A 72,089-nucleotide genomic window follows, 5' to 3' on the forward strand; every position below is an offset into this window, starting at 1 on the left:
AGCTGATCGTTTGATTAATGTGCGCCTTATGCAATTCTTATTTGCTTTTTACATTTATTTACTCTCAGTTCGTTTGGTTTCGCCGTCGCCGTCGCCTTCTTCTTCTTCTTCCTTTAGCAAAAGTCGACAGGCAAACCCTTTTCAAAGTGTGGGTCCCAAATCATTTGGCAGCATTTCAAGTCAGAGTCGACCGCTCGTTTGTCTTGTGCTCAACCAAACTCGCTCTTTGCGCCTAATTAAATTTGGCATAAAGTCCCTTTTTTGTTTTTTTAATGCGTCAGCCAAAAAAAGAAGAAGAAAAAAGAGAGTAGGAAAAGAAAATTACAGCTACATGTAAAAACTTGGCCCAGACAAATGTAACAGATACAGTTAGAAAACCTTTTTTTTTATTTTTGCTGCTGCTGCTTCTTCTTTTGCCTTCCCTAGTATGGAAATAATTTCAAAAATTGAAGGGCAATTAATCACAAATGAGATACAAATTTGTAAGCGCACCGCCCATGGCGCTGCAAATGACTTTCGGCAAAGAGCCAGAAGGAGAAGAAGGAGAAGAGCACGATAAGAGGGACAGCAAAAGAAAGTTGAAAACATATCGAAGTTAACATTGAAAAGGCGCTGGCAAATGAGCGTTTGCTTATTTAAATAAATTTCATTAGTTCGAAGGGGAGGGAGAGAGTGAGGGAGTGGGAGTGGGAGTGGGAGTGGCTGACCAGAACCTATAAAAGGCGAATTTAATTTGATATTTGGACTGGCCATAAAGCGAAAAACAATTAAGAAGCCCGGGAACCCCAACTTAACACCAATAAAAAGTAGTTGCAAGGGCAGCAAAAGTTGGGTCCAGACATTGGCAGTGTGGAGTGGGGAGGGGGGAGTGGGGTGGGCCATGGCCACGGCAACTGGCTCCCGGTGAAGTTTCGCTAGCCGGAGTTTTTAGCAATGTAAATCCAATCCGGCGTGCAGCCATCATGCGGTTAACACTTCGTATGACATAAATTACGAAAGTTTGCGCATACTTTTTCACACACACATACACAAAGAGGGAGAGAGAGAGAGAGAGAGAGAGAGAGAGAGAGAGAGAGAGAGAGAGAGGAGGAGGAGGAAGAGCGAGAGAGCAGTGCAGAGTACAGTCGTTCCCCGCCTCCTGCTGCTCGCAACATCACGCCTCAAATGCAATGTGGCCATATTCTTTACCAAATAATGCTCGCCAGCGTGTGCTCGCAAAATGGCTTTCAACAGCAACAGCACCAAAATGCCGCAAAGCGTGCCCCAAACCATGTGCCCATCTAGCAATGGGGTTTTGTTCTATTCGAAAACAATGCAAAAAAAAATAAAAAATAAAAAAAATGCAGAAAAGAAAAATGAAAAGTTCGTCTGAATTTCCTTTCATTTTAGCTTTGCCTAGACGATTTTAAAAAGTTGAAAAGTTTGCCAAAGATAAAAGATATACATAAATTTATATATAAATATGTATATATGTATGTATGGGTGTGTGTGTGTGTATACGCATATATATTACGTACTTACAGCACACTCATAAGTATTTTACTGCGTGCCTCCAGCGCCGCCTTTATGTTGCCCAAGCTCTGCCCAGGGGCAGCCAAGCAGCAGCAGAAAGTGTTGCTCTCTTACATGTGTGTGTGTCTGTGCGTGTGTGTCTACGCACTTAACACTTTGCACACGCATAAATGTCGCATAAAGTTAACTGCGCATAGAAATATGGAAATTTTTATTAGATTTCGATTTTGGGTTTTCTCTTCGTTTTTTCCAGCCTTTGTTTCTTTTAAAATGTTTATAGTCTCAATATATTTGTAAATGTTTCCAATCATCGCCTGTTTGCATGCCTGTGTGTGTGTGTCTCTCTCTCTCTCTCTCTCTCTCTCTCTCTCTCTCTCTCTCTCTCTTTCTCTCTCCATCTCTGTCTGAGCAATTCAGAGCTCACCAGCCAAGCTGCAGTCGCTTTTGCATACATATTTAAAAATCCATTTGTGCTTCAGATATTGATATTATTGTTATTTAATACTTAACATAAAATTGCTTGAGTTATTCGGCTTTGCGCGTTATAATGGGGCTGACTATGAATTTTGCTTAGCTACTGAATATGTCAAATGTAACAAAACGATTTGCATCTGATTTACACCTTTAAATAATAATTGAAATTTGAATAACATTTAATGCTTATATATAATTGTTATTTTACGTATTATACTTGTTTATTGTCATGTAACGATCAGATTTAATCAAGCTCAAATTTGCATACAGTTGGTAATTAAAGGAATATTTCTATTTCTAACTCTATTTATAATTCTATTTCTATTCAATATATTGCACAATAAAATTTCAAAGTATTGGGTAATTGAAAATTTAACAAAATTTTAAGTTATAAAAATATATATAATTAATATTAAGTAAAATAAAAATATATAATATAACAAATATATAGGTGAACAGCCTCTGCCGTCTAAAACAGAATGATTGAGCAATAAATAAAAAAGAAACTCAAATAAAATCAAATAATTTAAAACAAATTTAAAAAATAAAATAAATTTTGTAGAATTCAATTAAACTAAAATAAATTGCAGTCATTTAAAATATATTAAAAATATAATAAATTAACACAAATAACTCAATTGATAGATGAGCTCTCTAGTAAATCAGTAAACATGATCTAAAATTAAATTGATCTAAATTGCCCATTAGTTAGTCTATCAATACATCATTCAGGCATTGTGTCTATGGGAATATGTTGTAAATAAACATTTCTTTCCTTCAACATTATTTTTATATTATTATAAGATTAAATCAAGTGAAATGCCTCACAGTACTCCCTATATATAAGGTTATTATTCAACAATTTCCTCAACTCTGTAGTATTTAATATGGAAAACTAAAGCAAATAGTTAGTTATTTGTGCTCATAAATTGCTTTGACGATTCAACGGAACTCGGCTCCATTTATTCGCCAATTGCAATTCCCTCGACCGAGTCGATGGGGATGCACATTGAGCCGGCGAATTGGATCCTTTGTCCATTAGCATGGTAATTGAATATCACGGGCTATATCCCATTTATGTAATACGTGTACATTGTTTAGTTGAATTATTTTCCGCCTTTTTGCACATTTTTATTTCCCCGATATTATTACCATGGCTCTATTCCGACAAGCGCCCAACCACCCCACCTGCCCTCGCCCACCTGCGTTCGCTTGTCGCAACATGCGATTTTATAGTTTATCATTATTTGCGTAGGGCTTAAATATCTCTCCTGGGAGACTTTGCACAGTCAAAGGCAAAGGCAATGGCAAAGGGGGCAAAAGTCGCAGCAGCAGCAACAACAACAACAACAACAACTTGCTTCGATTGTCGCAGCATCTGTCGCACAGGTGCGTGCCCCGTTTTGGATGCGGATGCTGGAGTCGCGTCTTTGTTGCTGGCTTTGCTGTAAAATGGAAATTTGCTAACGTTTATTTCTTTTTCTTTCTCTCTCACTTTCAGCAGCTCCTCTCTCTGCTCTGCCCTGCTGCTGCTGCTGCTGCTCTGCTCTGCTCCTCTGCTGCTGCTCTGCACTCCTCTTGTGTGTTCTTCGGTTGTGCAAACGAAGCATGAACTGGGAGCGTAATTCAAGCGGAAAATTGTCGCGTAACGTCATCTTTCCCATTGACGCAGCGGCGCTTGTCGCTCAGGTTCACAGTTGGGCTTAGCCCTGCTCGGGCTGCTCGACTCCTCGACTCCTCCACGGCTACGTAAACTGCATGCGGCGTATAGTTGACATTGTTCTACGCGGCTGCTGTTAGCGTAGTTGTTGGCCATTGTTAATATTCGCTGTTGAAATTGAAGCACATTGGCCAGGTGAGACACCAGGTGCGGGGGCTCCATCAGTTCAGCTTTGGCTATGGCGCTGGCTCTGGCTTTGGCTTTGGCTTTCGTGCACTGATTCAAGTCTCAGCGGCAAGCCAATCGGAATGTTTGATCAGGCATTGAGTTTGCTCATTATTATCATCATCGTCATCATTGTGAGCGGTACGGAATTGAGCTGGCAACGTATCGACTCGCGGTCGACCACAAATCGTGTTAGCCACGCCATTAGCAAAAGCCGGCCAAGAGACCGAGCAAACAACAAACGCACATGCCATTCAGGCAGCAGCTCCAGCTGGGCGACTGAACTACGGCCGGACTCTGCGCCGACTGCGACTCGAACTTCGGCAATGTGCACGCCCCAATGGCCGTAAACCAATTGAAAAGCATATTTGCATGCCCTGATGGACCGTGCGCCGCATTTCGGGCCCAAGTTTTGGTCTGTATCGAGTTGCCCCGCTAGACGCTGGAAATATAATATCGACTCTAACTGGAAGTTCGTTTAGCTATTCCACCCATTCGCCCGCTAACCGCAGTGGAGTCACCACACCTCACCCCGCCCTCAGCCCACTTGAGCCTCGGGCAGGCAGCACTCGCGATTGCCAAACATTCCGGATTACGTTTGTAATCGAAATACTTGTAGCAAATGGCGGCAGCGAGCGAGCCTAGATATTGAGGCCTACAGGCCCCCATATCGATGCTGATAGCCCAAGTCTCTGCCGCTGTTGAGACCATGTGCGCCTCATAACAATGTGGAAAATTGTTTCCTGTATCAATTTCACACATTAAGGAAGCAATTTGATTTTATCGCTTCCTCATGACTTCACGTTCAATTATTGAAGAGTTTACGTTTGCTGTCTGCGCCTGCCGCACCACGCCTTCACGCCCCCACGCCCCGGCCCCCATTTGTCCCCATTTTGGAGTCGTCCTTGCGTGTTGCTTTCGTGCAACATTTTTGCACATGTGTTTGTTAGCGCCTTTGCCCGTCGCTCATTTCGATTTCGTCTGCGGGTTTTCAAGTAATTCTTTTCAATTGATCCCATGCAAACTGCCTTAGATGCCATTTTCGTTGTTTTATACCCTATAAGGCATTACGATTGACTGCGAGTGGCTATGCTGGAATTAAGAACAGCTAGGTTGGATGACAAATGGAAAGGAAATTGTAATATAAATTATAATAATATTGTTGACTATGAATCTAAATAATTATCAATGTAAAAAAAATTATTAAAATATAAAAATTAAATATTTTTTAAGTGTCGAAAATGCAATCAAATAGGCTTAGCTGTTTTTTAACCAAACGTAAGTATGTCGTTGATTTTCGTTAATTATAGTCATTAAGAGGTCCTAAAGTTTCTTGAGTAAACAAAATATATAAGTTTATGTCTCATAAAAAATACTTTAATCAATTAATAAATGTATCAAATGTTCAAATATATTTATAAAGTATTTCTACAGCATTATGAAGAAATTATTCAGTCAAAATTAAATATATTTCAAATAAAAAATATAAAATACATGCAAAAATTTAATTAAAATTTGATAATAAAACTTAAGTTTCAAGTTGGAAAATTCAATGGAAAATATCAGAAACTGTGGAACTCCCAAAAAGTATTTGAAAATATGGAGTAAGAACCAAATGTCACATTGTAAAAAAAAAAAAAAAATTGAATTGAATATAAAATATATACAAAATAATGCAAAATATAAAATATATAAAAAATAATACAAAAAATAAAATATATAAAAAAATAAATCGAAATGAGAACAAACATGAAATTAAAGAATAAAAAATAAATAAAATTAAAAATTTACCAATGGAAAAAATGTATGTTTAGTATATTCTTTATATTACATATATTTTATAATTTCTATATAGTATATAAATTACATTTAATCTATATACATTTACATGTCTATGTTATTAAATAATTAAATATATGAAAAGTAGATCAATTTTAGATCGTAAGAGCAAAATAAAAAGTAAATACAAATAATTTATTTATAATTTATATATATATATATATATATATATATATATATATATATATATATATATATTTTTTTTTTTTTATTTTATTTTATTTTTTTTCAATAGAAACGAAATGAGGGCAATGCAGAGTATTTTCTGAACGCAAATTGCATTTCAATACGAAACTCAATTAAAAGTGAAGCAAAAATGTGCTTAAGATCTGCAATTCTAAGGAGATGAACTTAAAGCATTGAGCACAATACGAAATGAATATTTCGCAAGGCCTGGGAAACATTACCGTTAAGCAGTTAGGGACTCAAAATTGAAATCTCTGCTGACAGAAGGAGAGCAAGGTAGAGAGAAGACTCCATCTGTCGAGTGCGTGCCGATGCTACTGTTTGCATACCAATACAGAGCTGACTTGAGAGAGTGAGAGAGAGCGACAAAGATGGGAGATGGGAGATGGGTGAGTGGGTGAGTGGGAGAGTGGGCGAGAGTGAGTGAATGTGTCTGTTTATTATTCTTGACATGTTTGGCACAGAGGCCGCTGCGTCTGCCACATACAAATGAGTCATTGTGGGCCACGTAGAGACGACTGTCAATGGGTCAATGGGTCATCAGTGGAAATCAGTGCTATATGCATGACCATACCACATAGCAGACAGCAATTATGCGTGTGTGTGTGTGTGTGTGTGTGAGTGGAGTGACCGCAATGAATGTGTAAATCTCGACTGCAAGTTTATTTAACTCGCACCAAATGCAAAGTCCACAAATTAGCAAAGAAATTAAAAAGTAATTTCTAGCCAAAACTGAAAATGAAAAAAAAAAAAAGCGAAGTGCGAGCCAAAGATTTGTAATTGTCATTTCGAATTTGCTGCCGAGACGCCAACCCCAAGCCGAAGCAGTTGATGAAGGCTGCGCTGACAATGATGCCGACTGCTTGGCAGACAGACAGAATTGAAAGAAAAAGCGCAGAAGAAGTGGAAACTTTTAATTTGATTTGCAGCATTTTAATGGATTTTAATGAAACGCAAACAGGCGAAAATGGCTGCAACAGCAGGAGTAGAAGTAGCAGGAGTAGCAATAGCAGCAGCAGCAGGAGTAGCAGCAGCAGCAGCAGCAGAACTTTGTAGAAAGGACACTTGAGGAGCATCACTGCGAAAACTTTGACAAATGCCAAAGCGCGAAAAATTCACTTCACTTTATTTTCGGCCGCATTTTTTTGGCCAACTTAGAGGCGACTCAGTTCAGTTCAGCTCAGCTCAGCTCAGTTCAGCTCAAGCTGATGTGCACCAGTTGGGCGGCACTTAATTGAAAATGTTTAAAATTCCATGACAAATTGCAGGCAAACACACAAACGCATACACATACATATATACGAGAGCGAGAAAATAAATTATAATAATGCAAAATTAATTTCAATTACTTGCAGAACAACATGAATGTGACAGCTATGCGTCACAAGTGGTTGGGTGTCCTGGCACGGCACAGCACGGCCTGGGCTCGGTCTGGCTTGGCTTTGCTTTCAGGACGACATCCTGCTAATTAAAATCACATAAATTACGAGCACACCATATGACACTTGGGCAAAATGATGCGTCATTGGCAAAAGTTGCCCAAATTCACGCACACACATATATATGCTCTGTCTCTCTCTCTCTCTCTAGCTGTTTTAGATCAAAAGTCCTTGGGCAGCTAATTTGATTAGCTGTCCAGGCCGTGGCTCATTAAGTGGCCATCAGCAGTGGCCTTTGTTCGCCTTCAATTTTTTCGCGTTTTTTTTTTCTCTTTGTCTCTTTTTTTTTATTGTTTCGGTTTTTGGTTTCTTTTCAGTTACTTTTTTGGCCTTGCATCATGGATTGGCCTATGTTGGGCTTTGGCGTCGTCAGCACGCTGGACAAAGCTCATGAAAAATTTAGTGGAAACTAATTGCAACAGCATTGAAATTAATTATTTAACCCTTTTTATTGTTTAAGCCTTTTGCCCACTGCCTTTTTGGCCCCGTTCTGGCGGGTCAGCCTTATTAGCATAATTAATTGTGCAAATTTACGTACTTAAACAAGTTATTATTTTAAATTAGGCAAGTACATTTCATCAGGCAAAACATCTGTCTCTAGCTCCCACCCTCTCTCTCTCTCAGGATATGAGCAGGTATGCAAATGCATACAGTTTAGCTGGGCAAACGACTTTCGGCTGCGGAAGGACAAAGAAAACGAAAATTAAACAGATATTTAACTAATGAAATTAATGCGAATGCGCCAAGTAGAAAGTGTTCATAATTTACGGTTTTAAGAAAGTGTTGAAGGTCAACAAATTACGCATTTTAGAACACAATTAAACAAGGAGTTTCTATGAAAGAATGACCCATATATATGAGAGTGAAATGGAGAGAGCGAAGGGTAGTGAGAGAAGGAGAGAAAGGTAGGGAGAGAATGAAGTGATATAGATAGATAGATAGATAGAGGAGGAGAAGAGGACAGAAGAAAAGAGAGAGAATAAGATAGAAAGGTAGAGAGAGAGAGAGAGAGTGAGGAAGAGATAGAGATCGAGATATAGACAGAGATAGATAGAGACATGGAGAGAAAGATAGCGAGATAAGGAGATATAGTTAGAGAGAGAGAGAGAGAGAGAGAGAGAGAGAGAGAGAGAGAGAGAGAGAGAGAGAGGGAGAGAGAGGGAGAAAAGGAAGAGAGTATAATAGGTAGGGAGAGATAAAAAAAATGGAGATATACATATAGTGGCAGAGGTAGTGAGAGCGCAAATAAGAGAAAGGGAGAGCGACAGAGAAGAGCAATATAGATAGTTATATTGATAGAAATATATATAGGTAATATAGAGATTATAAGAGAGAGAGAGAGAGAGAGAGAGAGAGAGAGAGAAAGGGAGAGAGAAGAGATAGGAAGGAGATGGAAAGGTATGGAAGTGTAAATAGTGAGAGTGAGAAAAAGAGACAGATATTATTCCTACGACCATTTGAATCTTCAGCTTATATAAGAGCTTTCAAACTAACATCCCATAAGATGATAGACCTCTTTGTTCCATTTTATAAAAACACAGACTTGTAGCCATAAGACTACCAAGAAAGTCGGCAATACTCCATATCGTCCATGGATATGGAGTTGGCTGATGAATGGCGTCTTATTTATGTAGTCTACTTATAGGGCCGTTGCAAATGCGATTCAAAAATTGAATATAAGGCACGAGCATCGAAGCACTTACCTTAGCTGAACCACCTACCTTTTGCAATGAACAGTGGTTAGAAAGCTGGAAAATTTTACGAACAGATCGAAAACTTTATAGGCTTTAAGTTCATATTATCTACACTATGAATAGTCAATAGACTACGAACTGTGAACAGTCTGAAAAAGATGAATGAATTCATTTACAAGTTTTTTTTAAAGCTGATTCACATGCACCGGCCGAGCCACGCCCACTTGGCAGTGCATTCATTCTGATTGTCTGCAGCAGCAATTAAACTCGATCTGTGTGTAATTGCACAGATTAGCGCAATATAACTGTCACAGTTGGGCAAAATCGTTTTTTCTTTTCTCATTTGTGTTGTTTTTTTTTTTTTTTTTTTTTTTTGCAAATGAATTATTTATATTATTTGTCTGCATTTTATATGAAATACAAAAACAATATTAAATAAATGGCAAAAAAGTTTGTGTTGCTTCATCATTGACTTCAGCTGAAATATTTTATAGAAAAACAACTGGCAAATGCATTTTAATTTTTTATTGAGTTTTCTTTTTTATGTTTGTTTGTTTTTTTTTTTTTTTTTTTAATATATATTTTTTTATCATTATTTAAAAATAAAACAAGTTCACAACCAAAAGAAGTGCGAATGAATAGGCGAATCAATTTATACATGTTGCCCGTAATGCTCATATTATATGCGGAATATAATATATATACACATATATTATATATATATATATATATATATATATATATATAGATGCATTGTTATTTTGTTCATATTAGATTGCATGCGGAATAACAAAAAGTGATTAACAAGAGCCCGACATTGTATTTCGTTTGACTTTTCCATTTCATATATCGAGTTACAGTTTCCCTTTTTTGTATTTAAAGCATTTTTTTTTTTGTCTTTTATTTAATTTAATTCAATTTAGTTTTTCTTTTTTTATAGCTTTGAGCAGATCTGAATGTTATTTCATTTTTGTTTGCTGCTCTTAACATTAGTTTGGCTCTTATTACAATTTTTTTTTTTTTTTTTTTTTTTTTTTTTTTTACCTTCAACCCATTAAAAATGGGAAATCAGGGTATAATGGTTTTGTTTTTAATTTATTTGTTTTACTCATTTACTAAAGTAAAATGAGTATATTGGTTGTCCGTCTCGCTGTCGGTCCGTCCATATGAATGCCATTTCGCCTATAATGAAGCTAGAGAGACTTGAAATTTGGAACATATACCCACGTAAACCCTCGAATATAAACTGATCTGCCCACTAGGGGCGTGACAATTCATTGGCTTAGAAATCAGTCAGTTAAATATGACTCCTCCCAGTGGAGCGTGGCAAATCGGAAAATGGAGCTGACAGCATTTGGACCGTGAATGAGTATTCTGCAGTCGGTAATGCCCGACTGCAACGTTCTTACTTGCTTTAATAGTTGATGTTCATTAATGTGAGTTCGTTTTTCTTCTTCTTGTACATTTATACTGTTTGTTTTTTAGTTTTCTATTTCTAGTAGCTCATTAATGTAAAATGTTAGCTGCATATATATTTTATAAGATTTATTTTTTTTTTGTCATTTTGTGTGTGATTTGAGCATTTTTAATTTCGGAAAAACACGTGTTTTTTTTATTTTTTTTTTTTTTGCTGTCTGCTTCGTTTTTGTAGGGACTGTGGCAGCTTGATTTCTGTTAGTTCGCCTTTGTTTGTTATGTTTAAAATTGTATTTACAGTTTGTTATCTATCTTTTTTAATGTTTAATATTAACCTAACCTAGACATTTTATCGCTATGTTCATAATGATTTTTACAACATTTGCATAATCCACAGAAAACATTTCATGTTTGGCTTTTGCTGTCTCTTAAATTTTAATTTGCATTTAACTTGTTTTTCTTCTTTTTTTTCGTTTGAAAGGTGTTTCATGTGCATAAAATTGTGATGTGGAGGTGTGTGTGTACTTTAATTATAATTAGATTTGAAAAATGTGTACATGTACATCAAAAATTCGTGTTCGTTCAACTCGGAGCTTATCAAGCGAATTGAACAACTTTTGCTAATGCCGTTTTTACCATCGAGTGCAGTTTAATTTGAAATACTTTTTCGGTTTATCGATTTTTCTTTGTAATTGATTTCGAAGACATGCAGTGAAATATTAGTTGGCTTCCCTGAGAAGCGATGCCTAAAGTATCATCAGTGTATACTATATTAAAAAAAAACTAAATCATTTGATCATTCAAAAAAAAAGTTTCATCTTAAATATTTTTAAACATTTTTGTATAGTAAAATGAAGGGAAACAAAGCGATTGATAACAGCTTAAATGAACTTTTAAAGCTGGAATTAGTATCAAATTAAGTTGTTTAATGTATATAGAGATATGGCAGATATTTAAAAAAAAAGCTTTAATGAGCTTTTAGCTAGTTTTATGAAAAGATAATTAAATTGCATAAATCAAAATGGTAAGCATCAAAATTTAAATGCAAAACAAATTAATAAAATAAATACTTTAAATGAGATATATGAATTTATATAAAAAAAAAATAAATAAAATAAAAAATAAATAAAAATAAAGATATTTAAGGGCTTTGTTTCCGATAAAGTAAATTAAATTGTAATTGAACATGAATAAATATTGAAATAATTTTAAATTTTACTTATATTGTATGCAATCAAAATTTAACAAATGAGAAAAGCTTTAATGTGCTTTGAAAGCACTTGATCTAGGCTTAATATAATAAGAACAAATTAAGTTATATACAATACTAAACATGTAACTAAAAACTTAACACCTTCCAGATTTTTACATTAAATGAGTTTTTATCAATTTAAAACTAAAAAATAATTCAATCAAATTCAGTTGAGTTGCCTTTGTCAACTAAACAACGCATTAAATGACTTCATTTGCTCTTTCGATTTTTAGTCTAATTTACACTTAATATATGTTTTATATGTATATATATTTTGTATACATATATAGATTTATGTCTTTAGTGTATTTATTTAATATAACTCTTGCCACTGCCTTCCGCCCTAATTATGTACAAAGCGACAAACTCGGAGCCAGGATTTTCATTATGATTTGCCCTTTACCCAAAACTCGTTGTCTATTCGACTCGACGCCAGATCTGCTGCTGTTGTCCCGCTCTGGCAGCCCGGTCTACTAACTAACTAACTAATTTGCTGATATATTTGCCACACTATCCATCGTCGTCTCGCACCGAGGCAATTCCGTTGCCGATGTGAGCGCTCATGATGGACGTTGAGCGCATTGCGTAAGCAGAATTATCACAAACAGGCTGCAAATCAGGCAGCTGGTCCTCGGCCAGGAACAGCATCTGCAGTCAGCTGCTGCTGAGGCTGTGTCAGAGTGGTAAATAAAGGCAGAGAAATTGTAGCAGACTGATATAGAAAATGAGGTAAGGCACATTTAGACATGATGAGACAAGTTTCAGCTTAGATGTAAGATGAAGAATTATGCGAATTGTGTAATGGGAGGCTAATAATAAAGTTAGATTCCAGGAGTAAACATAAAACATCTTGAAGACCGTATGCATACTAAAAGAGAGTGTTGAAAAATCATATAGCGGAAAAGGGTATATTCAGGCGTATAAATAATTGATATATATAAATATAAATATAGTACATATTTATAATATTCAATTTACCTTAGCTCCAATGTTTAATAAATGGGCGAACGAAAAAATACATAAATTATAAATAAAAAATAAATAAATGAATAATCAAAAAAATAAAAATTAAATAAGTAAATACATAAATAAATTACTTAATTAATCAATAAACAAATAATTAAAAAATAAATACATGAAAAAATAATACAACAATAAAAAAAAATAAATAAATAAATTCATATATAAATAAATGAATTAATTTATTAATTAATAAAAAAAAAAAAAACTTGAATATTTAAATCAAAATATAGTTCCTGTTATATGCAGTAGAATCCCGATAGTTCGAAATGGCAAAGGATTTCTTTTTTCGATTGACACAGTGATTCATGTTATCGAGAATTATTGAATTATTTTTAAAAGGGAATTTTTTCACGGGGTACGATTTTCGAGACTCCACTGTATATGACTGTATATGATTATATGAATGTATACCGTCTGCAATATCTTTGCATCATATTATGAACAGCAATTATATATATGTATATACGGAAGAGAAGTGCTAAAAATGCAAATTGTACTCTGTGCACATAGATATTGATTAAACACTACATTAGATATAAGTCTAACAGGCCTAAGCTCAAGCTCTGCAGATCCACACTATAACTAGGCAATCTACCCACGTTTACTGTGTGAACAGAGTGCAGCATATGCTTGTAAAACTGTTCAATTGATTACAGTTATGACAGTCGAATAGATATGTAATTGATTGTGAAAGCAGCCATAACGATTGCTGTCTCAATCTTGGCTAGACTCAGACAGCCTCGCAGACATTCGAAACAGAAATAACACACAATATAGAGTATATGTATGTATTATATATACATATATATTTATCTATACTCACACGCTCCTGGATGTCTCAGCATCTGGTTGTTGAGATTATCGGAATGCGAAAGCGATGCACTCAGCGTTGTCTCGCGCCGCAGCTCCGGATAGTTTTCGATTTCAGCCACACACTTGAGCTCGAGTATCTTGCTGACCTGGTAGAAGCGGTGCCCCTGCAGATAGAAGTGCACCTGCAGGCGCTGCCGGCGCAGTATGTAGTCGTGGGCGGGTATGGTCGTATCAATGAAGGGCTGCAGCTCCCCCAGCATGGGCTGCGTTGCCGAAGAGATAGAAAAACGCGAGGAGAGTCAGTGTTAGGGGGCGGACGGGTGGTTGGGCGGCTGTAGAGGGTCTCACCTGTTCGCCGTTGATATACCAGGTGAGCTTCGTGGGCACACTGGAGTAGTCCGAGGAGCAGGTGGCGCTGAGGAACTCCTCCAAGCGATACATCGAGTTGAAGCCCTCGATAAGCGGGTCACTTTGCGGCAGGGCTGCGAGAAATGTGCGAACAAATTAGCCCCAAATGCATTAAGTGCTTTATGGCTCATGGCTGATTGGCCAGGAGGCCAGGTAGTGTTGCTCACCTGCGACCGTCATGTTGTCCTCCTTGGCGGCCAGCTTGAAGTGCGGTGCATCGCCGCTCACCTCGCACATGTAGGTGCCCGTCGACTTGGCGCCCAGCAGACTGAGATCCACACGGCACGTGGACTCGTTGCAGAAGTACTTGCCATCGAGCACCTGGATGCCGGCCACGGGAAATGTCATGTAAACCGGACGCATTAGCGGCGAATATCTGTGGCGAATTCATAAAGCTCATACAGCTGCCGCAATCGCCTCGACTTCACGTGCTTGCTTACCTGAAGAACTCCAGCCGATCCTTGTACCACTTGACCGAGTTGAGCGTGTGCCCGCTCATGTCGTAGCTGCAGGAGAGCGTCACATTGTCCCGAAAGTCCACAATCTCCGGCACGCTGATGTCCGTCACAAACAGCGCCGAGATGCCCTGCATATCTGCAACGAGAGAGGGAAAGAGAGAGAGGGAGAATGGAATATATTAGTAACTGCAGTTTGACAGGCACTGCTGCCTGGTTTGGGTCTGCAGCAGCTCTTGGTCAGGTAAGCTACTCGCATCGAATAAATTTCAAATTTCATGAAATGCATATGCAAAATAGTTGTTGTTGTTGCTGTTGCTGTTGCTGTTGTTGTTGCTGTTGTTGTTGCTGCTGCTGGCCGGGCATATGTTTAGGTTTCGGTTTTGTGGCGCTGCAGCTGCGGCAGGGGCAACAAGCGATAAGCGCAGCTGCAACATATGCATGCAACATACGTTTGCTCTGTGTGCCAGCCAAAAAATTGATAAGAAATACGAAACGTAAACTGACAGCCCGATTTGCTCTCTCCCACTCCCCCTCTCTCTTTCTCTCTCTCCCTCTCTCTATCTGGCTGTTTTACCTTGGATTACAGTTGCCGCATAGCTTTTAATAAATGAAACTGAATCCATTAATTCGTCCTGCTAGATATTTGCAAATATTTGCAACACTATTCCCAACACTGTTAATTATTTATGTACATTTTAAGTGTTGGCCAAAGACAAAAAGTTGCTCCGATTCACATGGCATATGCAAATACATTGCTAATTAAGCCACACTTTTTATTTGATGCTGGCAAGCACACTTACTTACACACATACAACCACAGAGTGAGAGAGAGAGATGGAGATAAATACTGTGTGTCTGTGTGTGGCTAGACAAATTTACATATGAATTTGCCAAAGGACGCGCTGGCAAAAGTTTGGTAATAAATTCATTTAAAGAAGCTCGAGACGTTTATGCAAATATCTATTTCTATATATATATATACAAATCTTTCTTTATATATATATGTAAAATAGATATGTCTGTGGCTATTTTTATGGGCTGCCATTTGGGCGTTTCAGCTGAGCTGAGGCTGTTAAGCTGCCTGATTTGTATGCCACAAAAATAATGGTTTACTATATAATAAAATCAAGAGATAATATAGCATATTTCTACAACATTTCATGGTACAGCAGATAACATAGAAAATAACAGAAAAAGAGACAGACAGAGAGAGAGTGAGAGAGAGAGAGGGAGAGAGTGTGGACTGCTGCAAATTGAAATGGAAGGGACAATATTTAATTCCATTAGCCGAGCTAAAAGTGACCGAAACACGCGCGATTGCAGCTTCCAAAAGCTTTGTAAAATAAGCGTAAAATATTAAAAAATACATCGAAACGAGCACAAAACTTTTCTATGTCAATTGTGTACGTGTGTGTGTGAGTGTGTGTGTGTTTGTGCAATGAATTCCTGAATGGCATCCCTGGTAATGTGTTTCCTTTGTCGAGCGCTTGAATGAATGGCCCCAAATGTGCTTGGGGTTTGCAAGTGAAATATATGTCACCAGCACTTGGTTAGCCCCAAAAGTTTTCTGCTGCTCTGCCAAAAGCTTGTAGTTTAGTTAATAAAGATTTGGGGGGAGAGCTGCAGCCTGGCTCTAAGCAAAATGTATTTAAGTCTGGGCTGAGTAAAAGGTGTATTTGCCGAAGGAAATCTTGGCTGCGTTTGTTAACGTGTTAACAAAATTGACTCAGATCGAAATTGAAAAAAATCACATTGTAGTAGCGCTACAATATGATGATGAGAATACGAAAATACTCATTGATGACAATAATGATGGAGAATAATAATATTGCTAAAACTGATGAATATTTGAATTTTGGTTTGAGTTATTTGAGTTATTATGCCAATTATTGGAAATATTATATTTATAGATTTTTGTGAGCTCAGCTTGCTAATAAGGTTCCTAACCATAAATGGGTAATGGTAATGGAGTAATGCTAATGAAATTCGATGAATAAGGTTCCTCATATCATTGATAAGGTTATATTAATGAGGTAACGGTAATTAGCTAATGCTTATCACAATGTGAATAATGTTACTTATCTCATTGAATAGGTAACGATCTTGATCTGATAATAATGCTCTAATGGTAATCAGGTAATGCCAATGATCATCATATGGATGATGATAATGATAATGTGAATGATACTTCTTATCTCATTGAAAAGGTAATGATAATCAGCTGATTATTAGATAATGGAAGTAAAAATTATAATGATAATCAGATATATTTCTCTTACAATAATGTAATAAAGCAAATGATAATCATAATAATAATATTTAAATAATGATTGTAATGACTATAAAATATGAAAATGAGAAAGTGAAGAAATGAGAGTGAGCATAAGAAAAATATAATAATATTAATGAGGATGAGAAAATAAATATGATAATGCTAATGAAAAGGAGCATTGGAATAAAAATAAGAATGAGAATAAGATAGAATGCCAATGAATAAAATGAGAATTAAAGTGAGAATTAAAAAGCGGAAAAAATAGAGATATAAAATGGGATAATGATAATGATAATAACAATGCAAATTAAGAAAATAAAGTTAATCATGATATTGATTCATTATCGGTGTCATGAATATTTGCCTTCTCTTTTCATTATTATTATTATTATACTTAAAATATTTTATTATAATATTAGCACTCACTATCAGTAAATAACGAATGATACAAACAATGATAATGAAAGTGATGATAGTAATGATAATGAAAGTGAAGTTTTATGCATGTCAGTTCAAGAAATGTTGATTCTACTTAATGACGACTTATAGTCATTATTATTCCCAGCAGGAGAATATGTACGCAAGGCAAATTTAAATGTCTTTACAGACTTGAAAATGAAAGAACTTTTCTCTTTTTTTCTCTCTAAGAAGAAGTGCATGTTCTCTGTGCCAACTAGATGCAGAAGTAGCTGAGAAGTGCTGCAGTGGAGAATGGCAAATGGAGTTGTTGGTTCGCCACTGGCCAAATGGCAGCTCATTTAATGCGCTGCAAATTAATTGCCCCATTGCCATTGGCAATTTATGTGCCAGTAGGCGATGGAGGCGATGCCTTTGGCAGGCTGCCTAATTGCGAACATTTCCGAAATACAATTTAACTTTAAACTGCACTCAAGCTGTGCAGCAGCAGCAGCAGTGGCAGAGGCAGCAAAGCAAAAGTTGCGGCAGCACAAATTACCAAGTGCCAAAAGGCAGCGTCAGCAGCAAAGGCAACTGCGAGTGAAATTGAATGAACGGCAGTTGGAAAATGCAGTGCAACTGCAGTGCACTGGAATTGCACTCGCAGCAATTGGAATTATGGCAAAAGTCATTAAAAGAGCAGCCAGGCACAAAGGCTGACGGCCAGAAGCGGCCAGCAGCGGCTAAAGCGGCTGCTGCTGAGCCGAGCGCCGAGAGCGTAAAACTTTGTCAATATTGATTTGCGGTTCAGCTGAGGGCGCGCCAAACAAAAACAAAAAATAATAAAAAAAAAAGAGGCAAATGGCGAACAATGCGAGAAGAGCAACAACAACAAATAATAAATATTAAGCGGATTGCGATTGCGATTGCCAGTGCGAAAATGAGCCGCAATGAAGTGCAGCCAATGCGCTTTGCCAAGCGCACATTACGCATACGCCACGTGGCCGGCAACGCTAATACGCACGCCAGCCACGCCATGGGAAAATGGGAAATGAAAAATGAAAGCTGAAAGAAAGGAAATATATGTATGCATATACAACAGTGGCTGCCATCATATACTTACCAATTAATGTGCAGCTGAATAGAAACAGCAGCGAGGCGTAATCCATTTTTTCGTTTTTTATTTTTTATTTTTGATTGATTTTTTTGTTGCCTCGGAAAATTGTTTGAAAAACTTAATTGATATGGCGTTGCACGGGAGTTGTTGTTGTTGTTGTTGTTGTTGTTACTTTATGCTGCACAAATGGAAATGTATATATATTTATTTATTCATATATGTGTGTGTGTGGGTGTGTGTGTTTGTATAGAAATCGTTGTGACTTTGTCAACGTTAGTTATTTATTATGTTATTTTGTAGCTGCTTGTCGAGTGAATTGTTTAATATTTCAATAGCAATCGATGCGGCACAGAGGCCAAATGGAAATGCTGTAGCTGCAAGCCAAGTTCAATGATAATGGAGCAAGTGAGACAGGCAGACAGTTAGAGAGAGAGAGAGTGATAGAGGGAGAGGGCAGCAGAAATGAAATTAATTGAATGCAGCGTCAAAGGCGAAACAGTAGCTGTAGCTAAAGAGAAATAAAAATTCGCACACCCACACACACACACACACAACTATGCGCCACACACACACACCTACACGTACACCTCGATATGTGTGTGACATCAACACAATTGCAAACTCATGCAGAAAAGTTCAAAGGATGTGCTCGGCATTTGGCTGTGTCGTTATAAATAAATAACAAACATTTGAAAACACACACAGGGAAGCAACAAAAATAAATATAAAAAAAAAAAACGAGAAGAAGAAGAAGATGGAGAAGAAGAAGGAGAAGAAACATAAGTAATTGAGGAGGGAGGCAGCTGAAAGGGGGCATTGGCAATCGAGGCATGGCAAATTGAAGGAGGCAGAGGGGCAAGCCCAGTAACGAGCACATCAAAACAGGAAACAAGGGCGCTAGCTGGGCGTGGCTGGTCGCTCTGTCTGTGTGTGTATTTGTGCGTGTGTTTGCGTTTTGTCAACTTAAATAATTTAAATGCCAAATTCAAGCGAATTCCCGTGCTTAATATTTGAAAATGACAGCCACGCCCCCACGCCACCCGCCTCCAGCCCACCAATCTGGCTAAGCGCTCGCTCTTACAGTTGTGAGCTCACACAACGGAAACGGAAGTTCCGCGCTCAATTAGTCAGTTTGTCCGGCGACTTCATAACGGTTTCAGGCTTTATTTAACTTCATTTCGCAAAGTTTCCAAAATTTCTTTCCATTCAACAATAATAAACACTTTGTTTAACTGTAAAGTAAATTTTTTTTGTGTAATATTTTGATTTAGAATTTTCTTTAAATTTTGTCTAGTTTTTGTTTTTGTTGTCACTTTGAACGTTCGATTTTTGTTGTTTTTTGCTTTTGATTTTTTTTCTTTTGGTTTTTGTCTTAGGCAGCGCGAAACGTCGTCCAAAGCATCTCCGCGCGGCTTCGAGTTTACGAACTGACTGAAGCTGCGGCAGCGCCAGCAGCGCGAGGCACACGTCTGCTCATCGGCCGCTGCTTCGGCAACGTCGCTCGTTGCTGTCGTGGATGCTGCGACAGCGACGCCCGCGTCCTGCTCGTGTAATTGTAATGTTGTAGCGGCATCCTCTCTCAGCATCTCGTTTACACGACGGCCCATTACAGCAGCAGCAGAGAGTGTGAGAGAGAGGGAGAGCAGCAGCGCATTTGTAGCTTTGTGGCTGGCTGTTAAGCTGTTAACAGCTGCTGGCGCTGCTAATAGTGCTAAGTGCTAAGTGCTGTTAAACGGACAGCCTACAGTTGTGCTGTGAACAGCATTCGGCACTGCTGTTAAGCTGCATGTATTTCATGTTAGCGCAGCTGTCTCTGTTAAGTGTGCTTGACCGTGCTGTTAAGCAGCGAAAGCCTAACATTAACAGCAGCTGTTGCAGTGCTGCTGCTGTTAGTATGCTTAACAGCAGAGCATCTGCACTTAACAGTGACTCGTTGCGCCTGACTCTTACAGCATTTGAGGCTGTTGCGGCTGCTGCGGCTGCTGTTGTTGCCAAAGTTTTTTGTTGGCAGTTAACTAATAGGCAATTAGCTAACAGCTTTCCCACGAGCTACCTGTTTATGGGCATTACCATATTTATGACCCAACAACTTTTGACAACAAGTTGACAGCTTTTTGAGTTGCGGCATTTATTTTTGAGTTGCATTTAATTGCGTTTATGCAAGCTGCATGCTTGTCTGCTGTGCGGGTTGCTAAGGCAACGATAGTTGCCACTTAAATGCGGCCCTTGAAACGGCAGCAGCAGCTGCATGTGAAATTATAACGAGAACAGCAAAAGATACTGTGAAAAAAATAAACCAGCAGCAGCAGCAGCGGCAGCGGCCGCAGCAGCGGCGGCAGCGTTGACGGCTACGAAGCCAGCACAAAGTCATCTTATCATTTCATGAATAATGCAGGGATTTGTTAGGGACACATGACTGGAATTTTACGCAAAAGTTGTGATGATGCTGCTGCTGCTGCTGCTATTACTACTCCTGCTGCTCCTGCTGCTGCTGCTGCTGCTGCTGTTGGTGCTGCGCCCGCTGCCAACCGCTGGCTGGCACGCAGGCTAACACAGCGCTTGTTTGTTACACTATAACTGCACGTTTGCTCGGCCTTGCTGCCCTGCCGCGTCCCGCCCATCTAACGACTCCTCCCACTCGGGCTGGCTCGGTTGCGGCAATCAACAGAAAATTGCAGATTTTAAATTCAAAGCATTTTCGTCGTAGTCGCTTTTAAGCTCACTTCCTTGCGCTGCCACGATTCTCCCTCTCTCTCCCTCTCTCTCCCCCTCTCTTTCTAACACGCTGCTGTGCGTGCATAAAGCAACTTAATTTCAACGAATAATTTCTGATGCTAAAATATGAATATTAAAACAAAAGCGACGACATGCAGCCCAGTCGCTAGTCGCTAGTCTCTAGTCTCCGTGCATATGCTACAGTTCGCTCTCGCTATACGCAGCTCGCCCACATCAGGAGCTGCTTTCTTTTTAGCAACGGAAGTACGTCTGCTGTAAATGGCATTTCCGGCGCGTTTCGACACACGTCCCTCCACGAAGACACGGCAGCTACCTGGTCGCAGGCTCAGCTACTTATGCCATCTCTTTTTTACTCTACTCTCTCTATCTTTCCCTCTATTTTTTTTTTATTACATAAATACTCCCCATTTTCCACGCCAGTCACGTGACAACGCAAACTTTGCGCCATAAAAAATAGATGCAGCTACGAAAAACAAGCAAAAAAAAAAAAAATTGTTTCAGCTTCAGTTAGTTCATGTGTGTGTGTGTGTGTGTGTGTGTGTGGGTGTGTCTGGGTGTGTGCATGAAAGTTTCGCTACAAATAAATCACATATTTTAAGAATTCATAACTTTAAGCTTGCTTCATGACTCCTGTTTGTGCATACGGCGTAAAGCAAGTGCATTACAACGCTGCGTATGCGCAACATTTGCCATGCACACTCGCAAAACTTTCCGCGGTTGCTGCACGCCCGTCAATAATTCATGTGTCCTGCGTTCAACATAAAAGCCGTCCATGCATTCACTAAACAAGCAGCGCTGCCCGCTGCCCGCTGCCCGCTGCCCGCTACCCGCTGTCCAAATGCAGCCAAAGATTTAATATTAACCATTTATGCTGTATAATATTTCGGTGAGCGAGATTTACGAAATCGATTGCACTTATGGCATGGTATTATATTAGCTGTAGAGGTGATTAGAGACTAGACATTTAGAGGTCAGCTATTATATCTAGAATTCATATTTATGGGGTTTCTTATATAAGTCTTTCCCTCTCATGCTTAGGGACACGAAATGGAATGTAAAGTATCGATCATAAGTAGTACTCAAAAGAAGTATCAAAACAGAAGTATCGTACTTATAAAAATATCAAAAATAATGTGTCGAGTATAAAATATTGGCATCAATAACGAATAAAGTTGATATAAAAAGTATCGATACTTTTTCCCTTCCCTACTCATGCTTATGTTACTATTCATACAAATTAATTTCCATTGGATTGACATTATAAAGGCGTATAAAGATTAGACAATCAAAGATTTTCGCATTATATTTACAATCAATTTTCTATGAAAGCGAGAGCTGATTGAGCAATATTATCATATGACTATTTAATATAGATTTTTATAACTCCAATCGGAAATATGAGGAATTGAAATGCATTTTGTCAAATCTTTGTCGTTTCAGTTGCCTTACAGGTCGAACAGGGAGTAATCCTAATATTAATGTAATCCTCCCGGTAATCCTTTGCTGTATTTCATTTGTGCCTTCCCATCTGATCTTAAACTGCGATATCTTTATATAGAGACAGTTGTACATCTGCCGCTGGATCCGATACGTTTATGATTGGATAAACGATCTTCAAGAAGCAACATGTTTAAGGCATATGCATTTACTTGAACAACACAAGATTTATTGAGCTGAGTACTTAAGACTGGCCTCATTTCTCATTTCTCTAAAGAAAAACAAGTAAATAAATAAGGAAATATACAAAAATATTCTTCTTAAATTAAAAAAAAAAAAAAAACAAAAGACTCTTAAATTTAATTTTTACCTAAAATAAAGTTAAGTTTGATCATAATTTATTTCTTTATAGAGAAAAAAAAAATAATAATGACCATAAATCAAGAAATTCAGACAGAAAATTTGTTAATTTTTATAACTATTTTTAATATGTAGTATAAACCATTATTATTAATGCTATGAGGAATAACTTCTTATTAACTAATTTACTGTAGTTATCTAAGCATTACTTTCGACTTTAAGTACGATTCCTCGTATGTATATGCACCTAGTACAATCGAGTTCTGATAATTTGAGATGGCGAGGACATCAATTTTCGATTTAGACAGAAATTCAAATTATTGAGAATTATTGAAAACGCCATTGTTTTCAATTTGTCGCGATTTTCCATTTATCGAGAGTCGACTGTATTTCTATTACAATTACCAGCCCATATATGAAAATGCATATCAAGATATGAATTGCCTCAAGTTTACCAGTTTGATGCAATCCTTCAGTTGCTCAGCTGCGTTTCGCTTGCCACTTGCCGCATGCCACACGCCGCCTGCCACACGTATCGATGATCCAGTTAACGTTGTCGCCCGTCGCTGGGGCACCTTAATGAAAAACTAAATTGTCAATCAGCCATGAATTGAATGAAATGAAGTGTAAAATTACAATTTCATCCAATTTGCAATTAACTCAATGAGAAGATACAATTTTTACACAGCAACTACTCTCCATCTCGCTCTCTCTCTCTCTCTCTCACTCGCTCACTCGCTGTCTGCTGTTGCTTCTGCTTCTTGCTATTCATTTTTTTTTTTATTATTCCCATTTTCAAATTATTCCAATGGAACGCACCGGGCAACGGGATGTTCGGCATTTTTGGTGTCGCTATGTTGAGTGCTCTACACTTTCACTCTATGCCACAACAACAACAACAACAATAATAACAGCAACAGCAACAACAACACCAGCAACAGCAACACATTGCGGTTGCACAGACCGCTGACAACATGACAGAAACAGCATGTCCTGAATGACGGACTGAGCAGCATGCCGTAGAGCAGGTGGGCGTGGCAGCCAAATGGGAACTGCGATTGCTGCTGCTGCTGCTGCTGTTGGCTGGGGACAGACAGAGCACAAATCGAGCGAGCTGCAAATTGCGAACTGGCCAAGTTTCGCGTGAATTACTTGCAACACGGCGCCCACTACCTTGCCCCATTCGCATGAGTAGCTCAACTTCTGTTGCTGCGCTGCTGCTGCTGCTGCTGCTGCTGCAAAAGTGCAAGTTTAATTGCATTGAGTGTAACTAGTTAATGGCTGAAATTGCAAATTGAAATGGTGACAAAGCAATTGAGGTCAAAAACTCCCCAAACAGCACCAGCAACAGTAGCTGGAGGAGGAGCAGCAGGGGCAGGAGCAGGAGGAGGAGTAGCGCCAGCAGACAGCAGAGCACAAAGAGGCAGCTGTGAGTGGCCAATCGCTAATTACAAACGGACAGCGCTGCCAATGGGGTCAGTTGCCAGTGGCCAGCAGACAGATGCAACAACAACAACAAAAAGAGAAAATGTAAACGGGACTACAACAACTGCAACGACAGCTGTGAGCGAAATGTCAAAGTTGCAATGCCACTAAAAACATTTACAAATTGATTTTTTGTTGCGGGCTACAAATATATATAAATGGCGAATTTTTGCATATGAATAGCGAACAAAACCGCAGCGGGACTTGATTGCCAATCACACACATACACACACACACACACACAGAGAGAGAGAGAGACACAACTAATGCATTCAATAGCACATTTTTCGGACGCAATAATGTCCATAATAAAAAGGCCATTTGCATGTTCATTTTTCGCCGCACGAAATTGAACTAAAAATTCGTCTGTTGTTATGCTTGTTGTTGTTGTTGTTGTTGTTGTTGCTGGTGTACAGTCATTGCTGTGGGGAAATTAACATTTAACATTTAACATTTAGCACCCGCTGCTTAGTTGACCAGCGTCCAAAAATTGCGTCTAAGCGACAATTTTTATTCGGCTGCCAACGCGTCGTATGCGCAATGCCAAAAAATTTGCGCTGAAATAATGATAGGGTCAAACAGCAGCTGCCACTGGGCATGGCCGTGGGCGTGTCAACAGAATGGACATCTAAATTTTGCCATTTTTAAATCAATTCAATAAATATTATTGTCAGTTACAGACTGACCTCTAAATAAAGAACACTAAATGTAAAATTAAAAATATTAAAGAAAAAATAATAAATATAAAATATAAAAAAAAATATAAAATATAAAATATAAAATATAGAATATAAAATATAAAATATAAAATATAAAATATAAAATATAAAATATAAAAATAAAATATAAAATATAAAATATAAAATATAAAATATAAAATATAAAATATAAAATATAAAATATAAAATATAAAATATAAAATATAAAATATAAAATATAGAATATAGAATATAAAATATAGAATATAAAATATAAAAAAAAAATATTAAATATAAACTATAAAATATAAAATATAGAATATAAAATATAAAATATAAAATATAAAATATAAAATATAAAATATAAAATATAAAATATTAAATATAAAATATTAAATATAAAATATAAAACACAATGTATAAAATATAAATTAAAAATCCATTAAAATCCAATTAAATTAATCGAAATACTAAATAAATATTACAAGTTCGTTTATTTACAAACTTTTTACTGTAATCCCACTTTTTTTTTTTTTTAATATACCTCGTATTTATTTGCTCTGCAGTTGGGGCGTATTCCCTGGCTGGCCATTAAATAGAAATTACTCTGCCCAAAGTGCATATGTTATTATTTGATAAATAGTTTGGGAGAGGGGGGGGAGGCTGGAGGCGGTCGAGGGGGAATTGCAGGCGATTAAGCTGGATTAATAACTGACAATTAAACGCGACGGCAATCAGGCAGATGGCAGCCATTTAATGTGCACTCGTATTAACATATTGTGTTCTGTTCAAAAAATAAGAGAAAATCGCAGAGCGCGCACGAAAAATGGAAAATCAAATGATGAACCTGACGAACAATTCAATCAGACTGAGGTGTGAAAATTATACGCGGAAGCGGAAATTGTAGCGTGCATTGTGCACCAGTTGCCATTGCACTCGACATGTGCAAGTGTGTGTGTGTTTGTGTGTGTGTGTGTGTGTGTGTGTGAGGTGTGCATTGCAGGTGCTGCTGTAAATGGAGCTTGATTTTTCGATATTTCAATCAACGATGCGCGCAGTTTGTTAAGCTTTTTGCATATTTTATGCAATTTGAGCGAATGCCCAGCCAGCAGCTGGCCACAAATACAAGCAACGACACCAACAGCAGCATAATCATCATCATCATCATCATCATCATTAGATGAGGGGACATTAAATCATCGATTCAGCAAGTACCTGTTAAGAGCCGCAGCCACATTTTATTTTCGGGTTTGGGCTTCATTTCGATTTACAGCTGGCCAAATGCCCAGAAACCAGGCCGAACATTTCAGTTCATTCGTGCTCCCTCTCTCTCTCTCTCTCGCTGTCTCTGTCTAGTTTTCTCTCTGTCTACTTGACTTTTTGGATGCTTGCTTGTGCATATTTTGAATGCGCGCATTTCGATCACGTGATTGAGATTTTTACATTTAAAACGTGACTGAAATATTTTGCAGCCTCTATGCCTATACAGAGGGGACAGAGTATGGATGACTCTCCATTTTTGACTGACTCACTCGCTCACTCTTTCGCCCTCTATCTCTCTCTCTCTCTCTCTCTCGCTCACTATTTGAAATTTATTCAATACTCCTTCAATGATACGCCCTATGGCCAGTCGAGTGTGTCTGCCTTTTATTATCGTCTTTATGTGTGGGCCTTTCATTGGGGCTCGCCTCGGGCTTTCTTCGGCTCTTCTTGTTTCGTTGGCATTTTTCAATCAACAACGAATAGCGAGTGTTAACTAGATTTAAATAATGCATAAGCCGCCACAGTGTGTGGCCGAATGTGTGCGACAAATTTATCCATTTGGCCAGCGCAAGGATAACAAACAAGGACAACAGTCAGCCAACAGCTGGTACTTCTGCTGCCCCTGCTGCTCCTGCTACGCCTGCTGCATTTAATTTATGTACTCCATTTGTATAGCATTGTTCGATATTTTAATGCACAATTAATTAGCAGCTAATTTGTGAGTTAATGCGATCGAAATGGCGCAATTTACGCTTATTTAGCCAGGACAGCCACGCCAGGACCTGCTGCAATTATACTTAGCCAAAGGACCAGCGACAAATGGACAGCTGCAAAAGCAAATGACCAAATAAAACATAGCAGAGCATATTTAATTGAGATTTTACAGCGATATATATACATATATACGATACTAGATGGAATAGTTGTTACTGATTGATGGAGATTTAAAACAATATTTTATTTGACATTTGTTGTGGCTTATAGACTGAGTTGGATATGCTGGTTCAGCCTCTACATATACAAATTAGAAATGCAGAAGCTGAACTCTCTAATTCAATTTAAATATTATTAAATAAATATTTCCATTATTTTTAAATTATTTTCGCTGTTATTTATTTTTCTCTTGCTCTCTTGCCAACTTTCTAGTTGATTAAATTATCGATAGTCAGCTCCAAGGTTGACTATCGATTCTCAATTGAATTGCTGTCGATACTTTGCCATGGTGGCTATTGTCAATACCTCCAATGAAAATTCTAGTTCATATACTATTTATATACTATTTGCTGCTATTTATTCCTCTAGCTGATTTAGTTGAGTATCGATGACACTATATTAAATGCCCGATATCAATTCAAGTGATCTAGTGCTATCCCCTTCAATAGATACTATATAATATATTGTGGTGTAGCACAGTATAGTAAACTATCGATAACATTTCGATCAAGTATCGATAGTCGACTCTATATGTATCGACTCTATCGCATCGTTGACTATCTATCTCTATCTCTAGTTAACTAGATGCACTCTTGTACTTATAAGTTATATATTTGAAATGCATTTTAGCTCCAATTAAATTTGAGTTTTATTAAATAAATATATTTATTTTAATTATTTACTGTTATGTGACCTATCACCTCTTGACGAATAGGTGAGCATCAATGGCAGTAAATGATCGATAGCATATCAATAAAAAATCGATAGCCGACTCTAATTCCTATTGGCCTACTTAAGATGCAGCCAATTAAAATAGCCAATTCACTGTAAAAGATTAAAAAATATTACAAATTTGGCCCATGACCCAACCGTTTACAAGGAATAACTTTGCTTCGTTTACGCACAGTAATCTAAAACAAAATAAATAAATAAATTCGAAATTCATTTCATTCCGCTACCGGCCAACGATTTGTAGCAAGCACAGTGAGGTGGAAAATATATTTCACACAATGCTGGGCGTAACAAGGATTATCCTTGAATAAAGAAATTTACAAAATTCTAGACATAATCAAACTGCAATTATTTGACTTTAGAAAGAGAATTTTTCGTTGCTTGCTCTATTCTTAGTTTCTTTTTCTGGCATTTGGCTTTATTTGTGAATATGAAATTGCAATCAATTTGAAAGGCTTAGCTTAAACATTGACAATGTTTGACTGGCAGCTCTTTGAGATTTGCAATTTTTCCCCAGCTGCAAATGCGATACATAATTTACACAAATATTGCACTGTGTATTGATGTGTGTGTGTGTTTGACTGACAAACCGAAATGTTGTTGCCACACACACACACACATAGAGATTTTTGGCAAACACTTCAGGCAGCCAAGTGTGAAAACTGAAAGCCAATAAAAGGCATTTTCAAGAGTTTTAAGAGCATAAAACAGCTCGACGACGAGTCTCATGTGGCAGGCAATTAATTGAAATTGGTTTTATGTGGCCAACAATAATAACAGCAGCAGCAGCAGCAGCAGTAGCAACAACAACAGCAACAATCAGCTGCAATTGACAACAACTTTTTGATATATGTAAATGGGAATTGCAACAGTTTTTCTCTGTTTTGCCAGCGAAACGTAAGCAGCATAATTCACATGGCAAACAAGTTGATAAATTTTTAACTTGCAGCTAAAGTTAAAGTTAAATAATAAAGAGAAAAGACGAAGACACGAATTGAGCCAGCAGCAGCAGCAGCAGCAGCAGCAGTTGAGGCAGACCAAGTTGTGGCACTGCAAATGCAAATGTTGCAGGCTGTAAATAAAATTTAATGAAATCATACTATAAACTTGTAACTTTCTGATTTACAGTGAAGACGATTGCAGTCGACTTTGTTAGCCGAAAACTCAGTTGAGAGTTTTCTTTCTTTTTTTTCTGTTAGTGTGGGGCAGGGGTAGACGATAGAGTGGAGGGTGGTAGGGCGGCTGGGCCTTCTTCACTGGCTGCGTAATTTCAACATTGGCAATTAAAATTTCGTATGAGTTGGCTGCAATCAGTGCACAAGTTGCCACACACACACACACACACACACACATACACACACTCGCAGCCGACAATCTCAGCTGGTGTCTGCATAATTTAAGGCATACATTTAGGCTGCCATCGCTCGACTGCTCAAACCGTTCTCAGCGCCTGCTGTGACAACTGTGTGATAAATGCCTGGCACACCAGCAAACACACACACGCACACACACACACATTGCCATTGCCAATGCTGACAATTCCCAAACAATTCTACGAGTCTCCTTCAGCAACTAACCATGTTTGTTGCAATGATTGTCGTCTTGGCAGCACCCGCTTGATTATGGGCTAGACTCGGGCTCGGCAGATCCAGGGTTCCAGGGGCCGACTTAACTGCATGTAGGACTACGAGCAGGCAGCAAATGTTTAGACAAAACTTTTCGCTTGTTACTTTGCATATCTAACAAAAGACTTTCGACTTGCAACTGCTACGACAGCCAGCTGGAGTCGGTTATCAGTTGTGGGGAAAAAATACCAAGATTTTATTAGTGTGCGTGTATGTGTGTGTATAAATTAAACATGAGCAGGACTAAAGACTAGTTAGATTCGTCAATTAGACACTCGAGATTGAGAGTTATGTAGACAATAACACCCAAGGGGCGCTTCACATGACATAGGCGCGACGCATCATCAGATCAAAGTACATATCGTTGTCAATCGAGGCGCTGATTGTGGCATAGTAATTGATGAACTCCTCGCGTGTGATCTGCAATGGAATATAGATTAGCTGCAGCTTAGCTATAGCTGTTATCTAAGCTGTTACTCCCGCCCACCTTGCCATCGAGATTGCCGCGTCCGCCCTCAAAGTTGTGCAGAAACTCCGTGAGGATCTCATCCTCGGTCATCTCGCCGCTCTGGTACTTGGGATGCTCCTTCACCGAGTAGACGTTCTTCAGATCGGCCAGGGTGATGACGCCATCGCCGTTCTTGTCCATTTTATTGAAAGCCTGATCGATTATCGATATGCGCGACTGCGACATGGGCGGCTGCAGAGCAGAAATTTTGAATTTTTTAGAAACTCCATTTAATAATTCATTTCATTTCGTTTCCTGTGAAGCTACTTACGCGCAGCTTGAGCAGAAACTCCGTCATATTTATGGAGCCGCTGCCATCCTCGTCGAAGCTAATTTTAGAGTGGAGACATTAGTTTGGCATTGAAATTGAGGTGGTGGCAGGAGACTCACGCGTTAAACATCTGCTTGATTTCGTCGTCTGTCACGTCCAGGCCAATGTCCCGAATGCCCGAGATGAACTCCTCCTCGTTCAGGGCCTTGCTGCCGTCGTCGTCCATGGCGCGAAAAGCCCTAATTCAATAATTGCCCATTAAACAAGTAATTGAATAATTTCTCAAACTTGCCGTCAAGGAAAAAAAAAATCATAATATGAAATCAAATGAAACTCACCTGCCCATGCCCAAAATGCCTGTTGCGCCGCGGCTCAGGCAGAGCAAACGCAACTTGGTAATGGGATCCTTGTCGGCGCCATCTGTCAGCTCTCTCAGCGCCCTGTTGGCCAGGTTCGCTTCCAGCGTGTACAGGTCTCCATTTGAGGGCTGTGCGTGAAGTAAACCAATCAATATTTCAGGCATTAACTAACTGCGCCCCTATCGATTGACCCAACTTTTAATGGGAAACTTTAAAATGGGTATTTCCATGGCAACGACAGACATTGACATTTTATTGTAATTTATTTTAATTGAAAAGTGAGTATATAGTGGAGTTGATAAGTAATGATATAATACTACTACTACAGTGCGGCCAGAAGGGTAAGTCGAATATGGACTTCCCTGTATATGTATACGGGGTGCTCAGCAGAGCAACCCACTTAGTAAATCGACTCATTGCCTTGATTAAATCGATTGGTGTTGATTAAAAACGTGCGTACAAATATACATCTTATGATGCATGTCAGGTTATCTTCCGCTTGCTCTATATATTTTTTTAATATTTTCACTTTTGCAATATACTAGGAACTTTCATATTTAATGGAGTCTGTGCTTAATAAAATTATTTAAAAAAAAAATAATTCAATTTAAAAAAAAAATATATATATATATATATATAAATATATTTATAATATTTTTTACTATAATCCAAAAATGTAAATAGATTTTAATATTAATTGTTGGAAAATATTTACAAATTTTATCTTCATTTCAAAAATTTCATTGTAAAAGTTAATATGAAATATGAACATGTATATAATAATGTCTTTTAAAATATGAAAAAATAATAATAATAAATACAAAATAAAATAAAATAATATAAATAAATAAAAAAATAAAAAAAAATTTAAAAACTCTATAATAATAATTGTTTAAAATTTGTATCTAGATTACAAAAAAAATCCATTAACAATGCTGATGTTCGAAATGATGCTGTTTGAAAGAGATTCTAAAACTAAAGAGAGAATAATCTCAATTATACTAAAACTGAAGTTTTTTTACTGAGCTATATATTTATTGGCCACAATATTGCCTTTAAAAAATATTAAAACTGAAGTTTATTATTTTTTTTAATTATTAATTTAATGCAGCTTATTGTCTTTAGCTCTATTGCTAAGTGCCGTTGCTGCTATCAAGTCATTAAATTTTTCTTTTTTCTTGCAATTTACTAATCGGCATATACGTTTTCAGCCTTATGTAGATTGTTTGAGGAACTAAATTGGCAGCAATCTGACTTGAATGATCAGATATTCTGTCCAAAAATATTATAAGTTAATTTCTATTTATTAATTTTTATTGATGAACTTAATTTATTCTGAAGTTTCTAGTGAAACTCGTTTGTCCACAATATCGTCAAAATCGTCAATCACTGCTCTTACTCTTGCGATAACTTCATTCTATCGAATCAACAACAATTTCATATATGTACACCTCCCAAGAAATAAGTGAGAAAAACTTATTTCCTCTGTTTACATTAATTAAACCTAAAAAACAACCAAAGTATCCGATTTCACAACTTATTCTATATATATTATAGTGCTATATCCAGCTATATTTATCAATAGATATTTATATATTTGTAGATAGATATATGAAATATCGTATATAAGTCATAGATAAATACTTATATAAGATCTTTCAGATCTTTCTTCTTAGAGCACTCAAAAACTTTTTCGCAGTCTAGATTAAAGGGGGCTCAATTTAGATAGTTAACAACCGCAGCAACAATTACTATATACATACATATATATGTATATATAGGTATATTTCGCAGTAAGTCGTAAATGAAAGGCCGCATTATTTTCAGAGCTGAGAAATGCGAAGCGTTTCTCATAAACTAAGCGATTGTATAAATAAACTCTTGCGGGTAATTGCGCTCTGATATATGATGAGTGCGACAGACTTGGACGCTGGCTGAGGATGAATCATCGAGTAGTCGGAGTGCTCAGCTGATCTTCTCGAGTTGTGCATGGGATTTGACTATCAACGAAATTGTTTTCATTTGTGTGAAAGCGCTTGCAGTGCAATTTGTTTAATTGAAGCCCAAGGTGAAGGTCAGGTGCGGCCAGGCCACACAAACAAAAATGAAAAGAAAGGCAGGGCGGGGGATGGGGCGGAATAAAATGAGGAAGCAAACAACTTACATCCATTGCAGCAAGAGTCGAGTACTTTTTCTATGAGACTCTGCACTTAGTATTTGAGGCGAGTGTTTACAAAATTTGTGCCTTTTGCAGCAAGTTTTCCTTTTGGCGCCCAACCGAATGGATAGCTCCAAGATACTTGTTACTTTAGCGGCTTTGAAATGCAAACTGAATGCGAGGCACTAAAAAAAATAAAATGAGAAATAAAATAAAAGCACAAGTAAAGCGGCGACGGCAGCAATGAATAAGCGCGAGAGTGAGAGCGACAGAGCGATAGAGCCACAGCGGCCGCAAAGCCCGCAGAGCGAGAGAGCGACAGAGCGAGTGAGAGAGCGTGGAATGAATGGCAAATGAAATGCGGACTGTGCGGAGCTCGAAACTAGTTACTTACTTACAAACATTTATAGTCATATGGAGCAGACAGACAGACAGACAGACAGACAGACAGACAGTGGGCCGCAATAGACAGTGGGGCCAGTCTGACTGATTCATACATTTGGCCAATTGCTCGCTCTGTCCAACTATCTGCCTGTCTCGCTCGTGCTGTGGCCACCTGTTTCTGGCTCTTTGTGGCCCGCTGCACTGTAAAACATTTTATTTCAATTAAAGCTGCGGCCTTCTACCCATCAGATAGTTAATATTGCGCTCGGAACGGGCTTTTATTTGGCCGGGCCAAACATGTGACGCGACACAGAAATCACACACACACACACGCATACACACAGAGTCACACGATGTCATGTCCGATAAATTGTTGCAGATAAAAGCGACAGATAGAGAGACAAACAGACAGACTGCAATCAAAACCAGAACCCAAAGCAAAACACCTAAAAGTATGCAATCAAAATTTCACTCGAAACGCAATGTCTAAAAAGCGGCAACAGCTTTGTGTGAACTGAGAGAGGGTATGATTAGTTAAGCATGCACTAGGGGTACTCCAATTAAAAAAAAAAAAAAAACCTTTGCGATCTTAGTATATATTTCTTTATAAGAAAAAATAAATTTAAAATACAACAAAAAAATATGTTGAAGTAGCGCTGAGTATATCTAGTAGGTAAATTAAGTCTCGAAGATTTCATAAATTTATCATTAACTATGTATAAAAAAAAAACTATGTATATTTATATAAAAAAGTTTTTTATATTATTATTATTTCTGTATTTAATAATGTTTACTAAATAAATAAGTAAAGCAATTCTAAATACAAATTTAATTTTTTATACTCTTTTCTTATAGTTTCAACAACTGAATATTTCTTGTTGATGCCATTACAGCAAATATTCATATATAAATCATTCATTCGTTTTGCATGCACTTTCGCATAAATTTCTCTTCATAAATCAATTAATATATATATCTATGGCATAAATTACATTAGTCATAATTTAAGTAAATTTTCATTAAAATTTGACTTGATTATGAAATTGATATGGGCTAATATTTTACTTAAATATATGTAACACTTTTTTGTGTTTATTTTAAAAAGTTTATTTAAGTTATATTTATATTATTGATTTATAATTTTAATATATGCTATAATTCCAAATAATATTAATTTTGTAATGCAATTTTGTAATTTTAAAAAGATATAATTTCTCAGTTGAATAGCCTTAGCTAAGAACTTTTCAAAATAAGTTAATAACTTTATGTGATTGTCAACAAAATTAACAAGTAAAGTAAACCACAAAAAAAAAAATTATTAAAATAAAGAAAATAATATTATTAATAATAAAAGTAATAATAATAAAAAGTTATTAATTATTGCATTTGAATATTTACAATTAATCTTGCAGACCCTTAATTATTATAATACTGCATATACTAACTAGTTTTTTCGCTTTTCTTTGCTTCATTGAACTAATAGTAGATGAAATGGAAGTGCTTGGATTTATTGCATAGCAATGTGATTAGTTTGAAAAACAGAAATAATCTTTATTTGATCAACAATCTATGAATTGTTATGGGACATGCTGCATTTGGCATTCGAGTTATTAGTTTTGAGACATATAATCAAATAGCGGACGACAAACTAATTTGCCAAATTATACGTCATTGCAATTGCTTTCACTATCTATGTGTGAATGGGTGTGTATGTGTGTGTGTGTGTATGTGTATGTTGCTTCGTGCAGTTGGTTAATTGAAAGGAGGATTAGAGTACGTTGGCATGTTAGCTGGTCATTAAGCTGAACAGTGGTGCGGCGGTGCAGTGGTGCAGCGGTGCAGGTGATTGGCGAACAATGTCATGCTGTTACCCTAATTAATGTTTAGGGACCGAACTGAAAGCAGGTGGCACAACTACACTGAACAGCACTTTTGTGGCCTACTTTATCCCGCCTTAAGGCATTCTTGTGGCATATTTTCTTGCACAGTCCATGGGTGATTCACTATTTAGCCCGCTAATTGGTTTCACCTTGTGTCTGCGCCGCCAGCTCGACTTGCGCACGGGCCTATAGAACATGACTGACCGCAAACCGAAAGCAAACTGAACCCCGCCGAACCTTGGCCAGTAGCCCTTGATTCACATTTAGGCCAGGTGGTTGAAGCAACCAGGCAACTGGCCACAACACAACGAACGCGGACAATGACCGCCACAAAAATATTGTCGCACCAATTGCCACAGCTATTTAATTACAATAATCAATAAGCTACGAAAATCTTAACAAACTGTTTGTACAGTTACTCTAATTGGACTAGTTAGCGGGTTGAGACGACTTGGGCATACCCTGAAGAAACTTATGTAATCAAAGTATAGATAATAGATACTTTGATTACATAATTTTTTTCAGTGTATGCCCAAGTCGTCTCAACCCGCTAACTAGTCCAATATATATATATATTATTATTATTTTTTTTTTTTGGTTTTTAGTTTAAACAATTTTTTTTTTTTTTTTTTTTTGCATTTTTTTAACATAATTATTATAAAATATATTAACAACAATATTATAAAATATTAGTTCGTTCAGTTGTCTGCTAATGCCGTATTATAGCTTTTTACATTCCTATTGACATTAGATATTTGTAAGCATATTTATTTATTTTATTGGGATATTTATTTATCGATTGGGCTTTAATGATTTCAGATCCAAGAAGCCTCGAACAGACATTTTTTCATAGGTAACGTTTGATATGATTTTTTATCGATTTTATGAGAACGTAAAAACTTATCGATTATTTCGAGCAGTTTATTAAAGGACCTTCATGAATTATTTTTAGTATTATACGAGCTTTGACTAGCTCCAAGGACAACGGGTTGAAAGGTGAGAGCCGAGTTAAGAACATGACTAAGCAGTTTTTACTCTCGATTATCATGAAATGTGTTTATATTTTCATATATATTTATTTTTGTAGATATGGTATGCCACAGCCTTTAATTCCACCTCAGCTCCAATGAGTTCATGTTCATGTTACCTCATAATACCCTTTATTGGTGTACTATAAAAATGAAATTAGGCTATTTTCGTCCTATTAATTGTTAAGGATTTACGACTCTATAACGATTTCCTATTTCTAATTATACAAAAAATAATTATATTTCCTTTTATTTTAGTTTTCTGCGTTATATTATTTTGACAACAATCATATAAATCATAAAAATCCTTTGATTACATTTTATTTTTAACAGAGGTTACCTAAATATACACAAAATCATTGAATGGAATTAAAAAATCATTAAATAAGTTTTATATCATCAGAGTTTTTGATGGAAAGCAATCTTTAGTTCTTATATAACTTAATACATATTTCAAAAGAGTAATATATAATATGAAATGCTTATATAAATACATTCATTCGGGTTGTTAAGATACTATATTTAAATGATTTATGGATTTAAATATAAAAAAAAAATGAAATAAAAAAAATTATATACAAAATAATATAACAACTAAAAAACTCACTTTCAAGAATTTTGTTAAGTGAATAAAAAATATAAAACATACAAAGAGGAAAAAACATCACAAATAGAGAGCTTTATCCATTATATAAATCAAACAATATTTCTAAACAATTCCAACAATATTCACAAGATCTAATGCTAACTTCTACATCCATAAGATACTTGTACGCCCTTATCCTTTATTTATAAATATCCCAATTTGACAGATTTGAATACACATGAGGTTAACTAAGCACATAAGACAGAAATCGGATCATGTACAGCGCGTCGAGTGTTAGTGTGCGTGTGTGTCTGTGTGTGTGTGCGTGTGTAAGGTATTCGAATTGGGATCCAGAGTAAACTCGATGTGAATGCGTAAGCCCTTAGTCTGTGTGCAAAGCTTTTAGTCCGGCAGGCAAATGTGACATGTCCTTTTGGGCGTGTTGACATTGTCGTCGCATCAACTGAACCTGAACTCAATCAGTGAATCAATTCACAATTCGCTGATCAAAAGGAAACAATCATACGCATTTGAAGTGTCAGAAATTGTCGAAATCGGAGGCAGGCAGAGCCAGAGACACTCCAAAGGGGGCAGCGGATGCAGAGGGGGCAGCAGGGGAGCAGAGAGAAGGACCAGCGACAGCGCCAGGCAGCCAGGGCAACGTGCAGAGGACCTTCTCGTCCTTTGCTGCGCCGTTGACACATGCAAAGGCTCCACTCTGCATGTATGTATGTGTGTGTGTGTGTGTGTTGATGTGCCTGTTTGTATGTGTGAATGCCTTGCATGTATTTTCTTTTTAATCAATTTATATGCAAATAAGTGAAATGCTTAACTGAATTTCAAGCTGCCTCGCAACCAGAGCATCCAAATCCCAAGCCCCGCATCTTCTCCTGATACTGCTGCTGCTGCTGCTGGTGTCTGTCTGACTGTCTGTGTAGCCTTTTGGCAGTTGGCTGATTGAAAACGTTAAACGCATTTATTAACGAAAGGACGAGAAGTAAAGCCAACTGAAGAGCGTTTAATTGAACTGCTTTTTATTAAATTCCTTTGGCCAGGCCCAGGCGTCTGATTGCAGAAACCACAGCACTTACACGCACACACACACACTCACAGCTCTCCGACTATGACTTTAAAATACAACAAATATTTGGTCTAGCCGATGCCTGTCTAACTCAGTCAACTAATATGCCCAACAGCCAGCACACAAAACCAAGTCGAAACCACTTGGCTATTTGCATTTGAAGCTATTTTGGCACAAATGATTTAGCAGCAGCAGCAAAGAGAGAAAGAGAGAGAGAGAGAGACAGGGGATGCCTTTGTCTGTTGATAGAATCAACTTGATAACTTCATTTTCATTAAGTAAACATTAATCACATTAACCTTTCGACTCGCCGCACTGAATGAGCTGCGAAAATTAACCCTAAAATGCCAAGCAGCTTGGCCCAAACCAAGCTGCTGCTGCGGCAACTTTAGTGCTCTTATACAAGTTAAATAAGAAAATACGCCACACACACAGAGACACACACACACACACTCGCACACACAACCTTTCAACCACAAAGGCAGAAAAGTCAGCCAAGAAATTGTCAACGAGCTAATACAAAGTCTTGTGCGTGCGTGCGTGTGTGTGTGTGTGTGTGCGTGTGTCACCCTAAGGTCAAGACGCATAAAAGTTATTACTTAATTTAAGTTGCCCCGCAACCTGACACGCCCCCCTCCCCCCTAGCAACCGCACTAAGCTCCATCCTTAAATGGAATTTATTATGTTGCAAATTTCGTAAAATGTAAAATACATTTTCAAACGAAACATCTGCATATTTCAATTTTGGCCAGATTTGCATAAATTCTATGTGTGTGTGTGTGTTTGTGTGTGTGTCTGTCTATCACTGGGACGAGCTATTCATGAAAAGGGTTTACTTCGCTCACCCTGCAGCTCTCTCCCTCTCTCTTATGCCGTCTCTATCTCTCTGACAGCTTGCCGTCTGTGCTGGCTGATTGTGATTCTGATTAGTTTGGCCTTTTGATAACACTGCCGGGCGGCTGCAAAAAATTATTAAAACTGACATCTGACTGAATGCTGGTTACGTGTGGGCAGCAACTGACCACAACAACAATAGCAGCAACAACAACAATAACAAACAGCCGACACCCAACTGAAGCTGCCCAGGCAATGCGGCAAATAAATCACAAAGTTTTTTCATTAATTCGCCGTTCGACTGATTTGGCAATTAAGTGGCCAAAAGTTGTATGCAAAAAGTTGTTGCCAGTTGTATTGGTAAACATATACATAGACACAGGCATAACTATTTCTATGCATGGGTGTGTGTGTGTGTGTGTGTGTGTATTATTACACCTGCTGGGCATTGGCAAAAGGTTTGCCACTTCGAGCGTAGTCGAACTTTTCAAATTAAGCGCAGATTTTACCAAAAACTTACAGTCGCTTACCTGTCTGCTGCCACTTTTACCTGTGCGCCCCCCCTCCCACTCCCACTCCCACCCTCTCTCTCTCTCTCTCTCTCTCTCTCTCTGTCTCCATCTATCTTTGGCTTAGTTGCTCTATTGCGTAGTTTACTTAGTAACTAAATCACGTTTCTTATTTAAGCTTAAGAGCTCATTAACGCCAGGTTTGAGCATTATCATAAAACGAGCCAAAAAGCCAAACCTCAGCCACGCTCGTTGGCTCGTTTAGTCGGCCGCCGAAAACAGTTGGCCTTGCCGCATTTCCAGCTGTTGATACACCTACACACACATACACACACACATACACATACACATACAGGTGTGGTATTCCTCATCAATCGCCATTGAAATTCAATCCACAAATGCGAACGAGGCGACACTCGTGAGCTCAACTCGAACTAAAAGTCGAACTCGAATTCGAATTCGAAGTCAACGTCTTCGTCCTCGTTTCTCAGCGTTGAGCTTGATTTTGATTTTGATTTTGATGTGAGTTGTGCTTTTTGGAAAAGCTAATCAGCACACACATCAAACGCACACCCACTGTAGCACACACACATACACATCCACAGAGAGAGAGAGAGAGAGAGATTTCATCACACGTTGCCATAAAAATGTAAAAGGGAAATAATATAAAAATAAAAACTTTTTCACACTTCACGTGTCAAATCCGTTTTAATGAGTTTTTCGGGCGCATCAAAAAAAGTTTGCCATTTCTTGAGCACTTTGCTGCCACGCCTAGCCGCCTAGCCGCCCAGTGGCCTGACCGCCCACCAGCCACGCCTACTAACTGCATGCTGCTATCGCAGTGTGGCCTCGTCTGCCATCAACATCTTGTTTTTTTTTTCTTTTAACTGAGTCTCTTTCGAACTTTTTTCATTTGATGTTCGTGCTAAAGGCTGCAGCTAAGCTCTGTGTTCCGGTAATGAAAAACTCTGCGCATTCGCCAAGAATTTAATTAGGCTAAATATTAATGAGATGTGCTTAATTATATCTGATGTAAAATTAGCTTTAAGATTTCCAAAAAATTTAAGATTTGTTGTATTCCGCACACATACCAGGTCTCACTTGACGACTTTAAATATTCGATATATTATGAAACTTAAGCTATGACTGAAACTGCCTTCTACAATTATTAAGTTTCAACGAATATGAAATCTGTGTTAAATCCATAAAATCCAAAAACAATTTTTCACAAATGGAAAGCGCCAGCAAATTGTAAAAGAAGAGCTGTTCGCTTTTCATATTTTTAAGCTCGTTCATTCATTGAAAAAGCTTATTCTGGAAGCAATTAAAACTGCGTTCCGAAAGTCTTAATCGCAGCTAAATGGAAACGGTGAAACATTTCCATGCGATTTTCGACTATGAAAGAATTTTTTTTTTTTTAATCCCTAAGGTTTTCTTTCTTTTTTTTTTTTTTTTTCAAATAATTATGTTATCGCATATGTCATGTATGTAAATAAATATCTTTGCAGAAAATGTCTATGTATTAGCCTAAACTCTTAAATTATTGTAAAATACCATTCAAAAAACATGTAGTTATAACAAAGAGCAAAATAAATTAAAATTGAAAAAAATTGAAAAAATTGTAAATCCTAAAAATATACGTTCCACAAACGGAAATCGCCACCAAATCGCCAATGAATTAGTCTGTTTAAACTTGCACAAGACATATTTATATTTAAGTCTTTTTTAAATACGCCTTTAGTAAAGCTCTCTTGGTTGGTATTCAGGTATTTAAGGGAGTTTACGCTTTAGGGAATGCCCACAAGTAAGTTATTAATTAGTTACGTGCTATGCCAACTGCTTGGCCGGCTGTTCAGTGAACTGAGTTCGAAGCAAATCATAAAGCAATGAGTCGCTGCTGATTTGCATGCAGAGACAGCCTTTAAAAATAACCACAAAGTGTATGAGGGAGAGGACGATGGCAAGTGAGGGAGAGAGAGAGTGAAAGAGGCATACTTATTCATAAATGATGTGGCACAATTAAGGCCACTGGCAACACGTCCATACGGAGAGCAAAGTGTTAACCATATTGTTGGCGGTGCCTTTGCTGCTGCTGCTGCTGTTGCTGCTGGCGATGCTGCTGTTGTTGCTGCTGTTGCTGTTGCTGCTGGTGATGCTGGCAGCAACATGTCCACGTTCGTCATGGCATCAAAATGCGTGCGTGCCTGCAGTGTCCCAACTGGTGGTCGCATCCTGGCTGAAACGACTGTCGGACAGCCTGACTGACTTTATATATATATATATATATAGATATATGTTGTATGTGTGTGTGAGTTCATGTCCATGCAGACCGTCACGCAGCAACGTTTGAAGTCAATTTAAAATGAGCAGCCGAGCGTGCAGTCATGAGATGCTGCAGCAGCCATCTTGCTGCCCCCCACTCCCTCTCCCCCCTCTCTCTCTCACACACTCTCTCTCTCTCTCTCTTTCGCACAACCGCCGCCACATAACGGCTCGCACATTGTGATAGTTATCGTTATTGTTGTTATGGATGGTGCTGCATAGTGGGGCTGGCTCATGATTTAACAGTTGGCCAGTTGGCTTTATGGACATTGCTAATTTAATCGGCTTTTGGCCACAATCGAGCGCCATTGCCTTGGCCAAATCTAATTTCGACTTGTTTAATTGATCTTGGCCACTAATTTGGCTCGCACAGAGGCAGCAGCAGCATCAGCAGCAGCAGTTAAAACTTCAACTCTCCAGAGCAACGACTGGCTGGCTATGCCTGACTGAAATGTGAATCTAATTACTGGCCACACAATGGCCTGGCACATTCCACACTCTCTCCTTCTCGCTCTCTGTGTATCTGTGTGTGTGTGTGTGCCTCAACTTTTCTTTGGTTGCCCTGGATATCTGGAAATGCAACTGTCGCTGCCACAAAACTGTCAAAATTAGCTCAAAAGCAGCTCACAGCTGAGGTAGCTAGGCAAACTTCCTGCTGGATATCGAAGTGTGTCTCCCTCCCTCTCCCTCTCCCTCTCGCCCTTTACGACACTCACATGTTGACGTTATCGCCTCACAGGCACCCAGCACTAGCCCAGCTCTGGGTCTGGCTCTGGCTCTGGCTCTGGCCCCCCAATGCCGGCACGCACTAAAGTTGCAACATTTTTCGTTGCAACACACACAAATTAATTGAATTTTAAGCAACTTTTGCCTGGGCAACGCAAATAGTTGCTGAATTCTTATAATAACATGAAATGTAACCAAGGCGATATATGAGACAAATCCGATACGCTTTCTTTTTGCTGAGCTGTGTATGGAAGATATTTGTAAAGAAATTTTCAGAGAAGTCATGCATATAATGAAAGAAGAATTGATGTCTACATACATATTTCTCCTTTTATATACATATGCAGCATTTAATACTTTTGTATTTCTAAAGATTTTTAATAGAAAGAAATGAATATGTATGTGCGTATGTTTCTATTTAGATACTTATTTATCTTTTAGTACTTCAAAGTCTCTCTAAATGTGTCTATATGATTAGCATATACCAAAATAGGTCTAATACTATATAATCTATCAATCTTTTTATATAGCTTTAGAAAATATGTCTATATATCATAAACACGATTAATCTATTTATATATCTGCTTTATATATCTTAACTTACTATATACTCTATCTATCTATCTTTGCATCTAAATTTCTATATACATAAATATCATATAACTATAATTTACATTAACATTCAAATGAATGTCTTTCCTATATTCTGTATACATTTTCTATATCTTTTTTTTAATTTTCAGTCGCATACTGTATAGCTCAGATGAATTGTCTTCAGATAGTGTATGAATTAGTGAAATTTACAGCTAAAATGAATGCCTACAAATGTTTACAATTAAAAATTTTTTTAAGCAGTTTATAAATATCAATATTGATTTAATATTAAAACTAAAATAAAACTCAAATATATAATTAAAAATTAAAAATTGCCATTTATAAATATATAGAAAAATATATATTATATAGAACAAAAACACATATATGATTTACATATTTAATATAGGGTCCCACTTTAAAAAAAATATAAAAAAATTAATTTAAAAAAAAAAAAAGAAAAAAAAACAATAACAAGAACACAAAGAGGAAAAATAAAGAAATAAAAAATTCACATATATTAGTTTACAGAAAAATATTCATATGTTAAATAGAACAGAAATACATATATGATATATAGCCCAGTTATGATATATAGCCCAGTTATCAAATTATAGCGCCTTGCTTCACAGCTGACTGCAGCGACCCATTGTTAGGGCACTCAAATAGTTGGACGACCACATAAATTGGTTGGCATGGTTATATTAGTGCGCTGCAAAGTCGCTGGCGTCATGTGCCGGACAACAGCGCTGGGACATCATTAGTCCTTTAATTGCCATAAATAAGCACAGCCAACACCAGCCACCGCAGCGTACCGCACCGCCCCTGCGCCAACACTCCGGTTCCCCGTCCGCCGGATCCTGCTGACGGAAGGCGCACCACAGAAAAGTTGTTAACGTTATTTTTGCAACTTTTCGCACAGCAACAATTCCCGCGTGCATCATACAGTGATCCACATGTGTGTGTGCCTGTGTGTATGTATGTATGTGTGTGTGTGTGTGTGTGTGTGTAGTTTGCATTTAGTGTAGCATCATGTTGAGCATATTGTCAAGCGCCCGGCTCGGAACGAGGCCCTCGACAAAGGCACTTTGACGATTGCCAATGCCTCACTCACTCGCTCGACGTCCCAAGCCAATTTCTATTGTCATCTGGTTGCAGTTGCAGTTAGTTGCCGGCTGTTGCAGTTACAGCTGCAGCTGCAGCCCCAGTTGCGTTTATCTGCCACTCGGAAATCAGTCAACATATGCACAGACGCCCCCAAAAACCTATAGGCTCCGGTCACATTTAACTGTGCAAATGCTTGCGGTCATGCCTATGCCTTCATTTCAGTGAGTGCGCCCAGCGGCTGGTGATGGCCAGTGAAGGGCTTTCGGGGCGGGGGGGGCGGAAATCCCCAATTAGTTGGCTGACCAGAAAGGACTCAAAAATTCTGCACATTTGCCTTATGCATTTGCCGTTCATTTCACCACTGATTTTTGCTCATTTACAAAGCCCACGCTGCTGCAGTTGCCACAGGCAACGGCTTTAATTCGAAGGGCTTAAAAGGCTGGCACTGCAAGACCTTTTCATGCTGCAACCGCTGTATTGACAGTGGTAGAGCATTCAAATGATGTTTTATAATTTATTCACAGGCTGTGAGTGGCAACAGTATGAGGCTTAAGTATTACGTGTTTCAATCAATATAAGCAGGCAGAGAAAGTGGGAAAAAAATGATGATAAGCGAGATAAAATATCTCCATTTATTTTTCTTTATTTATTCTGCAGCTGATAATATTTTCAGATAACAAAATTATTACAGTTTCTATCTGTGTTTAAAAAAATTAAACTTCTTTTTTCATGGGCTCTTTTGGTATACAGTATATATTCACTATGTATGCCGTACGGACATTTGAGAGATATTATATTGAAAATTTGATGAAAACAAATGAACTTGAACCAAATAAAATAAACAACATCTAATAAAACTAGTCGAGACTGCTCGACTAGGAGATACCCTGAACCCTCTAATCTGATATTCTAATCACTCTGCACTTCTTTTCGGCACACGTACATACACATCCACGTATTAGAACGCGCTCTGCTAACTGCGCAGTAAGCAGCGACTGCGCTTGTGCTGCGCTGCAATGTGGGCAACATTATAAGGATTTATTTGTTGAATATTTTAATTTCTAGACGTACAATCTTAATGAAACTTTCAGAACATAATCATAATATTCAAATGTATGTACATTCCAAAGCACAAGTCTCTAGTACTTGAAATACGCCTTTTACAAAGGTGAGGGTGAGGGGGTGGATATAGGGGTGGGGGGTAAATTACAACAAAAATCGAAATTATATAAAATGCATATAAGTCTACATATAAAATTTGGAAGCTCTAGCTCTAAAGGTGTAGGAGGTATAATTAAACAACTAGCTTTCGATAAGGTTTTTGATCGATAATAAATTATCGGGAGTAGTTATCGATATAAAAAGAAAAACTTGATATGCGCGTGATATACACGGACCTAGGAAAAAAATTTCAAGTCTTCTGAAATCGACGCGTTCATACATACGGACGGACGGACGGACGGACGGACGGACAGACAGACGGACAGGGCCAAATCGACTTAGCTCGTCGCCCTGATCAAGAATATATACTTTGTGGGGTCGGCCACGCCTCCTTCTGTCTGTTACATACTTTTAACAAAACCATTATACCCTGATTTCCCATTTTCAATGGGTTCAGGGTATAAAAAAAGGTTTTATATTAGATTAAAAAAAAAAAAAAATAATAATAATAGGGTCCGTCGAACATGGGCAGCCTTCCAGGGTTTCCAGGTGGGTCTGTCGAATATGAAGCAACCACATATCATATACAGGATAATTTTTACATATTTGGAAAAACATAGACAGAAGTTAATACTCAAGTAGTACAACTAACTTAAAAACCTACAGAAATTTGGTTATGAAAGAATACAAAAGAAAAAATAAATTAAAAAAAAAAAAATAAATAAAAAAAAATAAAAAAAATAAAAAAATTAAATTAAATAAAAAATATTAATTATAAATGTATTTTAAAGATAATTCCCAATAAGAGTTCTATATGACATTGATTGACTAAGAAATAATAAAAAAGGACATATCGAATAGAATTTATTTTGATAGGCTCCGAAAGAAAATGAAAAGCGAATCGATAAAGGATATGAAATATTGGATTCACAAATTTCACTAAGGCTTATTAAATATTTCCATGTCTTTGGTAGGCATGCATATTTAAAATCTCTGTATCCATAGCATTCATGCACCATAAATGGGCATAGAAAATGGAAAACAAATTATTATTCCAGAAGCAACAATTCATATCGCACATAGATATACCCCATTAGAAGCTAGCTATCCTGCTGTGCAGTGTATAAGTACTTCTGAATATGTATATATAAATTGATAGCCTCGGCTAATCACAGTAAACTACCTGAGCTTGTCTCAGGTGTGCATTTATAGTTAACTGTTATCTCTGGCTATTCCAGCTATTAGAGCCTATCTAGCTGCTCTGTGAATTAAATTGTTAATGACTTTTGGCAGCCTTTGTGCGATTTGCATTTGCAGCAGCACAGCCACGCCCACTGCCCATAGCGAGCAGCCAAAAAATTGACGCCCATACAAAAATGGCAGCAATACAAGGCTTAGCGCACATATTGTATGTGATTTCCTATGTGTGTGTGTGTGTGTGTACATATTTGTATGTGTGTGTGCGTCGATGTTTGAGTATTAGATCATGATTAAGCACAAAAGGCTCAATGCGTGTTTGCCCGACGCACACGCGTCGACTTAATTAACTTTTAGACGATCGCTGCGAACAGCGGGCGAGTGAATGAAAAAGCTGGCAAAGCTGTCAGCATGCTGCGTGGATTTGATTGCCAACTGTCAATCATCTAAGTGGAACAAAAAGTAAAATACAACTCAAAGGGATTGTCAGATTTAAAAGACAGCTTAACAGCAGCACACATTCTGATACCCTATTCGAGAGCGTGGCAGGAGCCGCGCGCATGGGAGGCTTACCACATTTAATTGACTTTGTTATTGGCTAAAATGTTATTACACATTTCATTAGTTCAAATATATTAGAGGAGGTACCTAATCATAGAAGATTTCAAAATTTAAGGACATATAAAAAAATATAGTAATAATAATAGATAATATGAGAAAGGCTATGTGTGAGCTGTGCTGAATCGGAGTGAAGAATAGAGTTAAGAAAATTATATTATATAAATATATAATAAATATTTATATAATATTTAAAGCTCTGCATTATTATTACTATATAAATATTAAAATAGTTGGCATATTCTTATACTCATCTCTTGACCCCTATTTCCACATATTCTTATGCACCTCTCGCTATGCCAATTCATTACTCTCTCAGCCTGTTGCTTATGCAACTGTGTTAAGTAGTTTCTTAGGATTGTCGAAATCTTTTTGGACAATGCGAATGTTTGATAATGATAATTGATAAATTTTTTAATAAAAAATATACATAGAATATTAAGATAGATAGATAGTTTATTTTGGAATTAAATTGAAATATAAATCTATTTTATATCTTTAAATATTTAAAAGCGAGGAACTACAAAAAACAAACTTTAGACGTGAAACCTTTGAGTAAATAGAGTTTAGTTCGTGATCACCGTGATGGCCTCTGTCCATCTATCTATAATTGTTCACTCATTAGCATCAACCTTAATCTTTAATATTTCATATAGCTGCCTCGACAATTTCAAAGAGAGCGCAGCTTGTAGAGAGAGTTTCTTAGAATACTGAAAAGAGGGCCTTAGTGCGTCAATGAAAAAGGTATATGGGATTTTGTTAATAATCGAAATATTCATATTTTGCAGGCGGATATTTAATTGTTATCATACATGAGGCAGAATTTATATAGAAGCTAAGAAATATTCCAGACTCCAGTTGCTAATTTCTAACTAAGTTTAAATTTTATATAAAATCTGAATCTCTAATAAATAAATAAATAACTCCAAATATTTGGAACAGAAAAATATATTCAAAAAGAACAGATCTACAGGGTATTATATAGTTGGCTAGACTCCACTTGCTCGTTTGCTTGTTGTGCTGCTCTTTTGTTCAAAAGCTCAAATTATTAACAACAACAATAGACTAGATGCAGTTGCTATAAGCTGCACATTGAATGCCAGCTGCAATTGCAATCACAAATGCAGCTGTAGTTGGAGTTGGAGCAGCTGTTGCTGTTGTTGTTATGGAATTGACTCTTGATGCCAGATTCGCTAGAAGAGTTGGAGCAAGCAGCTGTTGTGTATGGTTAGGACAAAGGCGAGAGAGAGAGCGAGAGAGTGGGATAAATTGTGAAAGTCTGTTTAGCCAATGTGCAATTCAGTCGAGCGCATGAAATTTACGCTCAGACGCATCCAGTGGGTGAATGAATTTAGGACTGACTGACAGTGGAACGGACAGAGAGACGGACAGACAGACTGCCTGACTGACAAGGAGACTTTGTTTGGGGGGCTTACAGCTAGACAATAGCACAAGACAAGCGGCCAATGCGACCAAAGCGGCAAAAGCTGATGCAAACCAGGGCATAAATGCAAAATAGATAGATAGTTACATATTGTGAGCCAGATCGTAGTCGGCGCCGTTGTGAGCAGCGTGTTGTCCAGGACTTCACTTCTCTGGGTCTCAGCTGTCAGGGATTTGTCCCTGTCAGAGCAGAGCTCTTGGCAGCAAAGAATCGAATGGAAAAATGCTCGAATCGTGTGCACTTCTTGCTCTCTCCCTCTCCCTCACCCACTGCCTCTCCCTCCCTCTTTCTCTGTCTCTGTCGACTGAAATCGTTGCTCCAATGAATGCTAATTACACGCGCATTTGCCTTGTTAATTATCAATTCAGTTTGCCTGCTGCCGTTGGCATCGTTGTCGTCCTCATAAAATGCCAGCGTCGAGAGCATTAAAAAATTGTTTGCTGCTTTTGAATTTCAATTGAAGCATAGCGGGTGCTCAAATGGTGCTAGACTCGCTGATAATTCTGAGCTTGTACTTGTACGGGTGTAAAATGGATATATATGTATATATATTTGTGTGTATATATGTATGTATATGTGTATGTGTGTGTGTTAGTTTGTATTTTTTGCATAAATTAATATGCAAATCGCAAACTGTTTCATTAATAAACATTGCGCGCGAATAAAATGCGCGGCTTATGCTTGCCCATAAAAGCGGGCAAGAAGCTGTGGGCGTGGCCCTGGCAATGGCCATAAATGCGCCTTGGCTTTAGCGCCAGAAACACCCTACACAACTGTAAATGTCATTTCCTTAAAGGCAATTCCCATGCAACAGCAAATATATGTAAGTAAATATATATATACATACAATATAAATATATATATTTATATATAGTGTTTGTATTTGAACAATTAGCAGCGTAGACCAACTAATTTCAGCTAATATGCTCAAAATATTTGCCTAATAAATGAAGTTTTTATATCAAGCTATTTACTACGTGACTATAGCCAAGCGAGGCTGTGAGAATAAAGCACTCATAAGGCTTCTGAGTTTGCTAACTATAAAAGATTAATGGTACAGTCTAAGAGATGATTTAGTCGAGCTCTAAAAACAAAAAGCAAACAACCAATTAAAAGCTGTAAGGATTCAACTGGATGAATAGTTTAATAAACATTTAAATTCACTCTTAAACCGAAAACAGATCATACTCAAAGGACTACTTAGACCTATTTGGATCTTCAGCAAACTAATTCGAATTGCTACATATATTAAAATACAATACGTATCAGGAGAATAGAAACCTTTTGTAACATCAAGAAATTTTCAAGATGGCTTTTAAGATGGCTCTGTATTCACAGTCCTTCAAGAAATCTGAATCAGTCAGTCAGTCAGTGAACACAAATCTAACCACAGAAACCATTGTTAACTTTTCAAAACTCTACCTGTGAATCATTTTGTCAATTATATTTTAAAAGAAACTTTATGTGAATATTGAAAAATATTCAAGTACATAATGCTCATCAGAAAACAAAAAAATGCTAAACGCACTCTTTGTTGAGTTAGAACCTATCGGAATTACTAAAAAATATTCAATAATATTTTACATTTATGTATATAACTATATAAATATATGTATATAATTAAATATTAATTAATAATTAATTCATTAATTAATTTATTTTTTATTTACACAGAAATTCAAATTATCGAGAACGATATTTTTTCTAGGGGATCGAATTTTATCGGCTTTTCGCGATTTTTGATTTAGCGGAGTACAAATTATCAAGACTCGACTGTAAATAAAATATTCGACGAACCCATCTGGCAACCCTACAAGGTAGCCCATATACGACGGACCCAATCCCATCTATTTAAATCAAAGAAAAACACAATTTTATTGATGTTGAGCACAATAATATAATAAATATTTTATTTGATTCAAGTTGCTTTGGCATTAGTTTTTGCATATGATATCTCTGAAATGGCCGCCTCGAGTCGTATACAGCGTATTCTGCACGTCTCTGTCAAATGTAGGGTGCATCAAATATGGGCAGCCCTGTGTAATGTATGTATATTTAAATAAATAAAAGTATATAAAATAAATTCGCAACGCTGTTCGGTCAAAAGTAATTTGTAAAGCAATAAGAACTTGGCACGTGCACAACTCATCCAGCGCACACCACAATTTAAATTCCAGTTGGTGGCTGTTGCATATTGCAAGTTGCAAGTTTCATGTGGCACGTTGCACGTTGCATGTGGCAACAGATTTGGCTTGAATTATAATGAAAATCTAAAACACATTACAAAATTACTCGCATGCAAAATTCCAATGAAATAGCAATTTGGCTCAACTTCTCGCAGAATGCACACACCCACGCATACACACGCACATGCACACGCACACACACACGCACACACACACGCACAGTGGCACATAATATAATTCGATGATCGTCGTCCTGGTTGTAGTGCGAATATGGCTATTAAATTTCTACCGCTTGCCCTTTATTGATTCGCATTTGAGCACTGGCATCAATAGAGGTAGGCAGAGAGATGTATTATGTGCCCTGCCCGGAGCTCTATGTGTCTGTGGAGCCTATGTCCATGCCACAATAATATGCAACAATCTTCATGCCCTGGACGAGTCACAGTGCCTGACTGCCTGCTTGGCTGCCAGCCTGACTGCCTGTCTATCTGTCCGTCCGTCTGTCCGTCCGTCCGTCGGTCCGTGTGTCCGTGGCAATGCAGTGAAATGAAAAATTTAATTTTCATAATACTCGAAAACAGTGCAATCCAATGGCCGGGCAGCCCATCCAATTTCCATCCAGGCGAACGGCCCACCAAGAGCGCCCTACACTTCTGTAATGGAAATTGAAAATATTTTCTCTGGCTTTCCCATACCTCGGACTATATATTTGCTCTGGCTCGGACTCTGGCAGCCGGAGCTAGAGCTGGAGCTGGAGCTAGAGCAGGAGCTGGAGCAGGAGCAGAAGCCAGTCTGCTGCTATGATTGCAGCTGCAATTCATTCTCTCATCCATTTCCATGGGGCATTATTTTGATCGGAAAATGAATAAAAGGCACAGCATGAGTGTGTCTCTCCCCCTCTCCCTCTCACCCTCTCTAGACCGCCTTCACTCTGTTCACATATGAGTTTTGTGGCTGGGCTCTATTAATTGAGTATAAATATTTGTCAGATGCCGTCAAGTCAGTTGCTGCCTGCCTGCGAAATATTGTCGATGGCCAAAATATCGAATGTGAATCGAATGAATCGAATCAGCTTTCTATTTGCTCTATGTCGGGCCTAATCAAATTGGTTTTTAAAATGTAATCGCTGCATACAAAATGTCCACACATAGATAGAGAAAGAAAGACAGAGAGGGAGAGAGAGAGAGAGGGAGCTACATAATTGCCTTGAGGCCCTACAAAAATAATCTCGCAATAATAATATTGCCAATTTAGTTTCTATTTTTGTGTCGACTTTACTTACGCAAATATTGTTCTTTTGCTGGCCAAAGTTTATTTGCAACATTTTACTCAAATCAGAGATAGATTCATATTTGCGAGAGAGAGAGAGAGAGAGAGAGAGAGAGAGAGAGAGAGAAATAGAGAGAGAGCGAGAGAGAAATGAAAAATGTGTTTTTGAGAATATGCTGATGCATTTGAAAAGTGATAAGAAAAATATCATTTAAATTCAAATAAATAAAAAATCCAAAAAATACTTTTCTTAGATATAAATCATGAATAAAGGATTAAAATATGAAAATATAAAAGTTAGTACGCAAATTATTAAAATATTAACATAAAATTATTTGTAGCATAAAAAATAAAAATTTTAAAATAACCATAAAAATAAAGTAATACAAGAAAGATATAGAAATAATCTATACCCACCATTTTATATATATTAGTAATATATAAGATAAATTGCAAGCCATAACAGTGAACATAAAATGATACAATAAGAAAAATATTGATATCAAAATAAAAATGTTAAATTTGTATGTACATTTAAAGAAGCTGACGACTTAATATTCATTTTAAAAATTACATTTTCAATTTAACTTTTTAAAACTTTATGCTTTTATATAAAGTATAGAAAAAGTATAAGTAAAAATATATATGTAAATGAATTTTTTTTTTTATTTATTTATTTATTTTTTTTTTATACTATACCAAATACAATAAATATAAATATTATATCATTTAGCCCAATTCTAGCCTTTGAGCATGCTTCAATGAATTTATTCATAGCCCAGCGCTCAGTCGGTGTGAGAGTGAGAGTGGGAGAGACAGTGCGAGTGTGAGTGGGAGAGAGATAAATATGTTGCTGTCGTAATGCTCATAAATAACACATATTCCGTATGATATGTTATTATAGAATGGTTTATTTTTCTGCCGCGGCGCTCCTGTAAATAATTACGAGAACGTGATGTTAGTCGCGCTTTAGCCTAAGCGAATTAAGGCCCAAACGTTGCGTCAAATACGTGACGCCAATGCCAAATAAACATGTCCATCATCAAACAGACACACACACACACACATACACGCACAGGCAGATGGCATAGATGATGCATGTGTGTGCACTCAATATAAAGCACTCAATAATTTGCTTTTTTAAATTGCCTGCTGGCCATAAAGCTGCATAGCATATGGAGACCTTGCCTGGCCTGGCCTGGCCTGGCTTGGCTGGCTTTGCCTCGCAGATCCTGCCCAGACGATTAGTTCAATTTAACTGGCCGAGAAGAAGGGCGAGCGAATGGCAGCGCTGCCATGTCATTCATTTGTCCACGCCCGACTACTTGCACAGCCGCATGTATAAATTTTCTAGCCAGGACATGCACATGGCTGGCACATTGTTCCAGCTGGCGCTCGAGCTGCTGCTCCTGGGCAGCTGGCGCACTATCTCTGACTACATAAATCACAGACTAATAAAGCCGCAAGACTCTAGTTGGCTCGGCGGTGGGAAAAGAAGAAGAAAAAAAAAAACGAATGAACTGAGTACAGAAAAAAATGGCGACATGCGACATATGAAGTTTATTAAAATGGCGTGCAGGGGGCGGGGTGGTAAGGGGCGTAGGGCGGCATACTCTTACGCATAGTTCAGCGTCATATGGTCATAAATATTGTGACTCCCACACAGAGAGAGAGAGAGAGAGTGAGAGAGGTAGTGTAACACAAATCTCTTTTATGTGTATGTGTGTGTGTGTGTGTATGAAGGCCTATTTTGGAATATTTAAATTTTGATTACAATGGCAAAACATTTGGGCAAAAGTTTTATGATAATTTTCATTGTTTGCTCAGTTGTTGTTGTTTTACAATTTCAGCTTGGGCCATGTAGTACTCAACCTCTCTCTCACTCTCTCTCTCTCTTTCTGTCCTTCTGTGTGTGTGTGTGTGGCTTGAAAGACGTACAATTACGGCCAATTAACATGTGTTTGTACAAGTGCAGAAATACAAACATAAATGCCACACGCAAGCAGACAAAGAGTGGACCAGCACACACACACACATGCTGCAAACAAATACAAAAACATACACACAAACATACATACATATATTTTATTGTGCCCTGGGCAGAGAGAGAAAAAAAGAAAGAACGACAACAACAACAAGAAAAAGAGGAAAACAGCATCGACATCAACATCGGCTGCCATCCAGTTTCCGGATAAGGCCGCAATCCTTTGCACCCTCTCCCTCCCCGCTGTCAGCCGGCCTCCTGCTCGTCGACGTCGTCGGCATCGACGGCAGCGCCTAATGAGTGCCGGCATCAAAATTCATGACAACCAGCCGAAGCAGCTGAAGTGGTGGCCACACCTACAGCACGTGCCAGTCGTGGGGGCGGGGGACTGGGGGCGTGCCACTCAGACAACATTCCTTCTGATGAAAACGGCACAAAAATGAAATATTTAACTAAATTAACAATCTTGTTTATTTATTCAAAATTTGCATAAAAAATTTGGCCAAAAGATGAAAAACCAAAAGTCTATTTCGTCCTCGACAGCATATTTGCTCTTGCTGCTGCTGCTGCTGCTTCTTCTTCTTCTTCTTGCTGCTGCTCCACCTCCTGCTGCTGCTGCTCCTATTCCTGCTCCTGCTCCTGCTATCGCTTTTGTTTTTATTTCTGTTTCTGTTTCGGTTGTTTTTTCGCCTTTGTTGATGTTGCCTGTTGGCCTTGACTGAATCCAGCTGGTTAGCTGCCAGCAGCGGCATTGCTCCGCCTGCCCTGCTCCTGCTCCTGCTCGTGCTCGAGTTCAATTTTTTTGCTCAATTCAAAGTTGTTTTTTTTTGTTTTTTGTTTTTCTCTACTTCCTTTTGATTCAAATTCCAACTATTTGAAGCAGCTAGAAATCATTTTTATTTTTAGTTCAGATTTCAGTTGAAATATTCATATCTTAAGCACTCTTAGCCTCTCCTTTGTGCCGGGCCAAGTTAATAAACAACTCGTCTGCGGCACGTGAGTTGTCAATTTATCTATTTTAGCCCAGCTCAGCCCGGCCCCTCCCCCAGGCACATCGCCTACCCCTCGCAGCCGATATCGTATTACTCGTGCATTATATAGCGGTTTTTAGCTGAATTATGGCCTCTGCGTGCGGCAGCAGCGCTTGACAAATGCGTAGAAGCTGTTTAATATTTAAATTTAATTATTTTTGCGTGAGCCGCCAAGAAAGCAGCGCTAGGCGCCAGCCCTGCCCCACCCCCGTTCTAAATGGCCCGTCATAAATTATGCTTATTAATAGACGAGCGCAGAGCTTGGCCCCAAAGCAGTGGATCAGAGCTGCGGGGGAGGCATAACAGAGGAGAGATCTATGCGGCGGTATATGGAGGTGAGCAGAAAGTGAATGTCTGAGAGGATATTGTGTATGATAGTTCTGAGCCTTCTCTGTGATTATTATAGTTGGGATGGATTTTTTTTTTTTTTTTTTTTTTTTTTTTTTAGTTACAGTAAAGTCGTTTTTACTTCACTTTTACTTTCTACACTTTACCACCAAAGAGACAAAAAGATGTTTGGCGTATCCATAAAATATTCACTTTTAAAGTTTCTTACTATAAGACTTTGTGCTTTATATCTTTTTGAATTGGCTTATCAAACTGAGTATATATTGCATATTTCAATAAAAATACCGAAAAATGCATTATACGATTTGCCACGCCCCTAAAACTGGGCAGCTCTTGACACTGAACACATGATTCATATTCCAAATTTCAGATAGAGGGAGTGACGGGGTGCAAAACCAATATATTCATTTCTCTTTTGAGCAAGAGCATAAAAATAATACTATCAAAGATTTAGACTGCAACAATGATGTCTAACCTTAAGTCCGAAAATATCTTAGTAAAAACTAAAAAAAAAAAAAAAAAAAAAAAATATATATATATATAAAATAAAATATAAATAAATTACTAAGAATAAATAATCAAAAAATAATAATAATAATCAACATAACATTGGTTGATGATAATTTCTATATAGATAGAGAAATTGAGATTTGATTTCAATTCCTTCGTTTTACAGCTGACAGTAAAATAAAATTAAAATAATTAAAAAAATAAATAAAATAAAAAGTAAGTAAATAAATAAATAATCATAATCAAAAGACTACCTAACATTAATTGATCATAATTTCTTTATCAATACAGATTTTTGTATTTCATTTTAATTTCCTTCAACGCAAGCGCGTCGGCTTTTCATTTGAACTGCAAAAGAAACCTGCCACAGTTTATTAGCAGCTTTAAAGGTATCCAGCAATTATTGGTGCTCAAATGAGCTAAGCAACGGCAGCGTTGCAATTGACAAGTGACTAAGTGCTGACAGGCAACTACTTACTTATGCAGCTGCCAGACGCTGTCTGTATGTGTGTGTCGTCACAGTTGTCACTATTGACACCCATACACACACACACACGCACACATAGACAGAGAGAGAGCGAGAGAGAGAGAGAGAGAGAGAGTTACACTTGCCACTGAGAGTCGCAGTCAACCCTTTTGATGTCACTTGAATTTTAATGAAAAATTCACACATGCCACAAGCGCACAACGTGCAAGACATACGCCAAGCCGCACACACACACACACACAGCCCTGCCGCCGCCCATCGCTGTGGGCGTGACACGGGTACGTGCCAGGGTCTGCGCTGGTTGCGGTATTTGGGTGCGGTCGTGGTCAGTCAAGCTGGACATAACGTGGCATTCGCTCGCTCACCCGCTCGCTGCCCGAGCATAACTAAGCTCAATGCTGATGTCCTGGATGTTGACAGGCTCAGCAGAGCCTAGCACCCGGACAGCCAGACGGACGGACGGACGGACGGACGGAAATAGAGTAAGTGTGAGTGTGAGAATGAGAGTGCGAGTGAGACAGCAACACCGAAGACAGCAGCTGACCGAGCTGACTGACTCTGGCTCTGGCTCTGACTCTGGCATCGCTGTGCACTGGACCACAAATCGGAAGCTCGCCCCAATGGAGTTGAGGCCCCAGCTTTGATGAGATAATGAGCAGCTGTTCATTGGGCATTTATGATATATTAGTTCAAATACGTTGGCTTAGCCTAATGCCTATTACAAACTAAACTGGCTCTGGCTTTTGGCCATCTGCATTTGCCGCCTTAGACCGTTCAGGGCTTTCTAATCAGCAAACCTATTGTTATGATAATTACTCAGCTAAGACCTTATCTATGTGGCTGCTAAGGCCGGCTAGATTGGCAGGCCAGAAAGCCAGATTTTTACACCCTGAAGATATTGAAAATTGAGAAATCAGGGTATAGGCTTTATGTGAGAAGTCAGGGTATAAGCTTATGTGAGAATATATGTAACAGGCAGAAGGAGGCGTGGCAGATCTTATAAAGCATATATGCTCTTAATTTGTTTAACAAACTAGGTTTATTCGTAAGTGTGAATGCGCAGAGCTTAGAACTTACAAGGGGTAACTAAAGATATGGTATTTAAAAAATATATATATACATATTCCAGGCTAGTCTTATCGATTCAAATCGATTTTGATTTCCATTTGGATATCATATTATATCGCGTAGCTCGATGAAACTCTAGAGTCCTTCTCATTATTATTTCGTACAACTACTAAATACTTTGTATACATATATATTTGTGATTTGATTTTCATTTGCTCTTCAAAGATAAATATTTAATATCATTTGTAGGGCATAGGCTGAAAGTTTGATTTAAATCCGTTAGATCAAAGTTCTTAAACAAAACTTTTGGTCAATCGACAAGACCATTTGACAAGTAGCATCAACTTGAGTACATACATTTAAAAATATTCATTTTATTTATTTTAGCACCATGCTAAGAATCCCAATTGCGCTTCAATTCTATCTGAATCTGAAGTTGATAAAAGTTAATTTCGATTTGCTTTGCTAGATAGCGCTTGAGTAGAGAAGTGGCGGTGTTGGTAGAGGCAGTACGCTTTGCCAAAAAGTCCAGTCTTCATTAGGTTATTTTTACTATTTTGCAATTACTATTTATAGATTTCTTATATGAAATATATGTGAAATAATTATAACGCATTTTATTATAGTTTCTTTTTGCTTAGCCTTTCGAACCTTTGTCCTAATTCAGCTGAAAACTTATGGACTGACTTTCGTCTCGGCCTTAAGCGTCCAATTGTCAACACAATTTCTCAATTGTCTTGACTTAAATTCAGTTGAATATGTAGCTGCTCCTGCTCTTTTCCCTTTTTTTTTTTGGGAGGGGGTAGGGGGGCGTTTGGGGATTTCTATATATTTCTCTATTTCGCTGTTTGCTCCGCTTTACACTAAATCACACAAATGCACTCTAATATGATTAAGCACGTTTTTAGCTGCAAAATAAATCAAGTGGTGCAACGAGCGAGCTAGCGAAACTAGCTACCCACACACACTCACGCACACACACATGCACACGCACACCTCTTCATAAGAGTGCACAAGCAAACAAAAGCCGTTACACACACACACAGAGTCACATAATAAAATGTCTGTATAAAACACTCTGCGACAACTGGAAAAAGGTAAAACAAGAAAATTAAATCTTAAGCTTTTCCCAGCAACTAAGCAAATACCCTGTAAAGGTTACATATATAATAAAATGAAGTTGAAAATTGAATAAAGTTTTTAAATATAAATTCTACAAATTCATGTGAAAATAGAAAATATATTTGTTAATATGCTAATATGCCACACTCTCTACGCTCTTACAGGGTATCCTATCTTAGTTCGTCCATGTTCTAATATGAATTTCGGAGCACAATTTTGATAGATCTTTAAAACAGCAAATTGCAATTGAGGATCCAAACTTTGTCCGAAGCTTTTCGTAATGTCTAAATGACAATGTGCATTTGCCAGCCCACAGAAAGAGATAGAGACAGGGTGAGAAGGAGAAAGGGGGATAGAGAGTTGCATGCTTGGCAAAGTACGGACAAGTCGTGCAGTTTCTAGCCAAAACCAAACTCTTACTGCAATTTTAATGACATTTATATATATCTATATACACGTGTGTGCTGGTGTGTGTGTGTGCGAGTGTGCTGGTGTGTTTGGCTACAAAAAGCGTACGTGTCAAGGTGTTAGTGTTAGTTTATGAGCTCAACGTGAAGCTAACATATTTCAAGTCTCTCTGGCAAGAACAACAGCCAGGCCAGCCAGCCAGCAGGGTAGGGCAGGCCAGGCAGACAGCGAGCCAGGCAGCTGGCAAAAAGAACAGCAACCACAGTCGAATAGCTAAAACACGTAAGAGTGCTCGCGTCGAGGTTGCTCGACTAGAAGATACCCTCAAGTCTGCCAAGAATTGATATAGCAAACATTCTGTGTTCCTTTTCTGCATATGAAACAAATAATATATGCACAAACACACACGCATGCACACGTACTCAAACTCACACACACACATAAACACACGTGGACATCCAAGCACTGCAAAATGAACTATATTATATGAACTTGTTTATTGAATAACTTTACTAGAAGATGGAGTCTCTCAATCAAAGTATCTATACATGATAATAACATTCATATGCGTACATTTATTAAAGCATGAATCTTTATTACTCAAAAATAATAATAATAAATTTTGTGAAAAAGGAGATTCCCAAAAAAAAAAAAAAAAAAAATAATAATAATAATAATAATAATAATAATAATAATAATGTAATTTAAATAAAAAATAAATAAATAAATAAATTAAATAAAGAAATAAAAAAACAACATATCAAATCCTTGTATTTATTCTAAAGATATGCACAAAACATCTGAAGTCCGTAGCTCATATCAATATCATACATCAATTTATCGATTTTAATCGACCAATAAAATGAGATAATGAGAGAGATGAGATGAGAAAAAATTGATAAATATATAGTATAGTATAGTATATATTATATATACATATATAAAATCACAAACAGATGAAAGAACGGACAGACAGAAAAACGTATTGGCGAATCGCCAGACAGACGGGCAGATAGGCATGGCTACATTGACTTTGCTCGTTCTCCCAATTAATAATATTTCTACTGTATAGCTACTGTCACGCCTCTTCCCACCTGGCACCAAAACTTTCACAAAACCAATAGATCCTGATTTGGGATTTTTAGTGGGTTCAGGGTATAACAGAGCAAGGTGTACCCTATCTGTGGTGCCTGGGCGACTGGGTGGCTGCGCAGGGCTGTGCAAAATGTGACACACATACACATTATCTCATTTTCACAGGTTTTGGACGTAAGAAAACGCTAAAGTTAAAAGCCAGGCTGCTGCTGCTAGTGGTGGTAGTGGGCGTAACTCCTACAACTGCCATACATAATATCAGGATGCCTGGCAACCACAAACTCATATGAGTTATATAGTCTCTGAGGTGAGACAACTACAAATGACTTGAGCCTCGGCAGTGCGGTTGGTCTTAAAGCTTTAGCTGTTTAAATAACTAAATAGATGTCTATGTATGTATGTGTGTGTGCCTGGAGATAATTAAATTTAATGACTATCAACTCTCGGAGAGGAGGAGGAGAAGGAGTCTGGTTGGTCACCTGCCAGCGAGCGAGATATCAAATCACGCACTCACCGCACATAAATGGTCAGCCGCACAAGTAGTGTAAACATTAGCATTGTGCGTCTGTGTCTGAGAAGCGGAGCTGACATAAACATCAAATATAAGTGGACACGCAGGCGACAGCAAACACCCACACAGACACACACACACACATACACACACAGATGTAAATTTGTAATACGCATAGACAACGGATAAGTCAGGGGCAAACGCAACAGAGTCGAGTCGAGTCCAGGCGAGGCGAGACACTGAGACGCAGCACAACACGAATAAACAGACGAATGCTGTCAGTGCAGCAGCAACAATAACAACAATAACGACAACAACAACTGCTGAGATGCTGATGGGGTGATAGGGTAAACAGCAGCGTGGGCGGGGTGGGGCGTGCGCTGGGCGCCGACAAAGCATAACGAGCCGTAACCGTAACATTACCCGATTCCCATCGCCGCCATTTGACTCCCTGCGGAACACATTTGCTGCAACGGAAACATTCAACATAAATGTAAGATATGCCAGGAATGCTAATCACAAGCGTACAGTAACCCATGCACACACACACACACACACACACACGTATACACACACACAGTCACACGCATACACAAGCTGGCAGGCACTAAAACATTTGTAAATGTTGCAAAGTATCATCTTAAAGAGATTTGCAGCTTAGCGGCCGCGCGATGCGTTACGCATACGTAAACAACATCTCGACAGCAGCATACACACGCACACGCACACACACATACACGTGTACACACACGTTTTCGCATCCATATCCTATCATCGGGGGGTCGACTTGATGCCACATCAGACGTCACAGTCAGAGCCATTGATTTTCCACCTACCTTCCGCCCACCACTCCCCTTGCCAAACACATCCCTCTTCCTCTTGCTTTCATTCAGTCCGCATTGCATTCAGTCGCGCTGGGCGGGTCAGCAAAGTGCTCGGGGAAGGCTACAGCTTTAATGTCCCATATATCATCGAAAATGAGTCAAAAGAAATCAGTTCGGCTTGCACTTGCTGCGACTTCCTTTAATCAAAGACAATTATTCAGCAGAAATGAAGCTTCTGCTTACCATAAAGACGAGGAATTTTAAGTTGACGAGACCTGAAATCACTCAAGGTAGAAGGCGACTGATTAAATATGTAATAAGAGGCAAAAAATGTATGCAACAGTCAGAAGATGGATAGAGGGAAAGAGAGAGAGAGATGGGAGATAGAGAAAGAGAGAGAGAGGAGAGAGAGAGAAAGAGAGAGAGAGGGAGAGAGAGAGAAAGAGAGAGAGAGGGAGAGAGAGAGAGAGAGAGAGAGAGAGAGAGAGAGAGAGAGAGAGAGAGAGAGAGAGAGAGAGAGAGAGAGAGAGAGAGAGAGAGGAGAGAGAGAGAGAGAAAAAGAGTTCAATGGAGATCAATATTCGCGTCTACTTAGGACTATTTGCCTAGCAGTCTATACATATATGCTTATGTATGGGTTAAATACTTGCTAACAAAAATAATAGTATATACTCAACATACTATACATATGTATATATATATATTTATCATAAGTGGATAAGTCCCAAAACTACTCAAGGAATAAAATATTCATATATTAGCAGAAAATAAAATTTTAGTCAAAGAATATTAATTAAAGTCAACTCAAGTCAAATCACTTTAAATCTGTTACATATATTTGAAGCTTCAACCATGGGTAAATCCAGCTATAGGACTTGCTCCCCAATCATACATGTTTCAGCTTATACTTAAGTAAATAAAATAAAATATAAATATATTTACTTCAATTTCAAATGATTTTCATAAAGTCCAGCTATCTAAACATTTCCCATATTTTAATATACATATATATGCATAAAAGACAATGGAAATTAATATTATTGTACGGTTTCGATGCTTACTAAAACTTACAACGAATGTAAAATATTTTTATATTTAATTTTTGACTGCAATAGAAATTTTTTATATATTTCTGTTGTATTATCGATGTTTTTTGAAGGACATATACCATAAACTGATGAATATATCAGGGATAGTGTAAGATTTTTTGGGTAACATACTTGAAGCCAATTTAATACAAACAATTTTTTCCCTTTTTGCAACTATCGTAGTAGAAAATAACTTAGGTTAAGGAAGATATAATCCTTACTCACCTCATATACAAGCTCAGCTTCCTTTACAACTTTGAGCAGATCAACTTCCTGTCGGTCAGTTCAGCCTTGGCAAATGCCAGTAAATTTCTTGAATTTCTTTTCGCACATACCCTTTAAGGATTCGAACTTGATTTCAGCTGCCCGCCACGCCCAGCGCCCCGAAAGCTGAGGCAACGAGTTTGGGCATCCGTTTTATTACTGCGGGGCATAAAAATCCTTGCAGCAAAGTAAAATAAACAAAGCGCACGCATTACGTGCCGACCCATTTTTGTCATTATGCGTGAACTAATAAAGCCATGAACCAGTCGACTGTTGCCTGGTGGCTAAAACGTGCTAAGCCAAAAGGAACGATGCGACGACGAGACGGCAGCGCTCGGCCCAAGACTCAGACTAACGCATAGGCAAACAGAGCGTCAAATAACGAGCAAACATATACGCACGCACACCCAACACACACACACACACACACACACACACACACACACACACGTGAGCACATGTATACTCTTTAAGTTTAAAGTGCTGCTGTGTGGGTGTCCTTAGCTGGAATCTATTAGCATTGGTGTTAAAGCAGCCAAGACACTCATTATGGCCCTGGTATTCAAGAGCCAAGAGATGATTGACATCAGCGAAAGGCTTTTGCCCAAACTCTTTGATAAACGTGAGAGAGAGAGAGAGAGAGAGAGAGAGAGAGAGAGAGAGAGAGAGAGAGAGAGAGAGAGAGAGAGAGAGTGGACGAGTGAAAAAGCGAGAGAGAGAGAGACGAGGCCGGACAATTGTTAACCCCATGCTAAACGGGTGCAGAGCCTACAGAGATCCGTCAGGCAAAGGATTTACGGGTCTGCGAGTGAACCAGGCAAGGCGGATAGTTTTTCGTTTAGCCACTCGCTGTGCTTTGGCGCCTGCGTTCATCTTCGTTTATTGTCACTTGGTGTGGATTATAACGGATTTCCTATGCTACAATCGTTCGCAATGAAAGCATTAAAGCGCTTTATCATTATTCACTTTGCGCCCCACGGTGTGCACCACGCCTCGTATGAGTTACGTATCCTACACACCATCCCCACTCGCTGCCCCTGCCCCAATCGACCAATTGTAGGCAGCTTATGCTCGGGTCTTACTACAGCTGGTGCGGCGGCTGCTGCTCCTGCTGCTGCTCCTGCTGCTGCTGCTGCCCGAAGTCCAGTCGCCAGCTACCATATGGAATGGCTTCCTCTGCAGCCAGTCATGGCGAGTTCTTGGGCATTGCGTAAAGATTATGGGAATTATAAGGCGGGCGAAAGAAAAACGCTATAAATGTCAACGTCAATGGCCATAAAAATGAATAAAATGTGACTCACACTGACTGCCCCTCTCTCTCTCAGCCTCTCTCTCTCTCTCTCTCTCTCTTTCTCTCTCTGTATCTCTATCTGTGTGAGCATAAATTAGCTGGGGGTCCGGCATAAGCAAAGTGTATTTGGGGCTGTCTCTTTGTTTTACATGTGCAACTGGCTATGAAAATCGTTGATTGTCGCTGCCAGAAAGTTGCGCAGCAAAACCGAAACTGAAACTGAAAGTCACATAGCATTCGATGCACCAGCAACAGAAGCCACAGCAGTCGGAGCAGCAGTTGCACAAGTTGCAGCAACTTTTGGCAAAGTGATATTAACTTTTAATGGACAAACTATACGAAAACTGTTCCTTGTTTGCTCTGACCCCGTGTGCACCATGTTCGTGCCGCTCCGACACCCCGTCATCCCGTCATCCCGTCACCCATTCCAGCTGGCTTTGGCTCGGCTGTTGTTTTTGTTATTTCTGTGACCCGGCTTGCCGCTGCACTAAGTGCTGCCAAAAGTGCAGCAGAATGTGTCGTGGCCGATAAAATAAACATTATCACAACTGGCAATGGTAAAAATCATGTGCAAAATGAACAAGGCGAAACATTGCACTGTTAGCGAGGGCAGCACGAAGAGTTTCGCCTCTAAAGCAATACGTTTACTCTATTAGTTAGAGGGAAATATTATATATTGTATGTTCTATTTATATATTTATAATCATTATATTTTAATATATATAATATATAGAGCTGGGAATAATATGTCGAAGCTTGAACTTAATGTTGATAACATTATACGATTGATATAATGTAAATATGTAAATACATAGATATATGGATTGGGGTCTCTGGGACTCAAATCTTCTGGCTATCTAAGACTAATTCAAAAAACTTTTCCTATTTACTTTAAAATAGATTGCAAATAAAACATGTAAGGAATATACTAATTAATTAAAAACACTTAACATTTCTATTCAATCATGATCTAATACTCCTTATCTTATAGCCATTGTCTTATACCAATCATATTTCTATACTCCTTATCTTATTTAGCATTAGCTTTTTTCACTATACTCCAACAGCAGGCGGTGGAAGATCCTGACAAATGAGATGAGAAAAATTATTTCTGTATAAAATATTGTTTGTATTCTCCTTAAATTTAACAAATATTTCAACAATATTAAATCAGATTTGCATTAATAATTTGCAATATTAATTCAGATTTATATATGTCAGACAACTACGAAAAGAAGATTCAAGATTAACTAATAAGTAAATTTCGTTTAATAAAGACTTCTGATTAAGTGGATATGTAGATATCCTATGAATTTGATATAGAGTTTACCTTTTACTTACCTTCTCTCAAATATTTCTAATGCATCATTTGATATATGTCTCTCTATATATCTATATATGTATATAGTACATTCAAATCTCTCTATAGCTTCGATGAGAACTTCTCTTACGCCACTCGCTAGTCTCATGTGTGCATGTGTTTGTTATTGTTTTGACTCCTTGTGCAGGAACTTTGTTTTTAATTTTTATTTTCTGCAGTGTCTTGTTGTTTGTGGAATTTTGCGTTTATTTTACATTTATTATCATTTGCACAGCATTGAAATTTATTTATGTTGCTCTTCGGGCTCGCCGAGCAGCACGTGACGTATGCGCAATGTGGGCCGGCAGCACTTTAACTCTTTAAGAAGACACTCGAAACGTTTAACGCACTCACTGCTCACTGCTCGTGCTGCGAGTGAGTGAAACTCAGTGAAACTCAATGAGACTCAACTCATTTCCATTTCCACTTTCATTTCCATTTCCATTCATTTGCCTCGCTTTGTTAGCGGCTTTTGTTTGGCCCGCCGCGCTGATTAGTTTTTGTACAGTTTGTTGATTTGGCCAAGTGCGAGCAGCACAACTGAGCACAAAGGACAGTACTTGTCCTCCACTCTCCCTCCAGTCTCTCCAGTTCCTGCAGTCGCTTATCGCGCATACATTTTAAGTTTCGACTATTGCCATTGTTGTCTCTCTGTGTTCGCCGTGTTGTATGTGTCCAGGCCAAGTTTATGAAGTTGCCTTCAAAGTTTTCATCTATTTTTTTCCCCCTCTTCTTCAGCTTCTTCTTCTACAGTCTATTCCAAGTCTTGGGCCATTGTCTTCAACTGCAGGAATTACAACTGATACAGAGTGCAAGTGAATTGCCTGTTCGTAACTCTTGGCCCACTCTGAGCTGTGCTGAGCTAAGCTGAGTTGTCGCCGTGCCTTGTTTTCGCCTTTATGTGGCACGTTTTAATGAATGCGCCGCAATTTAACGCAATGTTAACAAAGTCAATGCCATTTCGGCTGCGAGTGCTCGTTTCACCTCTTTATGTTTTAATAAAAATAAATAAAGCAAACGGCGCAAAAGCCGCAATTGAAACTATTTGCACACCACTCACGTAGCACGTGGAGAGCGCACGCTTAAGACTCAGCTAACCGGAAGCTGGCAGCACCACATCCGGTCCGGGTAGGTGTAGGGCAGCCCAAAAAAGCCAAGCCATGGCCACCCACCACACACACACACACACACACACACACACACACACACACACACACACACACACACACGACCCTAAAAGCTCATTAACATTTTAAACAGCAACGCAAAGCGCTGCCGCGCCCCCTTCCTGCCTTGTCGCTGGGCTCAGTGTCGCCAACAGGCTAAAAGGTGTTAAAACAGTTCTGAACGCACACACACACCCACACACAGGTGTGTGTTGACATGCAGCCGTTAAAGTGCTCGAGCGCACCTCAAGTGGCTTTGTTCAGTTGGCCCTTTGCAAAGTGTTTGAGCTAGTTGCTGACGTCGTCCCAGCCGCCATCATTGTACTATTCCTTCGTCGCCATTGTTGTTGTTGTTGTTGTTGTCGCTGGCAATGCCCCGCGGGGAGCCCTGGCCTGCAGCTACTAGCGCGCGCACACGCGTCCCCAATGCCAAAAGGTCCTGGCCCAGGTGGCACACGGCTGACGACAGGCGATGCCAGGAGACGGCAGGAGGACAACGACGACGCTCGACGCTCGACGCTCTGCGCTGCGAAACGAAATGCTAAATTATGGCATTTAACTGGTTAGAATCGCTTTGACTTTGGTAATTATCATGAACATTATTCCTTGTTTATTCACTCTAAAATTCACATTTTATATGCCTCATGAATACCGAAAGCTTACAGCCAGCGACAATTGACTTGCTGGATAAGAGCTGGCGAGCAAATGAGGCCACAGTAATATATTACGATATATACACTATGCTGTTGATATAGACGAGGGTGGTTCAAAGAGTTGAACTTTTAATGAACAAATTATTAAATTATTAAAGCTTGAGGCAGGTCTCAATATAATTCAATCAAAATATTATCAGTTTATCATTAGGTTGCATAACTCTTGAAATATATAGTGAGAATTTGTTAATTAATTGTTTTTTAATTTAAATAACTATAAGTAACAATTAAAAATAAAACATATTTATTTATAATATTTATTTTGAATTGTCATTTTGAATATTTTTTATTTAAATAATTCTAAATAATTTATAAGCAAATTGTTTTATCATTTTTATCTAATACATCAAATTTCAATTATGATGTATAAAAAATATACACATATTAACTTTTAAATTTTGGTGCATTTTTTTATTTTTAAAATATTTATTTTTAAATGCTTTAGAAATAGTATTATATTAAAAAATATATTGAAAATAATAATTAAGGTTTTATTTAAACATTTTTTGGTAATATTTTTTATTATTATTTATTTTAAAATTTAAAAAAATTAAATGTGTTTACCTAAGATTGATTAAATTTTCATAAACACTCATAAAATTATTTCACCTCTTTTCAAATTAATACTAAAGGCAAAATATCGATACGTTTTATTGATACAAAAATATATTAAATACAGATCATAATTATTAATCTCATTTAGAAAATTCAACTTTCGATTTCATTGCAAAATGTTGTCATATATACATCGCAATCACAGAGCAATATCAATTTATGCCAATCTCATCTGGATGCCATTATATGAGCTCGTTGGCCCAGCCTTTAATTACACTATTTTCGACATATTCAATTTTGGCCTGGATGCCTTCGAGGAATATCTAATTAAAAATTTGGCGCAAACAACGTGCATTATGAAGTTAAAATGCGCTCAAAGGATAATATGCTTAAGAACAGCCACACACCAATGCTCAGAGCATCACATACTTGCGTGCACACCTACACACACTCACACACGCTCTCTCTCTCTCTCTCTTTCTCTCACTTGCTCTCACACTAACACACATAATAAGCCATTTTGTGAGCAACTTTTATCAGCATCATTAAAATTCTGACACATGTAACACGAAATCAAAACTTTGACTAAAAGTGCACAAGGTGTTGGAGCAGCTCCCTCTGCCTTCAGCCTTCAAAGGGTCCCGCCCCTCTAACACTCTAACACCAGCCAGTGCCCTGCTTTGTTGCTGAGTGTCAGAGCCAGGATGAGGCGTCGACGGTGGCAAAACGTTCTCGTTCTCGTCATCGTCGCCGTCGTCGTCGTCGTCGTCGTCGTCGCCGTCGCCGTCATCGTCGGCTGCCGCCTTTGGCGCGTCCTGACTCCTTATACTAATTTCCATATAAGTAGCGTTAACATATCATTTGCATAAATTTTGTTGACATCTTTTCAAAATCGCACGAAAATGTTTTAAGGTGTTTCCGTACACACACATACACACACAGACAGACACACGCCCACACACGCGCTAACTTATTAGAAAGTTGAAGCAATATCTGATATAAGGTTGTGCTCAGCTTACACTGTCTGCTTTAATAGCGTGCTTGCCTTATCTTCCCTCTCTCACTCTGCCTCTCCCTCGTACGCTCCCTTTCCCTCTCTTTTTAGTAAATCTCGCCTCTAAGCACTGACAAATGGTGCTTATGTGTGCGTCGTTAGTTTGTTATAGGAAACAGAAATTGAATCCAGCACAAACGAAATTACACAAATTAAATTGTTGGCAAATTCGATTCAGCTCAGCGTCTAATCGAATTTTCTAGGAACTGTTAAATTGAATTGAAATTAAAAATTATATATTATATGAATTGCAAATATATAATAAAATTTTAATTTTATTTGAAGTGAATAATTAAACTAACAGAAAACTGAGCTATGCTGAGTGCTGTTAACTTAACATTTCGTTAGCAGAGCTTTTGATGACGCTATCTCACTTCAAGTCTGTTAAAATGAATGAATGAAATTCTTTTAAATTATATATCTGCAACGAGATCTTAGACTTAAAATAAAAAAGTGTTTGTATATATACAAAAAAAAAAAATCCAAATATTAAGTATCAATGTTTTTAGTACATCTCTAATATTTTGTATAATTTTTATTCATGTGTTTTTTTTAGACTATAAATAAACTTTGTGCTTTTGTTTGAATTTATTTCAATCACCTTTGCTGCTATAACTATTCAAAAATAATTATAAAATTTTAAGACACTGGCTCATACAAGTATTGCATTGGCATAGTTTGGTCTCCCTAATTCGTAATAAAAATGGAAAGTATACGACATGATATTTTGTAATTAGCAGTTTCACTAAGCCAAATTGCTCTGTCGTATACTTGATATTATTATATGGGTTGCTAATTGTTGCAAATAAAAATATATTCAAACAAATGTCTTATTATTGTTCTTGACTTTCATTATGCCCAGTAACGACATCCTGGTGTTGGTCTCTCTCGTTAAAGCCATTTCCAACGGTCTTCAGTTAAGTGTTTTTACTCACCTTGCTTCTATCAAACTCTCCATTTCTGTTCGCATATTCTTATTTATCGATATTATAGCGACCCTGTGTAAGGTATTTAAGTAGCTCTTTCACTCTCAATCAATAACAGCAGGGATCACTTTCATCAACAGCTATAGTTGTCTCACTCCACTCCTAGTGAGAATACTTCCTTCAATTGCCTCTAACAGTACGTGCTATTAGTTTCTGCCTACCACTGCAAGGGGCAATCACAACATAGCAACTAAAAGTCGTAATAGACAGATTTATTTATTTTAATTTTTATTTTAATGTGATTCTCACTTATAATTCACAATTGCCCCATCGTGCTCGGCATTTAATTTCATTGAAAAATTTTATTTAGTCTTCCATTTCATTCAAAGTTTTTGCTCGCTTCTTTTTCTCTGCTTTGCGCTCGCATGTTAACAAATTACATGAGCCAACTGGCAGCAATTTGCGCCGCGGCAGCTCGGGGCGTGACTGCATGGGGGCGTGGCCATGCAGATGGGGGCTTTGGCATTTAGACAGAGATGATAAATTTGGAGCACACTGAGCACACTGTGTGACAAGAATCAGTGTCAAATATGTTGTCATTTAATTTCGCACTCACATTTAAGGCCGCACGAGAATGTCAGATCTGTGAAAATGGTAATAAGCTTTTCCAATCTCTCACTCTCACTCTCACTCTCTCTCTCTCTCTCTTGCTATCGCACACGCACACACAGACAGAGATTGTTCGTTGCTGAATATTTAAATTGTTGTTTCACGCGTCGACAAAGTTGAATTACTTATGAATTTTCCATTGTGCTGCGACTTTTTCCTCAACTGTCGCTTGGGCGCAACTTTAATTAATCAGCATGTTGAATTTGCAAGCATTTATCAAAGCTACATGATTATGCTCCTAATGGGCCGCCATAGCCAGCCAGCTGCGGTGGGCGTGCCAGCTGAAAGAAGCCAGAAATACCTGGCATAGTCAAAGTCGATGCCGTCTGTCGTCCGTCGTCTGTCCCAGCCAGCCTGCCGTTTCATGGCATATGTGACAGAGGCAGCCGCAGCCAGGCAGGGCGACAATGTCGGCGTAAAAACCGCAAATATGTTTTGTTGTTGTTGTTGTTGTTGCTGTTGTTGCTGTTGTGTCTGCCTGGCTGAGAATAGACGGCACACATTAGAGCCAGCAGCAGCAGCAGCAGTAGCAGTCGCCCACACCAACCGCCGTTGACAATGGAACTTGTCTTTTTAATTAAATGCTAAAAGAAAATGCTAAAGATAAATGAAGTTGTGCTAAATGCGTGCTGTGCGTGTGTGTCTACCCCAAAACCAGGCAACAGCCGCAGAGTGCCAATGTATGTGTGTGTGCGAGTGTGCGTGTGTGTGTGCGTGTGTGCCTGAGTGCCTGTCTGTCTGCTCAGTGTGTCCGTCCGTTTGCCTCCAAACGGATTTCAATTATTTTATACCGAAATGTTCTGCTTTCGAGGTTTCTGTGTTTCTGGCTCACCACCAAACTGAGGCACGCCCCCATTGCCTATGCCCATGCCAAGCATTCGTCTTCATTGAATTATGCCCCGCATAGTCCCTTAAGTGCCAGCACCATCAACAGTTAACTAGCAGTTGGCAATAATGTAATGAATTGGCATAGTTTGAGCATAGGTAAAAGCCTCATCGTCCTCCACAGCTACAGTGGGTCAGAGATATAGAGCTACACGTAATGAATGAGAGCAGCTACTATAGAAAGTTCCATTCATATGCAGCATACAGAGTTTACTCTATTATTATATTTGTTTTTATATTATCAATATTTATTTAAATACTTCAAATCTCATCGACTCTCTTATCATATTTAAAGTCTTTTGCACTATATAGCAGTTGCTGTCAAAGTGTAAATCGAAATGTCGAATCGAATCGCCTATATAAAGCAGAAATACTACACACAGAAAAATAAAATAAAAGCAAAAAAAAAATAAAATAAAATTGTTCGTTTGAGCTAAATCCCAAAATTGTTTTGGCATTCGTAATCGCTGTTCAATAATTTTCGACCATTTTATGGCCGTGGCTTACTGTCCCACACACACAGACACAGACACACACATACATAATGGACGCTAGCTTACAAGTGTCATGTTTTAAGCGTGCACAAGCAGACAACAACAACCAACAACAACAACAACAACTTGAGGCAGCTACAACTAAAGTTACATTGGTTTTAGTTGGAATCCGTTGCTTGGTGGTTTGGAGTTTGTGTGAGGCGTTGCTGCTCCGTCGCTTGCAGATCAAATTAGATGTATAAATAACAAACCGATTAAGCGATTGTGCGTCTAAGCCAGGCCCGGCCTGTCGAGGACCAGGCCATAAGGAGGCCAGCACACGCAAGTGCGTCCAACAATCCTTGGAGTGTCATTCGCATCGAGTGTCTGTCGAGAGCCGCTGGGGGGGGGGCGCTCACATTTTATTGCCGGGGCGGATAACAGGCGCCCGGCGATTGTTGTGCGGCTCATTTGGATTATAATTGATGTCGGCCAGTGCAAAGGCTTCAATTGCTTTAAGCCTGGCCAAGATAAGCGCAAATCTAACTGCTCTTTCCTCAATTATTCTGCGCCAATGCGCGC

General features: G+C 38.1%; 2 protein-coding genes across 4 annotated transcripts; both read right to left on the bottom strand.

Moving 5' to 3' along the window:
* Positions 1–11,735: 11,735 nt before the first annotated feature.
* On the bottom strand, positions 11,736–19,466 carry LOC6572836. Of its 2 annotated transcripts, none has more exons than XM_001998906.4 (7): positions 19,266–19,466; positions 18,191–18,362; positions 14,382–14,535; positions 14,109–14,317; positions 13,882–14,015; positions 13,544–13,796; positions 11,736–12,367 (listed from the first exon to the last, which is right to left on the bottom strand). In XM_001998906.4, the coding sequence occupies exons 2-7, from the start codon at positions 18,234–18,236 to the stop codon at positions 12,258–12,260; spliced, it is 906 nt and encodes a 301-aa protein (XP_001998942.1). In that variant the 5' UTR covers positions 18,237–18,362; positions 19,266–19,466; the 3' UTR covers positions 11,736–12,257. The 2 variants fall into 2 exon arrangements, with proteins under 2 accessions (XP_001998942.1, XP_043863352.1); XM_044007417.1 differs by having other exon boundaries at positions 11,736–12,409.
* Positions 19,467–29,625: 10,159 nt separating this feature from the next.
* Positions 29,626–35,229, bottom strand: LOC6572835 (calcyphosin-like protein). Of its 2 annotated transcripts, none has more exons than XM_015166619.3 (6): positions 35,163–35,229; positions 30,571–30,719; positions 30,352–30,471; positions 30,233–30,290; positions 29,941–30,153; positions 29,626–29,873 (listed from the first exon to the last, which is right to left on the bottom strand). In XM_015166619.3, the coding sequence occupies exons 1-6, from the start codon at positions 35,208–35,210 to the stop codon at positions 29,772–29,774; spliced, it is 690 nt and encodes a 229-aa protein (XP_015022105.1). In that variant the 5' UTR covers positions 35,211–35,229; the 3' UTR covers positions 29,626–29,771. The 2 variants fall into 2 exon arrangements, with proteins under 2 accessions (XP_015022105.1, XP_001998941.1); XM_001998905.4 differs by lacking the exon at positions 35,163–35,229 and adding an exon at positions 32,756–32,927.
* Between the last annotated feature and the right edge of the window lie 36,860 nt (positions 35,230–72,089).

This window comes from Drosophila mojavensis, unplaced genomic scaffold (assembly GCF_018153725.1).
Source record: "Drosophila mojavensis isolate 15081-1352.22 unplaced genomic scaffold, ASM1815372v1 contig_16, whole genome shotgun sequence".
Taxonomy (NCBI): Eukaryota; Metazoa; Arthropoda; class Insecta; order Diptera; family Drosophilidae; genus Drosophila; species Drosophila mojavensis.

Coding starts and splice junctions, on each gene's coding strand:
- LOC6572836 (XM_044007417.1), bottom strand. CDS start 18,236: ATGGATTACGCCTCGCTGCTGTTTCTATTCAGCTGCACATTAATTG. Junction 14,318..14,381: donor GATCGGCTGGAGTTCTTCAG/GTAAGCAAGCAC, acceptor AATTCGCCACAG/ATATTCGCCGCTAATGCGTC. Junction 13,797..13,881: donor GGTATATCAACGGCGAACAG/GTGAGACCCTCT, acceptor TCGGCAACGCAG/CCCATGCTGGGGGAGCTGCA.
- LOC6572835 (XM_015166619.3), bottom strand. CDS start 35,210: ATGTTCTATAGGCCCGTGCGCAAGTCGAGCTGGCGGCGCAGACACAAG. Junction 30,720..35,162: donor GCTGGCGGCGCAGACACAAG/GTGAAACCAATT, acceptor CTTCACGCACAG/CCCTCAAATGGAGACCTGTA. Junction 29,874..29,940: donor GCGGCAATCTCGATGGCAAG/GTGGGCGGGAGT, acceptor ATTCCATTGCAG/ATCACACGCGAGGAGTTCAT.